General features: G+C 41.5%; 5 protein-coding genes and 1 pseudogene across 7 annotated transcripts; 3 read left to right on the plus strand and 3 right to left on the minus strand.

The window, feature by feature from the left end:
- Window positions 1-3,050: 3,050 nt before the first annotated feature.
- Window positions 3,051-9,770, plus strand: hexb (hexosaminidase B (beta polypeptide)). Of its 2 annotated transcripts, none has more exons than XM_070924115.1 (14): window positions 3,051-3,316; window positions 3,476-3,627; window positions 4,096-4,161; window positions 4,870-4,916; window positions 4,999-5,109; window positions 5,195-5,296; window positions 5,410-5,542; window positions 5,647-5,827; window positions 5,915-6,001; window positions 6,096-6,168; window positions 7,233-7,407; window positions 8,580-8,670; window positions 8,807-8,911; window positions 9,437-9,770. In XM_070924115.1, exons 1-14 carry the CDS (start codon window positions 3,051-3,053, stop codon window positions 9,498-9,500), a joined length of 1,653 nt encoding a protein of 550 aa, XP_070780216.1. In that variant the 3' UTR covers window positions 9,501-9,770. The 2 variants fall into 2 exon arrangements, with proteins under 2 accessions (XP_070780216.1, XP_070780214.1); XM_070924113.1 differs by lacking the exon at window positions 7,233-7,407 and adding an exon at window positions 8,091-8,271.
- Window positions 9,127-15,974, minus strand: gfm2 (GTP dependent ribosome recycling factor mitochondrial 2). The gene is made up of 20 exons (XM_070924112.1): window positions 15,933-15,974; window positions 15,770-15,854; window positions 15,060-15,105; window positions 14,878-14,975; window positions 14,669-14,794; window positions 14,424-14,512; window positions 14,210-14,298; window positions 14,063-14,123; window positions 13,236-13,421; window positions 13,076-13,156; window positions 12,834-12,982; window positions 11,901-12,041; window positions 11,702-11,801; window positions 11,426-11,612; window positions 11,264-11,340; window positions 11,039-11,177; window positions 10,738-10,923; window positions 10,491-10,606; window positions 10,221-10,403; window positions 9,127-10,126 (listed from the first exon to the last, which is right to left on the minus strand). Exons 1-20 carry the CDS (start codon window positions 15,972-15,974, stop codon window positions 9,998-10,000), a joined length of 2,310 nt encoding a protein of 769 aa, XP_070780213.1. The 3' UTR covers window positions 9,127-9,997.
- Window positions 15,975-16,464: 490 nt separating this feature from the next.
- Window positions 16,465-19,372, plus strand: nsa2 (NSA2 ribosome biogenesis homolog (S. cerevisiae)). The gene is made up of 6 exons (XM_070924817.1): window positions 16,465-16,601; window positions 17,532-17,719; window positions 17,834-17,984; window positions 18,158-18,337; window positions 18,517-18,709; window positions 19,069-19,372. Exons 1-6 carry the CDS (start codon window positions 16,599-16,601, stop codon window positions 19,134-19,136), a joined length of 783 nt encoding a protein of 260 aa, XP_070780918.1. The 5' UTR covers window positions 16,465-16,598; the 3' UTR covers window positions 19,137-19,372.
- Window positions 19,373-21,816: 2,444 nt separating this feature from the next.
- tor1 (torsin family 1) lies at window positions 21,817-26,472 on the minus strand. Of its 2 annotated transcripts, none has more exons than XM_070924431.1 (5): window positions 26,274-26,472; window positions 24,572-24,837; window positions 24,308-24,483; window positions 23,485-23,612; window positions 21,817-23,376 (listed from the first exon to the last, which is right to left on the minus strand). In XM_070924431.1, exons 1-5 carry the CDS (start codon window positions 26,470-26,472, stop codon window positions 23,132-23,134), a joined length of 1,014 nt encoding a protein of 337 aa, XP_070780532.1. In that variant the 3' UTR covers window positions 21,817-23,131. The 2 variants fall into 2 exon arrangements, with proteins under 2 accessions (XP_070780532.1, XP_070780533.1); XM_070924432.1 differs by lacking the exon at window positions 26,274-26,472 and adding an exon at window positions 25,655-25,859.
- A 3,974-nt stretch (window positions 26,473-30,446) lies between these two features.
- Window positions 30,447-32,680, minus strand: LOC139301322 (torsin-1A-like; annotated as a pseudogene).
- A 23,158-nt stretch (window positions 32,681-55,838) lies between these two features.
- Window positions 55,839-67,114, plus strand: egfl7 (EGF-like-domain, multiple 7). The gene is made up of 9 exons (XM_070924820.1): window positions 55,839-56,006; window positions 59,621-59,875; window positions 60,524-60,646; window positions 61,621-61,733; window positions 62,408-62,503; window positions 62,602-62,814; window positions 64,706-64,782; window positions 65,070-65,232; window positions 66,611-67,114. The coding sequence occupies exons 2-9, from the start codon at window positions 59,799-59,801 to the stop codon at window positions 66,628-66,630; spliced, it is 882 nt and encodes a 293-aa protein (XP_070780921.1). The 5' UTR covers window positions 55,839-56,006; window positions 59,621-59,798; the 3' UTR covers window positions 66,631-67,114.
- The last annotated feature ends 3,285 nt before the right edge of the window (window positions 67,115-70,399 follow it).

Below are 70,399 nucleotides of genomic sequence, written 5' to 3' on the forward strand. Positions count from 1 at the left end.
TTTCCTAAAAGTTGTGCTAACTTTTAGTCAAATTCCTCTTTTTAAGGCCCTCTGATCCCAGGACACTTTCAGTGCACTGAGGGTGTGAAGACAAAGCTGAAAAATAAGAAAGCAACTAAGAACTGTACATAAGTACAACTCGCACTATTCATTTATTTCCATTTTAAACTACTTTATACTACTACACTACACTTCAGAGGGAAATATGGTATTTTCCACTTCACTATATTAGTTATAACTTAGTTACTTTAAATCAGTCGTGCAAGAAGTACTTGTACTAAGTGATAAGTTTCCTGTTGTTTCTGGTCAAAGGGATTTTAGTTTTACTTTATATTCTTTATAAAGTAGTTTAGTCCAGTGTTTCCCAACCTAGGGGTCAGGCCCCGTCCAAAGGGTCACAAGACCAAATCTGAGGGGTCATAAAATGATTCATTCCTCTAATCTTAGCTTTTGTTGTCAAATATTGGATCATTTAACCGCTTTTGGCATCAAAATGTTATTTAAATGTATCTTGGAAGTTCAGATCTCTTTTGCTTTTGATACAGTTTATAGCCAAAATTTCTGTACTTTTACTTCAAGATATTGAATACAGAACTTTTACTTTTAGTAGCAATACTACAGTGTAGTATTTCTACTTGTGCTTAAGATTTCCTCCAACTGCTGCTCTGGTGGACCCGAATAGCTCTATGATAATTGTATAGATGCCTGTGTCAGCTACTCCTATAATGTTACTGAAATAGCTGTGATCATTTTGATTATCCCCAATACTCTTGTTGTTATTCTTCTATAATGTGAGTGATTTGATTGGAAGGATGAAAACAAGATCCAGCATTGTCATCAGGGCCCAAAAAGATTAAAATGGATCGTTTGTGTTATGCTTTTGTGGAGTCACAACTTAAAAAAAAACAAAAAACAAAATGCTAAAAAACAACAGCACATAGGAAATACCACAATATTTGACCGAGTCACAGCAAACCCACCACTGAATGCCAGAGACGCAATGTACATCCTATAGGATTATAAAGACATTGTGGTTTTTTGGTTTTTGGTAGTTCGGAATGGGAAGTCCACTTTTATCCCCGAACAGCTTGTGTGAGTCACATCTGTGGTCCTTGCTGACGGTACTTTTGGCTGTGACTAAACTCTTCAGTGGACCCTCGAGGCTGTAATGCTATTATTTTGTTTTTATGTGGAGTGCACTTGTGTTGTGGTGATGAGAGCTGTTACGTACTCGCATTCAGTTTCCTTTCCCATCAACTGCTTTTATGAAGACAGAAATTACACTATTACTGCAGCTTCATATGAAGGATAATACAAGTGTGTGTTCTTCAGAGAGGTGTATTTAGTTGGAAAGAAAAACTCATGATGGCAGCAAATGCTTCATATACATGACAAGAGAGACATCTAGTGGACAAAATGTTCCAGGGACTGATAGTGCCGAAGACTGGGAGCTGGAACTGAAGGAGTAATAGACTCACAGACCCCATGCTGTATGTATGTAAAAATAACAATAATATCTGCGAAATAAACTTTAAATATGTTTTTTCTTCTGATCTTATTAAAACCCTCTTTGCCTCAAACTGAGCCTGCACATTTGATGTAGGTGACATATGAGAAATTACTAAAAACCATTGTATTTCACCAAATAAGGAAATATTTAATGTTATATGGGCTGGGCATGAACAAATATATGTTCATTTTGTTTGCCAAAAAGTCATTCAGAGATAAAGAAATGCATGTTATGCTACATACTAACATTTTCAATTTTTGGTGTAAATAAGACCCCAGGTCTGAATCCCTGTTAGACCTCTTATGAACAACCTGACTGATTTCGAGGTTAGTTCATTTATTTAACAGTCAATAAATCAAGATTTATTGGTGTTTTATTTATTAGGTAATTTTCACCAGACAAAAATGGCCACAGAGTTGTTTTGTATTCTCCCTGTTGGAACATTTTTTATGGTGGCTAATGTTAGTTAATGATGCTAACGGCTTCTCTACTTGTGCTACTGTTAACTCATTTGCTTTTTTGACTGTTTTAACATCACAAAAGTAACTGAGTGAAATGAATCTTGGGCCACAGAGGTCACTGTTCAGCAAAAGTTACATAGTCTTGTTTGTTATTTTTGATTTAACAGTTGATTAACCAAGATTATTTAGTGCAAACCTATTTTCCCCAAAGGTTTGTCATTGATTTATTTGTTTGTTTGATGCTCTTGAGATAAATAGCATTGATAAAGCACAGTAAGACAAAATAACTTTGTAACTTGTTAATTGTATTTTTTACTTATTAAATGAGAACTTGATCATTCCTTTACCAAAGCATTTTGATTGATTCAGTTCGGATGCATTTGTCTGCTTTAACAATTTATCATCAGCTCTAACATTTCTTAATTGATGTATTTATTTTTGATGTAACAATTGATAGATCAAATCATATTTGATTTTTTTAACCATTTGTTGACAAAATTAATGTGAAAACAATTGGCAAATGAATTGACAATGAAAATAATTAGTTGATAAATAGTTGCAGCCCTAACGGAAACCCAGTTTTCAAATATTTCTTTAATAACATTGCTTTCAAATGTTTTTATCTACCACATATTTTACCATGAGTTTTCAAATTCAAATTCATCTTATTTATGGTATTTATGTAAGGATTATTTGCTTTTATGTAAAGCCCTTTGTGTGACATTTTATGCAGGAATTATACTGTAGAACATGTATTTATTCATTTGCTTACTTATCCACAAGATAAAAAAGCATTTCTAAATTACAATATGCTCAAATAACTACTCAACATGAATGAAATGATGCATGTTATAAATAATAACATGAAGCTAAGTTTATATGTATTGTTTTCTGTTTTCTTTGCATTTAACTTCGCATGTCTAATAATCAATGAAGAAATGTGGGTCGCAGGTTGTAGTTCCCCTTTAAATCTTTGCACAAACTTTACTTCCGCATGAGAAGCCCCGCCCCGCTCACTCAACATAATAGTGCTGTCTGCTCACCAGGTCTTGTGACTCCATCTACTGTCTTCTGTCAACATGGTCACTACTGTGAAGTTCACACTACTGCTGCTGGCCCTGGCCTCCTGCCACGGGCTGCAGCACAACTACATCGATGAGGTCGAGGAGGAGGAGGCTGAGCGCGTCGTTCAGGCTTCAAAATATGGCTCTCTGTGGCCTCTGCCGCAGAAAGTGCAAATCTCAGAGGTTTCATTCAAGCTAATCAGCTCCAGCTTCAAAATTGTTGACGCCAAAGAGTCGTCAGCTGGCGCGAGCTGCAGCCTCCTGCAGGATGCGTACAGGAGGTAAGAAGATATATTTCATTCAGATAATAAATGTTCAGCCCGGTACGTGCCGTGTTTACTTTCTCTTTATCTGTCGGAGAAAACAAAACAGCCGTGCTGCATTCACGGACCTGTCACCGCGTGACAAACAGGGTTTCCCTTCGCTGTCTCTCTCAACAGGTATTATGAATACATGTTTGGCAGTGCTAAAAAGCAGGGGCTGAACAAAAGCAGGCGAACGGGCCCCTCTGAGCTGACAGAGCTGCAGGTGTGGATCACATCACCCGACTCTGAATGTGACGGTTTCCCCAGTGTGACTTCTGACGAGTCATGTGAGCCTCTTCTCTTCCTCATATCATCATGTGTATATATATATATGACATTCATTCTGGTGCTTTCAAAAAAACAATTTACTCAAGTAAACGCTTGATAGGTTCCAGTTTATGCTACTTTACACTTCAGAGGGAAATGTTGTACTTTTAAACTCACTCTATTTATTTAACTTTTGGACAGACAAAAACACACGGTGAGCTTATAAAATATGATGCACTGCTAAAGATTAAACTGCCCAACTTGGTTAACGCTCAACTAAACTACCAAACTGTAAACTGTACTCTGTTTGTAACAGAGTATTTTCATATTCTTTTATTGGTACTTTTACTTAAGAAAAGGATTTTGAGATTACCTGGACAGTAGATACCAGGATTACCCCCCCCCCCCCAGAGTGCTTAAGACCCTGACTTTAGTACCATGATAACCACCTGTAACAACACTGACAATGCAACTATTTGTGTCCACAGATGAACTGTCAGTGGATCAGCCATATGCTGTCCTGAAAGCACCGAAGGTCTGGGGAGCCCTGCATGGTAGGATTTGTTATTGTTTTTTTGCCCGTTATTGCACTATTTCAAAGCAAACTCTGCATTACTAACAATTATTTCCCTTCTCAAGTAATCAGTAGATTATAATTTCAAATATCACAATTCTGCAGAGCCCAAGATGATGCCTTTTTCAAAAGCTTGTTTTTTTGGAACAGTGGTCCAGGACCGAAAGATATTCAATTTACAATGATTGGAAAACAGAGAAACAGCAGAAAGTCCTCCAGATCTAAGGAGCTGGAATAATATTTCTCTCTTGCTAAAAGTTCAATTAGAAGATCATAAAAACATAAGTGTAAGAACATCTCGTTGTGGTTTTAATGCCTGGCAACCTCATGGCGACAACAAGACTAGGCTGTTTTTCACCTGTGTCTACTTTTTAAGCTAAGCTAATGTCTCCTGTCTGTAGCTTCATATTTAGCATACAGACATGAGAGTGGTATATGAGTATTTCCCAAAATGTCAAACGATTCTTTTAAATGATAAATGAATTATCAAAGCTGTTGTTGATCACATAATTATAATCACTTGTCGTCACTCCCTGCCACATGAAATTACAGTGTGTGTTTATTACTGGGGAACTTTGCTCACATATCTAGGGTGTGCTCAAGTTCAAGTGACACTAACCAAATTTCATAGTGCCATAAAAAAGAGTGTTTATTTTGCATTGCAACCTTTGTTTCCACTGTTCTTCAGGTCTGGAAACTTTCAGCCAGTTGATGTATGAAGATGAATATGGAGCTGTAAGTGAAAGACAATATGATTGTTTCAAATGAGGACATTTTTGTTGAATGGTTCAGGCTGATTTTAACTTTGTCTTTTCAGAAAAGCATCAATTCATCAACAATCAGTGACTTCCCCAGATTTGCACATAGAGGCATCTTACTGGACAGCTCTCGGCATTTCCTGCCCATTAAAGTCATCTTGGCTAATCTGGTACGCCTGTAAGATCATCTTATTTTGTTTTCTCATTTTTAATTTACTGTTTAAATAAACTTTTCCCTTTTGTTCATCCATACAGGAAACAATGGCGATGAACAAATTTAATGTTTTCCACTGGCACATCGTGGATGATCCTTCCTTCCCCTACCTGAGCCGAACGTTCCCACAGCTGAGCCAGCAGGTCAGTAAGTCTGGTTGTTGGTGTTAAATCTCAGCAAAGACGAGTTTTTTCATATTAGGACGTCGTGTTTGTCACAATCCACCAGACGAGCTTGTTCATTAAACTGTTCACAGGGAGCTTACCACCCGTACACACATGTGTATACACCCGCTGACGTGAAGATGGTGATTGAGTTTGCCCGTCTGAGAGGCATTCGCGTTATCCCGGAGTTTGACACTCCTGGACACACACAGTCTTGGGGCAAAGGTGAGTTTTTCTTTCAAGAACTACACGAAAGCACTCGGCAAGGAAGTATCTGAAAACCGTAACGCATGACTAAAACAATTCCACTCCACGTCTTTCCCTCTCAGGCCAGAAAGATCTGCTCACAACCTGTTACTCCGGCTCCAAACCCTCCGGCACCTTCGGACCAGTGAACCCCATCCTCAACACCACGTATGACTTCATGAACCAGTTCTTCAAGGAGGTCAGCACTGTGTTCCCTGATGCCTACGTTCACCTGGGAGGTGATGAGGTGGACTTCAGCTGCTGGTGAGACTGTGTACACGATGTACACTTCTCCTCAGCATCAAAGACTAGACGGCAGTTAATATTGGCTGCTATTTTTTTGCCCTGCAGGAAGTCCAACCCAGACATCCAGAAGTTCATGGACCAGCAAGGCTTCGGACAAGACTACAGCAAACTGGAATCATTCTATATCCAAAAGTGTGTTGCTCATTTTATACTAAAGTAGGTTGTTCTCTCTGTCCTACAAAAGGGAAAGAATTTGAATTTCTTTTTTCCTTTTTTGATCCAATAGACTCTTGGATATCGTCACCACCACCAAGAAAGGCTACATGATCTGGCAGGAGGTCTTTGACAACGGTGTTAAGGTAACTAAAGAGAAATAGTGTGTAATGCCATACAAATAAAGTTATTTCCATGTTAGCGTTAAGAATGTAGGACTTGTATATGCTAACTAGACCAAGATTTTGGGCAAAATTTTAAGCCATTTGTGTTTTTGTTTTTGTTTCTGTTATTAAAGGAATAGTTTGACATTTTGGGAAATAAGCTATATTAGCTTTCTTGTCGGAGGTTGGATGAAAACATCGATACACTCTCATGTCTGAATGCTAAATATGAAGCTACTGTCAGCAGCCGGTTAGCTTGGCGCAAAGACAAGAGATGGGGAAACAGCTAGCCTCTGTCCAAAGGTAAAAAAAATCTGCCTACCAGCACCTCTGAAGGAAATTAACTTCTTTAGTTTTATCTAAACATGTTGTGATTTTAAGGGGGAAAGTTACTGCGGCCGGCTAGCTAAGCTAGTCTTGTCATCGTGAAGTTGCCGGGCAACAAGCGGAGACACTGGAAGTCACTGCTCCCTGCCAAGAAATTGTTCAGCACATGAACCCCCATAAAACCACAACTTGTCATGGTTACACTTCATGTTTTCATTATTATTATTATTATTATTATTATTATACAGGAAAGGATTAATATTACAGATGTTAAAATGTGTTGCACTTAAACTTTTACAGCCGGTTCCTGTTCTGCAGCACAAAAAAGACAATCACATTACAATACAAAATAAAAACAGAAACAAGACAACATCAGAATGAGACTTACGTGGGTTAAGGAAGATCTGTGCGTTTTGATACACAAACAAGATATTATAATGTTAATCGGTGACCTTTAGAGGTGCTGGTAGGCAGATTTTGTTTTCTTTGGACAGAGCCAAACTAGCTGTTTATCCCCCTTTAAAGTGTGTGTGCTTAAGGCTGCTTATGTTAGCTTAATATTTAGCGATCAGTCATGAGTGGTATCAATTCTTATGTAACTCGCAGCTAGAATGCAAATAAACGTCTTCCCCAAAACGTCAAACTATTCCTTTAACCAAAACCAACAACTCGTGTGGTATTTAACCTAAGCACAGTAGCTTGGTCTGTAACTATTCCAGCTAAAGGCAGACACAGTAGTGCATGTGTGGATCGGCGGCGAGTCTAATGAGGAGATGGGCAAAGTGACAGCAGCAGGGTACACCACCATCCTCTCCGCCCCATGGTACCTAGATTACATTAGCTACGCACAGGACTGGCAGAAGTACTACAAGGTTGAGCCGCTCAACTTCAACGGTCAGTTTTCATAAAAATGACGTCTTATGTGGAATAAATTTATTTGGTGGAAGAAAGCTCTGATTTGGGCCTGGTTTTAATGAGGCAAAAAAGAAATCTGGATTTTGTTCAACAGGCTTACGCTTGAAAACTGCACAGTTGTGACAAGGAGAGAGAGAGAGAGTCAGAGACAGACCTGAAGTGAAGATGAGGCAGTGCGGTTGGTGGATTCAGAAGTTGTTTCTTTAGTGGATTGATGTAGTTCACCGCTGTGGAGGACCAATCCTGGTGTATTTGAAATGATAAACTAAATACTCTAATGAAATGAGAAGTAAATAATGCCTAAACAATGTGGCATAGCAAGAAGGTACACACCTTGTCTTCGGTGTCCTGGGTTCAAATCCCCCAGCCAGGGGAAAATAAGTCAGGTTTGCTCCTCCATAAACCTGGACCAAGACGAAAGTTGGACTGAACCTTTTTCTGATTTCCAGACACTTCCTTAAAACGTTACCATGCAGATTATGTGACCTCGCAGATAGTTCAAAATGAATATAAGCCGAAGTAAAAACACAAGACGCATCAATGTCTTAAATGGACTTGAAATAATAGAAGGCTCGGACATTTTCGTCTTCGCCCCCCCCTCCCCATTATTTCTTTTTCTTATCTTGCTGATACTGATATTTGTGTGTATGTGTGCTGTGTAGCTGAAACCAGACACACTTATCCACGTTTGGAAAGGAAACCAGCAGCAATACCAGAATGAGATGGAAAAAGTTACATCATCAGGGTACCAGACCCTGCTGTCCACTCCCTGGTACCTGAACCGTATCTCCTACGGCCAGGACTGGCAGGGCCATTACAAGGCCGACCCGCAGGATTTCAAGGGTTTGTTGGGACTTTGCCTCGCTCTTATGATTCTGTTTTATTGTTCTGTTGTTGGTCTGACTGACTGAGATTTTATTAGCAGTATTGTTGACTCTTGACACAGTGTCATGTCAGGAAGTTGTTTGTCACTCCTGTGCAAATATGTGTAAGCCTGTCGAATGAACAGAGGGGAAAATATCTTAATATTTCACTGTCAGAGGGGAGAAAATTACTATATAATTGTAATACAGTTAAATGAAAAGTGTTCTTTCATTTATCGCTCGAGTCCAGTGGAGCCTGATCTCATCAAATATTACATTTTAAAACAGGAACTGAAGAACAAAAGAAGCTTGTGATTGGTGGAGAAGCCTGTTTGTGGGGAGAGTATGTGGACGCCACCAACCTGACGCCCAGACTCTGGTATGGCTCATGTGATTCCTCAAACTCAAACTCATTAGAAAATAAATGTGTTGTGAACCTTGACACATCACATGACTGTAGACAGATTTTTTATTTTTATTTTTATTATTCTTTTCTTCTCTTCGGCCTCTCGCAGGCCTCGTGCCAGTGCTGTGGCAGAGCGGCTGTGGAGCGCCAAGGATGTGACGGACATCAACGATGCCTTCAACAGACTGTCTGTGCACCGCTGTCGTATGGTGGAGTAAGTATCTGAAGTCTGTTTAAACTTTTTACTTGCATCTACCTCAGTAACCGTGTCCAAATGCTATTTTATCTATACCAGAGGTTTCCAACTAGAATCCCCATCAGGGGTCGCTAAAGCTCCACGAGCCCTCGTGATTTTAAGGGTGTAAGAATTTTTATATATAAAGTATAATATACATGCACTTTAATTAATTTCTTTGAAGAAGACAACTGAATTTAAGTTTTTTTTTTTTAGTTTTGGTTTTTTTTTAAATAAGCGTTTTAAAGTTTATTTATTTATGATAAAGCCAGGCTACTTGGACTAATAAAAACGTATGTATGATAGTGAAATTCAGAAAATCATAATACGGACAAACAACTTTTGGGGGGGTTCATCAGTGTATGTACAATGATGAAATAGGTTGGGAACCACTGATAATATAATATACTATAATTAACACACTCTTGTTAGAAAGGCTCCTAATTTAATGTAAAACACACTGTATGAAACATTCATCTTCTCAACCATCTTTTCCGATCTAAGGCGCGGGATCCCAGCTGAGCCGTTGTTTTCCAGCTACTGTCCCCGTGAATACAGAGGTATCTGAAAGGTTGGCCATGGGAACAGAAAAGGGAAAAGGAAGCCAATCCATAAACTATCAGCTCAATGCTTGTATTTTAAACTGAGAAATCAAATGCTAAGATGTCTTTGTAGAGATGTCGCTGTACTGCTCTTGAGACACATCATCCTTTTTAAATCTGCTCCACCACAGAACTGTCAATCACATCTAATGTCATAAACATCTTGAATTTATGAATGCACTCTGTTTTTTATGAATGTTTGTATAATTGATTGTGAATAAAATGTTGACATTTTAGATGCTAGTCGGGTGTTTCATATATAAAAAAGGGTATGACTTATTGAGTTATTTGTATGGTCCTTCGGTTAATATTTACACTATAAATAGCATTTTACTCAGGCTACTGTCAGTAGTCAAGTCTGACGTTGAAGTCCTGGAAAAGTCAGTTTGGGTATTAGCTGTTCCTCTGTCTCAGAAGGCCAGTGGTCCCATTGCTGAACAGTTTCAGTGTTGAGAACAACAGATCACAGCAGACCAGCCATTCTTTTAAGGAGGGTGTTCTGGTCCTGGGGGTTCATGGCGTCGTAGGTGTCCAGTTCCAGGGAGAAGGTGGCGTTGCCGGATGTCAGTGTTCGCAGGATGGTGGAATAGCCCTTTAGAAGGAAAACCAGTATGAATAGTAAATAATTGTCAGGGTGACCCATAAACCAAAAACTGCAGACCAAATGGTTTTGGACGTGATCTCACCATCATCTCAGCCAGGGGCACAGTTGCTAGCAGCACCTTGTTGTCGTGACGACTCTGGATATCTCGGACGGTCCCTCGTCTTTGGGCCAAGTCCCCCAGCACAGTGCTAAGGTGTTCCTCCCCGACAGTCACCTCCAGTGACATCACTGGCTCCAGGACCTGACCTCCTGCAAGATTCAGGGCCTGCGTCCAAGGAAACACAACTGTGGCTCATCTTTTTAAATGATCCTGTGGTTTACAGTTAGGACATAGGAAGCCACAGTGGTTTACCTTATGCATGCAGCGGGACACACAGGCGGATACCATGGCAGGAGACGTTCCTGGTTCCATGTTGACACCTTGGATCAGTGTAGATACACCCAGCAAAGGATAACCTAGCAATGGACCTACAGGTGGAAGCAGGCATTGAAAACTAATTACACTGCAGAGGGCCCAGTTAACTTCTTCAATAACACAATCTGGCAATAAAGACAGGACATGTTTGCAAGAGAAGAAATAAGTTTTGTTTCAACGAAACCTTGAAGATATGAGCTGTGTACTCCGTTCTCCACTGCCTCTTTCATTTCTTGTGATAACTGCCCCCCCAATTCTTCTGTGAAAGCTAATTCGCATGAACCACCCGCAGAGAAGATGTCCACAGGTCTGACGGCCAGCTCCACTGTCGCAACATGCCGTCTCTCCCCAACAGTACGGTCCAGCAGGTCTACATCATAAGATAAGCAGGAAAATTCACACAGGAACAAAAATTGGGACAAGTACAAGAATTATTTCTTTCCCAGCCATCACCTAATGCACAGATTAAGAAATGTGTGTTGTACCTGTAGTAGAGACGTCATGGAGAATAGTCTCCCTGTAAGCCACCTGTAGTGGTCCAAGGTGAGTCTCGATGCCATACTCTCTTCTGATTCGATCATGGATGATGTCGATGTGCAGCTCTCCCATCCCACACAAAATGGTCTGAGGATGGAGAGCGACAGACGTGTTTGACTCATTGTGGCAGATGCTCTGACTAAAAGTCCTGGCTAATCAAATTATGGTATTACCTGGCCAGAGTCAGAGTCAACCCTGACCTTAAGACTGGGGTCTTCTCTCTGGAGACAGTTGAGTGCATTCTCAAGATCTTTCAGGTGAAAAAAAATACAATGTGTGAGTGACAATAAGTTAACTTGAGCATGTGTAGCAAAGCTAGAATTACTGTCACTGACCAGCCTGTTTGGCCATGGTGGGCGGTTCTATGGTGCAGAAGAAGACGGGGTCAGGGACCTCCACCCCTGAAAGGACCACGTTGGCATGTTCCCCATGCTTCTTTCCCGCCCCACCATCATTTTGGGCTCTGCGGGCTGCAGCTGCTGCTGAAGCCTTAGATGAAACGATGGTGTCCCCTGTGACTGTCTTCAGTGAAAGTGAAAAACATAAATATCCCTTTTTGAGGGGAACATCTTTAAAATAGTAAATATGGAATATGATGTATGATGCTCTACCTGCTTCAGTCCTACAGTCAGAGCGATGTTTCCCGCCGTCATCGAGGGGATTTCTACATGCTGATCAGCAAACGGCACCAGCAGCCGGCTCATCCTCTCACTACACACAACATGATACAAAAAAGGTTTTGGCATATCATGATAATGGTTTGGGTCAAAATTGATTGGTAAGTCAGAGGTCAGAGATCAGGGCACGTACATGCTGTTCCTGTTGATGTTGTGGACAGCAGTCTGTGCTTTCAGAGTACCAGAGTAAATCCTAAGAAAGACCAGAGGACCTCGCTGCTTGTCGTGGAGAACCTTGAAGGCCAGAGCACATAAGTCGTCCTTGTACCACCTCCTGCAGGATGATGAAGGATGAACAGAGCTTATGGTCTGACAACAATGAACAACTGTACATAGAAACATATTTTCACAATAGCATGGAATATTCATTGAAGGACATGATTTGAATTTTTGCTCATTAATTGTGACAATCTACTTGTGCATAGCAATAGAATATATTTGCAAATCGGTTTTGCACAACTTCTAAGCTTCATTCAGACCAATTCATCTCCATGTGACATGGAAAACTACTCCACAGACCTCAAATTGATTCAGTATATGAGAGGCAGGTAATCACATTTAACAAAGTTGTATTAAAGATCACAAACTTCAGCCTATAAACTTTACTTACAGTCATCATTTAAATATTCAAAAACACAATAGTGGAAATGAGACAGACGTGTGTCTTAATCTCTACTCACTTCTTCTTTGTGCATTTTCCTCTCCAAAATAAACCTTCTTAACAATGGCTGACATTCTCTGTGGCTAAATTCAATCCCAACCCAGTGAATAGACAAAGAAAGATTATTTTCTTTTTAACAGTCCATAAAATTAAATTGAAGCAGAAAATAAAGCCTGACTTTACCAAATTGCAGCTTAGGATAATCACCCTCTTCCCAACTAGGAGTGCCTCAAAGCTGTGGTTGTTTCAATACTTATTTTGTCAAACAAAACACAAAGAACAAAAAGGCAACGTATAATATGATAAAAGCTATGACAAAAGCTCCAATCATGCTGGAGTCATCCTTTAAATCAGCGTCATAACAGTTCTGGCCTGAGTCGGTTATAGGTTAAAGAATTCACTCACACCAGGTCATGGTGCCGTTCATTGGGGGCAGGCAGGTAGGCAGTGATGGCGTCTAAAAGAGGCTGAACACCTTTGTTCCTCAAAGAGCTCCCACAGAGTACTGGGACGCCTTTACGGGCCAGAGTCACCCGCCGCACAGCCTCCTGTAGCTGGGGACATAGAAACACTGTTTACTCTGTATTCACACGGAACTGTTCTACTTCATAGGCGAATATTGTGGTACAATGCAATACAACACTTACTTTGATGGAGGGAACGGCATCAAAATTGTCAATAAAATCAGTCAGCAGCAGTTCAGCAAACTGATCATCCAGATCAGCAACCTGTGATTGAGAACAGAAATATAAACTGGAGAAGAAATCTGGAATCTGTCAACATTGCTGTAAATGTTATGACATGTACCTGCTCAATTAAAGCTGTTCTGGCCTCATTGACCTCCTGCAGGAGTTCTGGCTCATCAGACTCGTCAAGAGGTTTGCTTTCAAACATCCGTCCGTCATCTCCCATAGATCGCAGCTTCCATATCAGCTTCTGATTGGTTAACAAGTCAACCACTCCTGAGAAGTTTTTTCCACTGCCGACAGGAACCTGTGAAACAGGATGGCTCTCCATGAGACAACTAAATGACACGGTGACAAACAGTACTCCCGTCAGGATTTAGGTATTCTTTCTTTGTATAGTTAGTTTTACGAGTGAGTCATTACAAATTATACAGTAATAAAAATGTTTTGACTCATTTGACTTATTATTAATTATAATGCTTTTTGCAACTTGTGCTGTAAACCACTTATCAGCTTTATGCACCTGTGTTTTTATCAGTACAAGTTCAAGTTGTTTTATGCGCAAGAATTACAGTGAGGCAGTCATAAGCAATAAAATGCTTAATTAATTCTCAGGCTTGCTCCAATGCTCAAACAATATGTATAAAAAGAAAATCATGCAAGGAAAAAAGAATATCTAAGACATAAAATAGTGCAGAAGTTAAAATATAGGAAAAGAAAACATATAAAATAAATATAATACAATCAAATAAAATATAATACTGTGGTAGGCAGGTGTGCGGTACTGATAAAATGAATAAACTATAATATAGACAGGTCATGGACAGTAATGGCTACTTAAATGCAACTTCAGTACTTATTTCAGTCATTACAAAGTGTTGTAAGGTTTATAGTTTCATCAAGAGAGTCACATTTTCTCTCATTCTTGCTGTTTTTCTAAAGGCCTACCTGCAGGAGGACTGGGTTGGCTTTCAACTTCTGTCTTATGCTCTCAATGGAGAAACTTAGGCTGAGAGAAAGAAGTTAATTTCCAGTTAATTTTAGAAAAAATACGAAAAATAAACTCATATATGGCCGGACTGTTTGGTCACTCACTTTGCTGCAGGCTTATCCATCTTATTCAGGAAACAAACACAGGGAACATGGTGCTTCTCTGCTTGTCTCCACACGGTCAGAGTCTGAGCCTGTCGGTGTTTTCAAGGCAACAGATGTGACAGATGTGTGTACACTGTGTTCAGAGTGTAACCTGTTATGTAACACAACAAATGTTTAAATTAAGAAAGAAGCAGACAGAAAGCAGTGGGCTAACCTCAACACCGGCAGAAGCATCAAAGACTGCAACAGCCCCATCAAGAACACGAAGTGCCCGCTCTACCTCAAGAGTGAAGTCAACATGTCCTGTAATCACACACACGCACACACACACACACACACACACACACACACACACACACACACACACACACACACACACACATAGACAGACAGACGTGAGTGGCTGCTCCTTCTCATTTCCATTGGAATGTTTTATTCTCACAGGGATGCTATTTCTACCTGGGGTGTCTATAAGATTTATTCTATGACTTCTCCAATCAAACGTGACCGCCGCCGATTGTATGGTGATGCCACGCTCCCTCTCTTGAGCCATAAAATCTGTGACTGTATCCCCGTCGTCCACATCTGAAAGCAACGGAGTAACAGGAATAAATGAAGGAGACAGAAACAAACAGGTAATACAGAATTACATCTTGGTTTTTACACACCTCCTAGTGCTCTCGTATAGCCAGAGTAATAAAGCATCCTTTCCGTGGTTGTTGTCTTTCCTGCGTCAATGTGGGCCATGATGCCGATGTTTCGGATCCTGCAGATAGTTAACACGGAGCCTAGAGCACAGCTGGATCCAGAGAACATTTCAAAGCACTGACTGCAGCATGCAATTACTTACTTGGATATATCAGGGTTGACCACAGCCCGCAAGGATTTGACATCATCTATGACAGAGAACATGAGGTACAATAATGATGGTCTGACTGAATCAGTGGTGCTGTATGTAAGTTTCTATGACTGACTTGTTCAGAAAAGCCCAAAGTGAATTTTCAAAACTGCCTGTGTAGTTCAAACATCCCCAAAAAGCATATGTTGAGTTTCGAACTTCATTCCCATTTCCAAAAGAAATTCCATTTGGTAGCTGTTCTGGAGCTTTCAACCATATCACATGATCTTCATTAGCGGATGCTCTTCTGATGACTGACATGTTCTTCTTCAGATTGAACTTCTCATAAGTGCTCAGCAGAAAAGGGGGAAATTTGAAACTCTACATTTCCATGACAACGGGTCAACCTCCATCTGCTGATGAAGATCATGTGATATGATCAGAAGCTCAGCTAATAAATGGACCCTGCGGTGGTGAGTGTTTTGTTTGTTTTGTCAACAACATATATGATTTATAATGAAGAAGTGAGGAAAATCCATAAAACTGTAAAACTCTTTTTTTTTTACTTGATAAATGACTAACCCCAGTAATTTTGAAATAGTATGAAATACATAAATAAATAAGTAGTTTTCTGTTGCTTGACCAATCAATTAGTCAACGAATTAAGGCATGTTAGTCAGCATTGGTTAATCATAACGGATCTAGTTCTGAAAACAACGTACCTGGAAGAAAGCTGTAATGTCTTTTTACATGACGGCTCACTCTACATCTGCAGCACTGGAGCCCAGCAGTTAATAAATACCTTCCCTGTGAATGACAACGACTCTGTTTTACAGTTAACATGATATCAACATAAGGTGTCACTGCCTGCAAATTATATCTTACCCAAATCATCGTGCTAAATGTCGGAAAGGCTCTAACCCGCATCTTTAATATCTGTTTATCTTCCAAGCTTTTTCCTCAGAATCATTCTGAGATTTTGTCAATGTCAGCCAACTTGTTACGGCTACACCATAACAATATAAAGGAGACGTGTAGCTATAACCAGCAGATAAACGCTAAATTCATCCCAGACTAAAGCATTACAATGTCCTACAAAACAACATAATCTAGCTATACAGCTGGCAAATGTCACGCTTTCATAAGGCACAGCTCCAAAATACATCCCTAGAAACAAGCGTGTGTGGTTTATATTTCCGGGCACGAAAACAAAATTGGTCCCGTCAATATCAACGATTATAAAAGTGTTTGATAAACGTACATAAAGTTTTTCATCACTTCTTTACACAATATCTATTTAAAAAACATCGTATTTTGTCTTTAATACGGTTCAGTGTCACAGTAAACTTTTGCTAAGCCGAAGCCGTTCATATTAAACCAACGGACAAACCGTCACGTCAGGATGACGTACTTCCTCTAAATATCGGCTACGGGGAAAACAACATCGAAACGACCCCAGCCTCAAGCAAAAAACTCCAAATATTCTGCGTTTTTACCAACTGATACCACCTGCGACGTATTCACTGTAACACTTAAGTCCTTGCACACAAAATGGTAAGAAGGCAGCCGTTTTTAATTGTATTATTTTACTTTTATCAGGCGGTTTAACAGGTTAGCATATTGTGCTAGCATTAGCTTTAGTTCACATGTGGCGGGGTGACGTGCTGCTCTGGTCTGGTGTTGTGTACAGTGTTAATATTGAAATCAGTTGACCTCCACTTACTAAGATGCAGTTGAAATAATAGGTGTATGAGCATGAAATATATTTGAGAAACTTTACTTTACTTTTTAGTTTACTTGTTTGCCACCCATATGGTGTGCTCCTCAGTCCTATACGTCTGAACGGTGTAGATGTCATTGGTGTGCCCAGTCAGTTAGTTATGGATTGATATGTCGCTAGGTTTTCCCTTTAATTATGAGATTTAAATTTACTTGCTCGACCAGTGATGATCTAGCTCAGTTGTTTTGTACGAGCTACTGGCATCCGTGTTCCACACGAATAAACGAGGAATGGATAGATTTAGGGCTGCAATTAGTTTCATTCTTAAGTAATCCTCCATTGCATGGTTTCTTAGAGTCGAAATTGCTTGCTATTAATTAACTATACGTTGTAGATAAGTTGTCAAATTCATAACTTATCCACTTATCTAGCTCTATTTTTAGTTAGTGGGAATATGCCAGTTTAAATCATGAAAACTTCTAAAAATCAATGCAACATATAAGGGCCACTGTAGGAGTCCTGTTTGTTACATAATCTATCCAGAGGTTGAATGTAAAATTTGCAAATACAGAGCAACTCGTTGGACGTCCACCATTAAGCAGGCTGTTAGGACGTATTGGAGTGTCTACACTGTATGCAGCATCCTGTGGGGTAATTGGAAAATTGGAAACTGTAGATTTCTGCACCAAATCAAACCTGTGCATTTATCAGACTTCATAATGAAGTTGAATTGAATCTATTATTATTTGCCTTTTCCCTTATAGCCCCAGAACGAGCACATTGAGTTACACCGGAAGCGGCATGGCTACCGTCTGGACCACCATGAAAAGAAAAGGAAGAAGGAGAGCCGTGAGGCCCATGAGAGGTCCCACAAAGCAAGGAAGCTGATTGGTTTGAAGGCCAAACTGTACCACAAACAGAGACATGCAGAGAAGATCCAGATGAAGAAGACGTGAGTATAGACAGAGAAAACCTGGGGTTGTTTTTATAAATGCTGGCTGTTTTAGCAAACCATGAAAACTAGGCTCAATTAACAGCCAAACAATTCTGATTTGTATCTTTGCAGCATCAAAATGCATGAACAGAGGAAGACCAAGCAGAAGAACGACGATAAGACCCCAGAGGGAGCAGTGCCAGCCTACCTGTTGGACAGAGAGGGACAGTCCCGTGCTAAGGTCCTCTCCAACATGATCAAACAGAAGAGGAAAGAGAAGGCTGTAAGTACCAGCTGAAATCTGCTTGTCTGTGGTTGTCTAGTAACATGCCACAGTAAAGATTTCCTGCTTTTATGCAAAACATATCTTTCACTCGTTCATTTTATGGTAGTGATATAAATGTGTGGAAATAATGTCATTGGTTTCTAAACACAAATGTGTAATGTTTTCTGCAGGGCAAATGGGAGGTTCCCTTGCCAAAGGTGCGTGCCCAAGGAGAGACCGAAGTGCTTAAAGTCATCAAAACTGGAAAGAGACAAAAGAAAGCCTGGAAGAGAATGGTCACCAAAGTTTGCTTTGTCGGCGACGGCTTCACCCGCAAACCTCCAAAATATGAGCGTTTCATCAGACCCATGGTAAGATCGCAGTATAGTTTCAGTTGAAATGTTTTATATGTCGTGTTACATTCTACACTGATCTGTAACGCTGTTTCTTCTCGTGCAGTCAGGATTCATATTGAAGTTGAATTGTGCATTTCTGTTTTAAATGAAGTGCCTGACTCCTAAATGACCTCCCTCTCTTTACTCTACTTCAGGGTTTGCGTTTTAAGAAGGCTCATGTCACACATCCAGAGCTGAAGGCTACATTCTGCCTTCCCATCCTCGGAGTGAAGAAGAACCCCTCCTCACCCCTTTACACTTCTCTGGGAGTCATCACAAAGGGAACAGTCGTAGAGGTCAATGTCAGCGAGCTGGGCTTGGTCACACAAGGAGGAAAGGTTATCTGGGGTGAGTGCTCAATTTTGTGTGAATCCATAAATCCATTGCTCATTGTATTAACATGCTCGGCAGTAATGTGTCTATTAACTTCTTTTAGAAACAATTCAGAAACATCTGTAAACAATAAATCCAGCTTCCATTTTAAAGGGTTAATTCGGCAAGATATTGCCGTAGAAACCTAGTAAATGTTATCTGTAACTGGGTAAAATGTGCACATACATGTGCACGACCCCCAGATGTTGGAAATAACATCAAAATAAAGGTGTTGAAGGAATAGAATCATGTTGTGATCAATTCTAAGGTCTGCAAAACATTTTTAATGTGGTATGTGATCATGTTGTAACTAAAATATTTCTTTTACTTGCCAGGTAAATATGCCCAGGTGACGAATAACCCAGAGAACGATGGCTGCATTAATGCAGTCCTGCTGGTATAAGACTCTTGACCTTTTCTACAGACTCTGCCTGGTAACTCTGAATTTACATGAGGAGTGTTGATGACAACAAAGAACACAACAAGCAATGGGCTTCAAATGACGGGACCGCTGAGAAGATCGCTGATGCTGCACTTGGCAACACAGTTTTTCTAACAGAATGACCCTCAAAGGAAAATAAAATGGGGTGATTACTGTGTAAAATGTGATATAAATAAACGTAATATGACACCAGATTATTTTTGGACTTTTGTCCTTTGCTTACTTGTAAAATACACCATATAACTAAGCTAGCTATTTCCCCCTGAAACCAGCAACACAGACCCCTGCTGATATCCTGATGGTTCAGAGATGTGTTAAAGAAAGGGCACTAAGAAAAACTGGGCTTATTGTGAAGAGCTTGGGTTGAGTGATCCTAACAGTGAACCATGAAGTCAACTCATTGTTAATGTAATCAGACTAATTTATGGCTGGTTGAATTAAGTCTATTCATAAGTGTTCATGAACACGGACCTGGAAGACATTAAGCATGTATCTAACAGGGAAGCTGCTTTGTTCACGGCAACGGAGCGGCACATAGTAAACATGACATGAAAAGTGAAATGACAAAAAAAGGCCAAAACCACCGTAAACAAAAGGATTCTGTCTATGTTCTAGACAAACATACAATAAATGTGACCATACATTTTGTAGTTTTTGTTACCAGCACCTCAGGTAGTAGATACAAACATGGCCAAACAAGTATCATATTAAGTTAAATACAAATGTATGCCTTTTAATAGAGATCTAAAAATGGTATAAATTAAGAGAGTTTTTAAAACATCATGCAGAGGTACAAAGAGGCCAGAGAGCCTCCACCTGAACTGTCAGGTCACTTAGTAAAGACTGAACATATTCCACTTTAGGCAGCAGTCTGGCAATAATCGGAAGTAGTCTGAACAGCTTGTTTAGATGTTCGAGTAGAGGGTGCTCTTAGGGTGGACGCAGTACATCAGCATTTACCCGGATTACTGTAATGATCTTCTAAAATGTTTACTGTAATCTATTATTTTCATAGAAAACCACAGCTCACAACAGGAGTCTTAACGGCACTTGTCTTTCCCAACAAGCTTCTTCCTCTTCCTTCCCGTGTCATTGTGTGCACTGCGCTGTGTTGTTTGAGGGAGAAAATGGCGGGAAGCAGTTTACAATAAATGTTGTAGCTTCTAAAAACACAGGACATCTGGAGCAGCAGATTAAATGTTGGTGGGCTGCAGATTTCCTCAGGTCATTGATGGATCAAAAGCAAACCGACTACCGATTTGTGAAACAGGCCGCAGACCTGGGGCCAGGCTGAGCACACAGCTGTGGATTCTGGACTAAAAATACGTACGGTATTGGAAGCATGCCATAAAATGTAATGATAAACCAATTTCTGTGTGGAAAGTCTGGCACTGTTTGTCTAACCTTAGCTATAAATTACTAAAATATATCCAACAACATGGGGATCGAAATGCAAAAACACTTGTGACTGTCTGTTAGTCTAAACTATGCAATTGTATGAACTAGAATGAATGCATTACAACATGAGAGCTTCATAGTTAAGGTAAATACGCAAAAGCTCCATCCTTATGCATGCTGTATTATAGTAGAGGTACAGCTCGTATGAAAATAACTCCAATTCCTTTGACATACAAAGATGCACAGTGCATATTTGGGTGCTTCAAAGAGAGACCTACTTTTATCAGAATCAGAAACTGTTTATTGCCAAGTAACATACATTACAATTATACTTTTACTTTTATAGTTTTACTACGAACATGTGCTCCTTTACTCAGTAACGTCATCTCAGCTTCATGCTTTTACTGCAACCCTACCCTCCATGGCAGAAGGACGAGGCCCGGCCTGCAACTTCTACCAGCCTCCACCACGTGATGTCACAAGGGTTTCTTTCTTTATTTTAGCCTAGAGTTGCACTTTGCGCACTAGTGTTGTGCAAGCTATTTGATCATTACATAACTCCTAGCTGCCACTTCAGGCTTATGTTCATCCATAGAGAGCCAAATCTGAATGATTGGAGTTCAAAATGTTTGTGGAATTAATAAAGTTTGGTTCTTTGCATGAGACACAAACAGAAGCACATGAACATCGTTATTCTCAGACTGACTCTTCCTTCCTTTAGAATCCCAGTATACACTCATTGCTGGTGCCGCTCTTAAAACAAGCTGAATCTGTATCAATACAGCCTATATTCAGAGCCTATAGACTTTTATATTTGTTCTCCTATCAGTGTAGCCTACATGGATTTGACAAATACAGCATACGTCTCACAATTGGCACTTCAGGTTGTATGCTCCATAGCTAATATATATATATATATTTCATACTAGGTTCTGTAAACTTATTCCAAAACCCATGAGCAATTTGGATTTCTGTACCAGGTCAAACATTTGCTGTGAGCAGCTGCCTTGTTAATGCAGAGGTTTTTATATACATTTCTATAACTTCAAATGTTGTTCATATCTATAAAAAGAGAAAAACATTAGGCGAGCGTATAGCAGCAAAGGTAACCTTGTGTTTTCCAAGGAGCAGTCATACCTACCTGCTCTGAAACCAGCTCATTAAGACACAGTATGGCCGCTTCTTCACATTGTCATGCTCTGCAGCCTGATGTGTAGCATGAATTAGAAACAATGACACCAAGAAAAGTTCAGATTTTATTTGCGATTTGTTTGGTGTGTTTTCAGCAGAGAAGCTCGCGACCGTTTACTTTCCATCCACACCAACAAAGTTCTTTCACAGTCCACTAAAAGCTCTGTCACCTGCAGGTAACTGGGAGCAATTGTACAGAAAAAGTTTCATAACATATTTTTTTTTGTTGTGGTTTCAAAACCTGACAGCAAACTGTCAGATCTTGAGAAACCAACAGAACATTTCCTTCACAACAAAGGTCTACACATGGTGACAAAAACTAGTATTGTGTTTTGAAAGAAACCTTTCAGCTGAATTTTAAATCAAACTAATTGGACAATAACCCACTGTTATATACACTATCATTAGAATTTTGTATTCTGAACTGTCGGCATTTTTAACAATTTAAAAGAATCAAGTTTTGGTAAAATGAACAGGTTTTTTTATGTTGTCAGAATACCATCCTGAGTTCATACACAGTGTCCAAGTGTAGCTACAAAGTCCAGTCATGGTGTTCAAAAAGTCAATTCTAAAAAGGCAAAATTACATCTGGAAATAGTTCACTATGGACACATCCATATTAATTACAGTGTATATTACTCATATTAGGTATCAATCTATTTGTAATGTATCATATTAACCACATTCAATATTAAAAGTGTGTGTTTGCACTGTATAAAAAACCTATCTTGCTAATGTTGATTTTAATATGATAGATACAAACAGAACAGTGAGACTTTGCTATAAGCTGTGCTGACTAGCCCGCCGCAACCACCAAGGCCAACTTTGAGTGTTAATGAACTCATTTGTGAAGTGGACATATGTGTAAAAAAAAAAAAACTCCGTAGATAAAAACAAAATTTTAAAGGCAAGTGTTTCCAGTAATCCATATATATGGAGTACACATTAAAAAAAAGAAATGCACAACAGTGACATGCCATAGTTTCACTGACAGAAGGACAACCTGTCATTAAGAAGCTCTGGGGGAAACAAAACCGTCTTTGAGTCTCATTGTGGTGTGACATAAAAACGGAGATCAAGCCCCTCAATCAGTTACAAAGGATAACATTTCCATCTTATTATCTTTTCATTCAACTGGCGCTGTGCTCTTTCATCAGCCTCTTCATTCAGTATAAGCGAGATGCAACACTGGAGAAGGCCTGCTGAAATCCTGCAGGCCACAATGTCAGAGAGAGAAACCTCCGCTGACACCTCTTCAGAGTTTAGTCAGCTTGACTTCCTCTCTTCAGGCATTTGGCTGAGAGCATTTTCCTTTTAAAAAAAAAGTGCACATAGTGATCGAACGTAGCGTCCATCAGATCCTGACATTACATGTAGTAGTCCAACTTGCTCTCTATCGTCTTGCAGCCTTTGACAGAGAACACTCTCTCAGATTTGGGGAAATACACTAAATCTCTGGCCACCTGGTCTGCCACATTCTTGTCTGGCTCAAGTCCTCTGGCTTTCATCTCAGCCATGACGCACTGGACGACGTGCTGGTACTCCAGAGGCAGAAACGGGACAAAGAAGTCCACCAGGTTCTTGTCAATCAAACTTGAATGACGCAAGCCACCTACAGGAGGAGATTGAGAGATACTTTCAGTTGTAAATCCACGTTTTTCATCAAATGTAGTTACAGAATGATAATGACTCCAAAAGTATTCATTTAATTTACACTCACTGTTCTTGTTGTTGAACACTGACACAGAGAGCAACGTTTCCAGGTCTTTTAGCTTGATTTCTTCTCGATTTCGTCCTTCTTTCCAGAAATCTAAAGCGGTCTGTATGATGCTCTCCCCTCCAGCATTGCTAGGAGGAAGATGTGAAACAGGCATATTAGAACATATTAGAATATTCCTCTGATTATCTGTTATTACCAATGCTTACATTTATCAAAATCCAAAATAATACATACAAACATACATTCTATTCGAACATGTTATTTTTGGACAAACCAGTGGGGGGAGCAGAATAAGTTGCTGGCATAAGGTGTTAGTATTAGTTGCTATTACAGTAACAAATGATTGTAGGTCTTCATCAAGTGAATCTTTGAAACATTTAAGCATTGAAAGTTCAAATATATTTAATAGTGCAAATGAACTCACTGCTTTGATGAGTTTTCATCAGCGAGCTTTTAGCCCCAACACACCAAACTGTATCCAAATATGTCTCAAATGATGCAAACTGATGCAAAACGTTTTCTTTTTTTTCCTTCTTGTCAAACAGAAACTTGTAGAAAACATCCACAACACGTCTCCTCAACCTGAGATTCTGCTAGAATTACGTTAAATATCACTGAATTTAGGATTATGTTTTTGCACATACATTTTGCTGTTTAAGTGAAAGAAATTGCAGAAAACTGTCAGTTTAAGGCCTCCCGTTTCAAACCTACAATTCTCCTTTCTTACTGCATTATTTCCATACAACCGTTCTGAATTGTTTTCACTACTTGTTATTAATGTGACCCAATAAACTTGACTTGGGAAATACTTTCAGCTTTTTACCTGAGAAAGATGAAGATTGATTTCCGATAACAAACTCCATCCAGCTTTTCGTAGTACTCCAGGTACGGTTTTATGCTGTCAATCAAGCCAGGATGCATCTTGTCCATCTCGTCAAAGATGAACATGGAGCGTGCACAGTTGGTGACGTTGCCTTTGATCCACTGCTGTAACTGAGACTGAGGAGAAACAGTAGCATATTTAATTCATACCAGAGGCCAAACAGAACATTGAAACTAATTGGATTCTACTCATTTGTCATCATACCTTGTACGTCTCCAATTGACTCGAATGTGGGAAGTGAAGTTCAGATGTGAAAACATGAACAAAGCTGCTGTCCATTCCCTCCTTATAAATGCTTTCAGCAATCAGCTGACTAACAAAGTTCTTCCCCGTGCCGGTCCATCCGTGCAGAGAGAGCACCAGGGGCTTCTTCGGGTTGTCGTTGCTCATGAATCCATTCACAGAGTTCAGGATGATGCGTGACGCAATGTGCTGTCCGAACAGTTTGCTTTCCAGGTCCGCCTTGAGACCTGGAGAGTGCACAGCAGAGAGTCGGCAGGATTAGTGGTTGTAAACACCGGACCGAAACACCTCCATTTAGTTGTTAGGTGACAGCTTAAACAATGGCCATATTCATTAAATATATCAAATCAAACTTAATCTGTATAGGGAAAATGTGTCAAAGTGCTTTACAGGTGACTGATAATATCTGATAATAAGACATTACAAATATGGACAGTACAACTATTGGAGACTAATGCACTGAAAAATAGAAATAATAAATATAATAAATGACATTTACATGAGATGAATCTGCAACTGCCAATCAATAACTAATTCCAGATTCTCTATTTTGAGGATTTGCTGCTTTTCTTTGTTTTATGTGATAGTAAACTAAGTATCTTACTGATTGGTCTGCTGGTCAAACAAAACAAGCAATTAAAGACGTTTTTCTGACATGATGAATCAATTAATCGAAAATATAAACAGCGGGTTCATCTACAGTGAAAAAAATCATTAGTTGCAGCCCTAAATATTTTCTAAAGATGTTAACGCAAGAAAACACTGGAGGATAACCCTGTTTCTGACTGAAAGCCTGGCCTGAAACGCAGTGATGGGTGCCTGAAGGTGCCAAACGTTGTTTATTGTTGAAAGGAGATTTCAGAATGTATTCCTCTCCTCCTTTCCTCAGCTAGGTTTCGGTTTTGACGGTCAAAAAAATTGTCGTCGAGGCCGTACTTCATTGTAATTGATTACGCTCACAGACGTTTCTCCCTTCTTCCCTCCCTTTTACTCGCGTTAAACACCGCGCAACTCTCTACACATGTCCATGCTACGCGTGCTCACCTGTTGAATTGAAGGCTATCCATTTCGGATCGCAACTTTCATGAAAATAATTCCAGATTGTCCGCCCGAGAGTCGCGCCGACACCTACAACCACTGTTGTTGTGATCGGATCAAACGCGTTTACCAGCACACAAGCTGTCAAAAAACTATGTAACAACAAATATAAATGTGCCACTTTCATCGTCGAAAACACTTAATGACATTAGTCGTTTGTATGTGGTAAAAAGATCATAATACCACGGTAATAAAACCGCGCTAAACCAGCTGGCTAACTAGCTTCTTTTCCACCGTTACAACAGAGAAGTTCCTCATACGTCATAAAAACGCGACAAAAGACAGAGGGCTCCGTTCAACAAAACATCAGAAATGTTTGACAAATTTGAAAAGGATGCAAAATAGATCAATTAAGAGTATTCCCTTTAGCCAAATACACAACAAATACAATCTGGGTACTTGCATAGCTAACTGACGATGTAACAGATATTACAACCGCTCGGCTAACGTTAAACCAGTCGCTGATATTAGCAAGCAAACAGCTAGCTAACAATATAAAGTGTTAAGAGATGACGAAAGAATCCAATGTAGTGGCTAATGCGTTAGCTGGATTGCCCGGTATTACCCGTCCTGTTGAAAGAAATCCACTCGGGTCGACAGCACTCGTGGAAATAGTAGAGGATATTCTGGTAGCTAGCTAAAAACCCAGTCAGAGCCGCAGCCATGCCGACCGCTATGCTGGTGCTGATGGGTTCGATCGCCTCCGTCATGCCGGAGCAGGCGAGCATCCACAGCAGCAGGACGTGTCGCTTCCTGGGCTTCATTTCGCACAAATGTCACCGCTTCATCAAACTTAGCTACAGCCTCAGGTTGTTTGCCAAAGCGGACTGAGTCAACAAAGTGGAGACTGCTGGCACTGGGGGGCGCTGTGGTTGTCATGGACATACAGAGCTGACATGACGTCAGAGTCCGTAGGTGACGTTCACCTGAAGTTAAATCCCACCACGGTACCCAGGTCCTCAGCTCACATGGAGATTCCAGCTTCTCCGAGCGGACCGCGACGCGCACCTCTCCGGCAAAACAAGGTGGAGGTATTTGTTTCTACATCAACAGCAGCTGGTGTAACGACGTGACAGTGATCCGACGGCATTGCTCTCCTTCCCTGGAAACCTTTTTCATAAACTGTAAACCTTACTACTCCCCCCGTGAGTTCGCTTCATTCATTCTGGTCGGTGTTTACATTCCACCGGAGGCCAACGTGCAGGACGCACAGCGCGCACTCGCCGAGCAGATACTGGAAACGGAGCGGACCAACCCGGACTCCTTAGTTATTGTCCTCGGTGACTTTAACAAAGGTAGCCTCAGACATGAACTCCCCAAATACAAACAGTTTATTAAATGCCCCACCAGGGAGGGGAACACTCTGGATCACTGTCACACCACAGTCAGTAACGCTTTTCACGCCGTCACCCGCGCTGCACTGGGACACTCTGACCACGACATGGTCCACCTGATTCCCACATACAGGCAGAAATTAAAACTTTCTAAGCCTGTTCGAAGAAGTGGACCAGTGAATCTGCAGAGGACCTGAAGGCGTGTTTGGACTGTACTGACTGGGATGTTTTCAGGACTGCTACCAACAGTCTGGATGAGTACACAGAGGCTGTGACTTCATATATCAGCTTCTGTGAGGACTGCTGCGTACCAACTCAGACCAGGGTGAGTTACAACAACGACAAACCCTGGTTCACAGCAAGACTGCGACAGCTGAGGTTGGAAAAGGAAGAGGCGTTTAAGAGTGGCAACAGAGCAGAGTTTAAGGAAGCCAAGTACAAGTTTAGCAAGGCGGTGAGGGAAGCTAAACGACTGTACTCAGAGAGACTACAAGACCAGTTCTCCTCCAACGACTCTGCTTCTGTGTGGAGGGGGCTCAGGCAGATCACCAACTACAAGCCAAGAGCCCCCAACTCTGCTAACGACCGACGCCTCGCCAACAGCCTCAACGACTTCTACTGTCGCTTTGAAAGACAACGGGACAGTCCTGACACCATCCCCCCCACCATCACCCACCCACCTGCATGTCACGCCGTCAACCTGGCTCTACACTTCATCCTCCAGCACCTGGACTCCGCGGGATCCTACGCCAGGATCCTGTTTGTGGACTTCAGCTCTGCCTTCAACACCATCGTCCCGGCTCTTCTTCAGGACAAGCTCTCCCAGCTCAACGTGCCTGACCCCACCTGCAGGTGGATCACAGATTTCCTGTCTGACAGGAAGCAGCACGTGAAGCTGGGGAAACACGTCTCAGACTCGCGGACGATCAGCACCAGCTCCCCTCAAGGCTGTGTTCTTTTTCCTCTACTCTTCTCCCTGTACACCAACAGCTGCACCTCCAGTCACCAGTCCGTCAAGCTCCCGAAGTTCGCGGACGACACCACCCTCATCGGACTCATCTCTGGAGAGGATGAGTCTGCCTACAGGTGGGAGATTGACCATCTGGTGACCTGGTGCAACAGCAACAACCTGGAGCTTAACGCTTCAAAGACAGTGGAGATGGTTGTAGACTTCAGGAAGAGCGCAGCCCCACCCGCCCCCATCACCCTGTGTGACTCTCCAGTGGACACTGTGGAGTCCTTCCGTTTCCTGGGCTCCATCATCAGCCAGGACCTCCGGTGGGAGCTGAACATCAGCTCCCTCATCAAGAAAGCCCAACAGAGGATGTACTTCCTGAGGCAGCTGAGGAAGTTTAACCTGCCACAAATAATGCTGGTTCACTTCTACACTGCCATCATAGAGTCCATCCTCACCTCCTCCATCACCGTCTGGTACGCTGCTGCCTCCACCAAGGACAGACGCAGACTGCAGCGTATCATCCGCTCTGCAGAGAGGGTGATCGGCTGCAACCTCCCATCTCTTCAGGACCTGTACTCCTCCAGGACCCTGAGGAGAGCAGGGAATATCGCTGCTGACCCCTCCCACCCCGGACACCATCTGTTCGACCCCCTCCCCTCTGGCAGGAGGCTGCGGTCCATCAGGACCAAAACCTCCCGCCACAAAAACAGTTTCTTCCCCTCTGCAGTCAACCTGACGAACTTACATTGACCCCCCCCAACACAAACACTAGTTATACGTTACATTAACACACCCACCCCCTACTGGACACTTTACCTGGACACTTTACTTTATTCTGGTCACTGCACTGTTGTTATTTATCTTATTTTTATTCTTATTCTTATTTTAGCTTTTATATTCTACTTATTTGTTATCAAAACAATAGCACCTTCAGACCACAGCAAATTCCTTGTAATGTATGTTACTTGGCAATAAACAGTTTCTGATTCTGATATTGACCTTTTTTCATAAGCATATGCGATGTTGCTGGTCTAAAAACATACATTTTTACTACCTAATAGTAATAATATTGAACAAAAGTGACATACGATTCAAGAACAAGATATTTTCTTAAATAAGAATTGGTTTGATAATTTAATAATTCTGCAGGTCACCTAATTTCATACAAGCATACAAAGAAAGCAAACTTCTTCTTCCTCTTCTTCTTACATACTTCTCATTTCTAACTCCATGCTACTTGTCTATTCTTGAATGGGTGCGCCTGAAACTTGCCTAATTTCCCCCCAGGGATCAATGAAGTATTTCTGATTGTGAAATACCATCTTGGATCCCAGGAACATATGAAGATTTTCCATTTGTAAATTACACAGTAACGAACAAATGTATTATTATAGCCAACAGAATTATTTATTGCTTATTCCAGATTACCACCTGTGAGGATTTGCTGCTTTCCTCTGTTTTATGCGATAATAAACTAAATATCTTTGGGGACTGGCTTGCTGGCCAAACAGAACAAGCAATTATAGACGTCGCCTCATTTCATACCAAACCATAAATCAATTAACTGAAAACAAACAGTGAAAATGGTCATTAGTTGCAGCTATAATTTTGTTGTTAGGATGTTAGCGGAGGATAGGTGGCCGTTATAAGAACAAAACACCGTGTATCTGACTGAAATCCCGGCCTGAAAAAGGGCGACTGGAGCCTGAAGGAGCTAAACGTTGTTCCTTTTTGAAGAGAATTCAGATTGTCTTCAGTTAGGTTTCGGTTACGGTGAAAAAAAGAAAGAAAACAAAACCACAACATTCAAATCATGGCACTTTCTTTGCGACTAGACTGCACGTTACTGTAAACAACCCCTGTGACAGATGTCTGTCCCTTTGGTCGCGTCACAACAAATCTCTATTTACACCGCGCATTTACCGCTTCATGCTGCACGCGCTCACCTGTGGCGTTGCAGGTTATCCATTTCCGGTTGCATCTTTCATATCCCGATAACCTGGAGATCAAGATCGCCATCCCTACAGTACCTGCGGCCACTGCTGCGCTTATGAGCGGCTCAAACACGTTTGCCGGCACACTGGCTGTCAGACAGAAGTACAAGAACAAACAGAAGTTTCCCGCTTTCATCGTCGAAGCCAGATGGAGATGAGCGGATGGAGCCCCGAGGCCGGTTTCACCTCTGTGTGATGGGATGTCACGTGACAATTCTGAGACTCAGGTACTACGTCTCCTTTTTTACGCACAGTCCCTGAACCAATCACTGCCCTGGACCTACGTGGACACACCCATCTCATTAGCATACAAGCGTTCGGAAAATAAGAAACGCGACGAAGAAGAAAATGGAAATACATATATTTATAAACAATAATACAAAAAAAAGATGAATACAACATTTTAATTATTCGACCAACAGTATCATTTATTGATTAGTTATATCTTTGATTTGTCTGATAACCTTTAACTACATGTTGTCGGTTGCAGGGCCCCACAATGACCTCGGTTACAGACGGGTTAAGGTCTGTTAAGGTAAAGGTCAAAACAGGGTCGGTAACACTGGAGAGCTGCAGAGACCAACTAGCACACCTGCATTCATCTTCAGAGTTCAACTTTTTTCTTTGTTAAAAAAGTGCACGTAATAATCTTACACGTCCATCAGATGCTGACATTATATGTAGAAGTCCAACTTGCTTTGCATCAGCTTGCAGCCTCTGGTACAGAACACTCTCTCAGATTTGGGGAAATATTGGAAATCTCTGGCCACCTGGTCTGCCACATTCTTGTCTGGCTCAAGTCCTCTGGCTTTCATCTCAGCCATGACGCACTGGACGACGTGCTGGTACTCCAGAGGCAGAAACGGGACGAAGAAGTTCACCAGGTTCTTGGAAATCAAACGGGAATGCCACAAGCCACCTACAGGAGGAGATTGAGAGATACTGCCAGTAGTAAAAAACAAAATAAGAAATCAAGGTTTTTCATAGAATCTATATTTGTGTGACGACCAAGACTAAAAGAAGTAGGTCCACTCACTATTGTCGTTAAACGCTGATACAGAGAGTGACGTTTCCAGGTCTTTTAGCTCCATCTCTTCTCGATGTCGTCCTTCTTTCCAGAAATCTAAAGCCGTCTGTGTGATGCTCTTCCCTCCAGCATTGCTAGGATGAAGATCAGAAGGTCAAGGTTCATTTATTAATCAGTCTACAACACAGCAAACATATTAGAAGCCTTTGACTGTTACCACATTCACATATATCAAATATAAAACAATACACGATCGTACAAATCCTTCAACATTTTGTTACTGGTATTTTATGCATAACCAGGGTTGTGTTGATGATAAATGGTGATTTAATGGCATGTTGATAATAATAATAATGATAAGAAGAAGAAGAAGAAGAAACTTTATCTATAAAGAACCTTTCAAAACAATGTTACAGTGCTCCTCCCTGTGTACATGAAGGTTTGAATGAATTAATAAACATTTTAATTCCTCCGAAACTGTTGTGTTTTTCATTTTTCTGTCTCCAGATTGGCCCCCCCCTCTGTGTTTCAGATGAAATATTCTGATTGGTCAGACTTCAACGAATGCTTTTCACCTGAGGAAGATGAAGATGGCTTTCCGATAAGAAACTCCATCCAATTTATTGTAGTATTCCAGGTACGGCTTAATGGTGTCAATCAAACCCGGGTGCATCTCGTCCATCTCATCAAAGATGAACATGGAGCGTTCTGAGACTGAGACTGAGGAGAAACAGTAGCATATTTAATTCATACCAGAGGCCAAACAGAACAATGTCACTGTGTTTGAATTATGTCTACTTTTTATCATACCTTGTAGGTCTCAATTTTACTTGTATGTGGGAAGTGAAGGTCAGATGTGAAAACATGAACAAATCTGCTGTCCATTCCCTCCTTATAAATGTTTTCAGCAATCAGCCGACTAACAAAGTTCTTCCCCGTGCCGGTCGGTCCGTGCAGAGAGAGCACCAGGGGCTTCTGCGGTTTGTGGTTGTTCATGAATCCAATCACAGACTTCAGAATGATGCGTGACGCAATGTGCTGTCCGAACAGTTTGCTTTCCAGGTCCGCCTTGAGACCTGGAGAGTGAGAACAGTTAAAAATATAAAATATATCGAATAGCCTACACAAATTTAGTGTTTTCTTGATTTGACACATAAAGGGTGTGAAGGTTGCCGGATCAAAGGTTTATTGTTCAACCTGTCCTAACCTCCTCAGATTTCTGTTTTGAAGGTAAATAACCACTTATGCCATGACACTTTCATTGTTCTCTAGACCAGCAGTACTCAAATACAAGTTGTCACAGGTCCAGTGCAGGTTTTCACCGTCAACCTCTCTTTTCTTTGTATTATGAACATGCCATTTCACTCTTTCAACCTGAGATTCCTCCCTCTGACGGTAAAGCTTGCTTAATGTGGCTGCTGGTGTCTGAAAGATGACAGGTAGCGACGTGCCACTCAGAAGCACCAAGCTCTCACATTCAACCTCACCTTTTGCGTTGAAGGAAATCCATTTCGAATCACAACTTTCACCTGGATTGTAGATTTTCTTCCACAGATTCTCGACACCGTCAAACATTTTCACGAACGGATTAAACGTGTTTACCATGACACTGGTTGTCAAAATAATGTGTAACCACAAATAAATGTTTCCTGCTTTCATCGTCGAATCCACTTAATTCCCAAAGTCAGACGTTTTTATGTGGTAAAATAATGTTAACACGCACGACCTCAATGACTCAGCTGACTCATAGCTAACTAACAAATAGGCGAACTGGCCAAGCAGCTTTTTGTTAGCTTTTGTCTACGTGTCGCTATGATTGCAAAGGCTACCAAACAAGCTGAATTAATTTGATGTCAAACCAGGTGCCTACAAGCTCTGAATGCAAGGCTGGATTATCAACCTGATGTTGAGGCCCTGTCTTGAAGAGAGTCCATGTGTCAAAATCTAGCTTGAAGAAAGTAATCCTTAGAGCATATTCCTAAATTAATCTGTGTTTGATCAAATGGCTGCACAGCAAACACAGGGCCATGTAATATTCCTGCATGGGAATAATGAGAGGCGGAGGAATGGGGGGTTGATAGGGGCCCACCAGCTCATTTTTGCCCCAGGGCCTTCTCGGAGGTCAATCCGGCCATGTCTGTAACTTCAACACTCACAGGCTTGCAGCTGGCTTGAGTAACCATGTCTACTCAGTGCCCACATGCCAGCATACATTAAACTGTAGTGCAGAACTCATATGTGGGGAGAGGTCACATAGGGAAGACAAAGGCAAAATGACTTAACAGTTTGATTAATTTTTCCCTTCTGTCTGAAACAAGTTAAAAAAAAAAGTCACACCTGCCAGTAGGGGGCAGCTGCACACTGCACATGGGGGGTTCTGTCTATGAGAGCCAAAAAAATGAATTTGGACTTAAACAAAAGGACAAAGGGTAGTCTCATTCATTCATCAGTCTTGATCCTCATTCTTAGTTATAGTAAATACAATTTACTGTAATCCTGCACTAAAATGCAGTCAGTTTGATTTAAAAATGGCTTGTTGGTTGAATCAAGCTATATGGCGCCGTTTGGCTGGTCATGTGATCATACTTCCATACAAGATGCAGACCTCATTGATTCAGCTGACTAATAGCTTCTTTATGGCGGTAATTTCCACCAAGGCAGATCGGTCAAGCAGCTTTTTGTGAGCTACCAAACAAGCTGAATTCATTTGATGTCAAACCAGGTGCCTACAAGCTCTGAATGCAAGGCTGGATTATCAACCTGATGTTGAGGCCCTGTCTTGAAGAGAGTCCATGTGTCAAAATCTAGCTTGAAGAAAGTAATCCTTAGAGCATATTCCTAAATTAATCTGTGTTTGATCAAATGGCTGCACAGCAAACACAGGGCCATGTAATATTCCAGCATGGGAATAATGAGAGGCGGAGGAATGGGGGGTTGATAGGGGCCCACCAGCTCATTTTTGCCCCAGGGCCTTCTCGGAGGTCAATCCGGCCATGTCTGTAACTTCAACACTCACAGGCTTGCAGCCGGCTTGAGTAACCATGTCTACTCAGTGCCCACATGCCAGCATACATTAAACTGTAGTGCACAACTCATATGTGGGGAGAGGTCACATAGGGAAGACAAAGGCAAAATGACTTAACAGTTTGATTAATTTTTCCCTTCTGTCTAAAACAAGTTAAAAAAAAAAGTCACACCTGCCAGTAGGGGGCAGCTGCACACTGCACATGGGGGGTTCTGTCTATGAGAGCCAAATAAATGAATTTGGACTTAAACAAAAGGACAAAGGGTAGTCTCATTCATTCATCAGTCTTGATCCTCATTCTTAGTTATAGTAAATACAATTTACTGTAATCCTGCACTAAAATGCAGTCAGTTTGATTTAAAAATGGCTTGTTGGTTGAATCAAGCTATATGGCGCTGTTTGGCTGGTCATGTGATCATACTTCCATACAAGATGCAGACCTCATTGATTCAGCTGACTAATAGCTTCTTTATAGCGGTAATTTCCACCAAGGCAGATCGGTCAAGCAGCTTTTTGTGAGCGACCAAACAAGCTGAATTCATTTGATGTCAAACCAGGTGCCTGCAAGCTCTGAATGCAAGGCTGGATTACCTGCCCCAGACCCCCAGGGGCCCACAAGCCCCAGTTAACTTTATGGCTTTTGGTCATATGGTTAATTGTAACTTTGTTTAGGTATATGGGAATAAGCATTACTGAAGCGTAACATAAACTGATGCAGTAAGGCTCTTAAGATGAGTGCTGGTCAGGTAGGCTTATCAACCTGATGTTGAGGTCCTGTCTTGAAGAGAGTCCAAGTGTCAAAATCTAGCTTGAAGAAAGTAATTATTTTCTCAAATGGAGCATATTCCTAAATGAATCTGTGCATAGCAAACATGGGGGGTCATGTAATATTCCAGCATGGGAATAATAATCATTTAAAATTTTCCTGACTGAAATAAACTAAAGTAATAATGAGATATGTAAAATAAAAACAACAGTCACTTGTACTTAAAGATTTGTTGTGTGAAGGTAGTTTGGTGGCTTGAATAATGCAGGAAGCTGTTACCAAAAGAAAAGCATCTTCCCTCTCTAAACACCATACATCTTTGTCCATTTGATTTATCAGGACTGTACCACCCACCCTTTTATTGTTCTCCTCCTCAAACCATAAATTAAACATCTTCTGGGTCAGTTTTGGAGGAGGAATGCAAGGAGGAAGAGCCCAAGTTGAATTCTAAGTCCACCAAATACGAAGCCACTTGGGCTGGGTTGAGCGAGGTTGAGTTTGTGACTTTATTGATGATGAATGCCCTCTTTATCCCAATTTTCATTACAGCATTAGAGTATTGGGCACGTAGATCAAAGATTTCTAGAGAAAGTACACATATGCATAAAGTGCATACTTCACAAAGGTACGACCCACTGAACCAGATGTTTTAAATCCACAAGGCACAAAGGGGAACGTTGTATTGACATCTTTAATTCAGTACTGTCCAAGTCTTACTCTTAACCCATTTTATTTAGGGAGTTTGTCTTCTTGGAGAGCTTGTACCGGGTCAGCAACTGCTGCTGCTGTGGCCTTCAAAGCCCATTGAGACAATGTATGCGATATTGGGTTATGAATACCGTAATCTTGACATGACTTGATATATTTGAAAAGGCAGTCTCAAAAGTTTCCGTAGTTATTTTGACAATATGAGGTAATGTCCTCTTTTTGCTTCGTGTCATAAGGTCATCCTCTCTTCGAACCCTTTTACTTCATGTTTATGTTTTTACTCTCTGGATCAGGCTTTTCTATTATAAGAGAGCGTAGTTTATAGATACCAAATGTTTCCTCCAGTACTTCACCCTCTTTACAACCTCTGTAGCCCCTGGCTCTGCTAGGTTTTGGCACACTTTCCACACTGAGGACAGGATGTGGATGGGGACACAGTGTAACCAAGAACAGGTTTGAAGCTGATCTTGCAGCTGGACATGTAGTAAATACATAGATAAAATAAAACGTGTCTAAGCAGATAAAGTGGTAAATTACGGCAGCCTTGTTGTGGGAAACATTTTAACATTGGACAGAAAATACTATAAAATGACAAATTTTGGGCTGAGAAGAGTATTTTAAAAAGGTGTCACCCATGTTTTAAACACACTCAGTGAGTGAAGTAAAGAGCAGTGATCAATTCAAATCAGGCTTTAGATACTTTACTTTAGATCTTCCTCCGTAGCAGTCGGACTCCCAGCCCCCGTGGCACTAACTCCTGATCAGGATGTTGGTCATAAATCTGCCAACACAGACTGTCTCCTGAGGTACAAGGCAAACAAAAGGACCTTCGTTTTCTGCTGCTGCTGGTGTTTTTCCTTCCTCTCCTCCAGTCTGTCATTGTGGCAGTGTGTCCTTCCTGGTGTGGACAGGGGTCAGATGGTGTTCCTTATGTTCCAGGATCAGTGCTCTTCCTAGAGTTCCTCAGGGTGGTTCTTCAGGGAGGGGAAAAGGTACAGCGAGGGGACTTGTGATGAAGCCCAGACCCCCTGGTGGACCGAGATAACTCGCATGGATTTGAGCTTCCTTTGATAATCCTGTGAACGCTGTGAAAAGAAAGTGCAAAAAAAGCTTGAACGCAGCAGCTCTGTTGTCCAGATTTTATGCACTATTCCTTTCATGACTTTACTGTAGGTATAGCATAACTGTACAGTATTAAACATGTTCATTTATTAAACATTAACATTAAGTGAGTGCAGAGGTTCATTCGTGACTATATTTGTGAGGTTCAAGGTTCACTTATTTGGCTCTTCTCAGAGCTTTCAGTCATAACCCACAGCTGCTCGCTGCAGCAGGCCTTGAACCTTAAATTCACATTTTTTTTAAATCACAAATTCACAGTATTTTAACTTTATTTGTAAATAATACAGATTACTAAAGCTGATGTGAGACTATAAGAGGACCACAATGAAAGTAAGATACCCTTTAACTTTATTGTGTTATGTGTTATCGACATTTTCAATTAATATGTATTTGTCACAGTGTACCTGTTAAATATATATATATATATATATATATATATATATATATATATATATATATATATATATATATATATTTTTTTTTTTTTTTATATATGTCAAATAAATCAGATAAAAACAATTATTATTGTAAGTGTGTTTGTAGGGATGAGGTCCCTCTCATGTACGTGTGCACATAGGAGTTTGGGGCATGGTTAATTTATGTAATATTATATTAGAAAGATGTTTAGTCTGACACTTAGTATCAAATTATTTTACAATACTTGCTTTGAAAGTTGCTTTGGAAACAATGTGAACCTGCTGCTCAATTAAAATAGTACCCCAGCCATTTAGTATAATGTTTGCATAACGTTCGGGGATTTGTAAGAGTGTATAGCCATGTTAGCAGCTCTGTGAGGCTGTATGTAAGAACAGTAGTGCTTTGAGCTAAATGCTCAGTCAGTATGCCAACATGCTCCCAATGACAATGCTAACATGCTGAAATTTTGCAGGTATAATGTATACCATGGTCATCATCTTGAGTTAGCGTGTTGGCATGCTAACATTTGCTAATTAATACTAAAAAGAAAGTACAGTATTTGGCCATAAGCCAAAGTACTGGAGAAATTAAAAAAAAATGCCAAACAAATTAAAATTCAACCTGATAGCTCTAGATGAGAAGTTAAGGGACCACCCAAATTATTAAAATGAATCCCGAGGGAGTGGAGTGCCCCTTTAGGGAGCCATGTGAATTTAAACAGTTGAGAGTTTATTGTGAAAATGAATTGCAGCTTTTCACGGACAGACAGGGTGTCCTTAGCTGTGAGTGGAGTCTATTAGGTTTGTTGCTTCTAAAATATGAGTGTAGTGTTATGCAACAGGCCTGAGAAGTCTGGGCATCTTCTCAATGGTCATTAAGTGGGAAAGAATAAGTTTGCCTGCAGTGTAAAAATGTCTACTCACTGTGGATGTTGGATAATGATTTGATGACTCTGACACAGCAAAATATTTTGCTTGTCTTAAGATGTTTCACTCCGCTGTTACCAGGTGGGAAACTTGTATGTTATTGGAAGTCTTTTCACCAGTGCTGGTTCATTCAGTGGTTAAAGAATTGGAGAGGGTACTTGTGGAGCTTTGAGTGGGAAACAGAGGGGACAGGTCAACCTCTAATCTCACTCTAAACAGAGGGCACTGCCACCACAGACTGACCCCCACTCCCCCTCTGTTCACCTCATCCAACCCTTGCCTCAACCCCCCACCCTGTGGTAGCTCGAGCTGCATAGCCACTTTAAAGAATCAAACCAGGGCCAAAGCACATTCCTGTGAGGTCAACGATGAGAGGATCTGTGGGAGATTAGGAGAAGACCAGAAAAGTGATTTGGAGGTAAAAGTTAGACATATAGAAAGATAAATCCTGTGGTGATAAATATAAGACAGGGGTTTGTAGTTGAATTGTAATACCCCTTAACACCACCGGGAGGGGCTCACTACTTCTGTCTGCCAACTGGTTTCCCCTTTACAGTGTGGCATTGATGTCTTTAGGGAAGTGCAGAACACACAAATAACTGAATTACAGTAACTACAAGAACTTTCACCACTGTGGTATTGGAAAATAAAAACAGAAAAAAAAAATTACAACATTTAGGCAACCAAGGATACTGAATCATGTGTAGTGGTCACTTAGATCAGCATTTATTACTTCATTTTCTAATAAAATGAGGCTGTGGTCTAAAGATATGTTGCTCTGTCAGCACCCCTCCCCTCTGTTTTCCCTCCAAAATTCATGCAATTAAGTTGCATTTACAGTGTTATGCGATGCTCTTAAGTGCAACAGTTTAATGACAAAGAGTTCAGTACTGCCCAGAAAATCTTCCTGTGGCTCTTGTTGTCATGCAAGAGGAGTATAAGAAGTAAGACCTGGGGGGCTTTTCCTTTAGATTCTCATGGGCAGCAATATGGATAGGGAATGTAAGACAAGACCTAAATGTTTAAAATGTCAGGCATCTTTCTTTCACTTTGAAGCTGCTCTAAACAATATTTTTATTGCAGCATTCTAAATTGACCCCAAAAGCTAATTGGTTTCATGAATCTATATGAATATATACATCTATAAATATGTAATAAGTGATAAATCAATCAATATATTTTTATTTAATTTAAATTTCTGCTGATCTCTCTGTAAGAGCTGCAAATATTTAACTCAGTTTTTTTTTTATGTGACCACCACTTGCATCAGCCTTATAGACATAACCCAAAATAGTTAGTAGCTACATTAGGCTCCAATATTATGGCTTTATTGTTAGGAAGTCACTCTAACAATAAAATTTAAGCAAAAATGTTTTTACAAGTTCAACTTTGAGAGTTTCAACATATAAAAATCTACATTCACAGATTTCTCAGTGTCAGAGTGCATCATACCACTAAGTCTCCTGTTCACTCTGCACATTTTACAATAACAGCAAACACGCACACAGAATTAAAGCTCATATAGCATTTTACAATAAACACAAATGTCTCAATAGAACAAACTCATATAATAAAGAATCTATTGTAGAAAGGATGCATTGTAGAACCCTCCCCCCCCCCCCCCCCCCCCCCCCCCCAGTTAAACCTTCAAATAAAGAAACCTTGAAAGGGCCACACAAGAGGAGGTCCTGTTCCTGGACTGATAGGTGCCAAGTGGGAAGCACGACAAAATGCAGGTCAGGGCCTGCATTAATCAAACATCTCAGGATTATTCTAAAGGAATTCATAGAACTAGTTCTAGAGGGGCAAATATGAATAAGGTCATATGCCCATAGCTGAATTTCTTACTATGGGATCACTAGGGCGGCTGCTCTTTGCCACCTGTTGATTCTGGGACTCCAAATTAGGTTGCAAGGTCGTGTTACACAACCTAGCAGTGAGGTTGAAGTTCACCTGAATCGAATGATGTGGACAGAAGGTACTAAATGAGTGCAAGTGTGTGTAGAGGACTCAAGAGACACTTGGGACAGACCTGTCCTGTTTGTGCCCTCTGACACAGCATCTTGTCTACTGTAGGCGGTTCCCTGTCTATCATAAAGCAAGGTGCTCTCTGCACCAGTGTCTCTGTTTGTCACAGGCCCTGCCCTGGTTCTCTTTGGCACTAGTTCTGGATCTACAATAATTCTCTTCGCTTCCTGTCCAGCACAGAGCCGGTAAAACATAGTGCAGCATTTTGCAGCTGAAGAACCATATATTTCCCTCAGGAGTTGGTGGAGAGTAAAACAGACCTAAAGGGAAAGTAAATATTAGACTTAATATTCATCAGGTGGACGCAAACAGTAAATAAAATGCTAATGTTGCTCCGTATTTGTACATGTTGTTCTTACAGCATGCTGCGCTACCTCCAAGTGGGCAAAAAAAAAAAAATCTTATGTGAAGTATAGTCAATTTTATTTATATATCCCAATATCACAAATTGGCCTCAAGGGGCAAAGTCCGGATGACTGGACATATTAGAGTGGAAGTTATATTACCTGTTGTCCTAAAAGTGTTTTAACACTCGTCTGTCATCTGAAATGGATGGTGGTCACCGAGGGGCTTGTTTTGCTTACCAATGGGTAGACCAATCTAAAATATGGCCCAAATCACCCAAAACACCGGAGAAAATCCTTCTTCACCCAGAAAATTCAAACCTACTGTGTGTGTGTTTGTGTTCTGTCCTCAGTTTTGTTATATCACACATAGACAGAGTGGATAGCGGTGAAACCGTTTTGGACTGTGACCCAGGACAGCAAATGAGTCTATCAAACAGGCCAAGACACGGGTCAGAGAGGAAGGAAGAATCCATTTCACACAGATAACCTGAAACACCTGGTCTCAGGTCTGTATTACTGTCACAGCCTGGAAAGAAATTCAAAAGCAGTGTGTTCAAAAGGGCCCACAGATTATTGACGGCTCCCTGCAGGACTGAGTTGTGTTTTCTGCTGGCTGCCAAATAAATGTCATGGCAATGTTTGTCCTCCAAGTGGTTTCCTGCAGCACCCTGCAGAAAGCTGAATGATCCCCAGCAAAATAGGAACATAGATATCCCAGCATGCAACAAGACAATACAGAGCAACAAAGGGCAAACTGGAGCTCTACTTGAAGACAGAAAGAGAGAGATAGAGTACACTTCTACAGCACAATACTTGCCGTCATCCAACAAACATGCTCTGAGCTGTCCCTATTGTGTCAGGAGCGCCTTGTAGTCCACTATGTAAACATCCCCTCTGTACCCCATCATGACTATATTCAGACCCTGAGCAGGAAGTGATTTCATATCCAACATCCGCCTCAGTCTTCCTCTCTCAGGTGGCGGCCGTTCCCGGCAGCCGACCTCCCAGACCAAGGGAGGGGGTGATGGAGAGCGGGCCCAGTGCAATGAGAGGTTGGACTTTGTACTTGAATGGTATGGCCAACAGATCTACTTTCCGCTGCCCCCAATTGGCAAAATTTATTCTACTTTTATCTTCATTTAGCGTAGTGTAGGTTTAGAAGTTAAACAGGAAGGCACAATCAGTAAGTTTTTGACCATATAGATTATAGGTACTGTATATTTGCATAACTGAGTAGTTTAACTTGCAGATGTAAAATAAACATTTTTGTGTCTCTCAGCTGATCATAATAAATATGAGCCTATACTCCCTTGTTTAAAAACATTAATGGTGTAAAAAAAAAAAAAAAAAACCTTTTACAGTAACACAAATCATTAATAAAGTGTTGTAATGTCTGGGTATTACCAGACATATTAATCAATCAAACAATAGCAGATTCCAGACAATTGTTTAGCATTTTGGTAGTGGGGTTTTAGATTGTGCCATCATTTGGATCAAAGTGGTTGTACATTTATATTAATTGAAGTATGAATATACAAAAGTAAACAAAAGCTTGAAGCTGCAAGAAGTAAATATTACCGGATGTCCTGGTTTTCACTTGGTGTTAAATGAAAATATCCAAGAACATTTCATCCAAAATGCATCAATTCTTTTTAGCAGGTTCGCCATAAAAAGAAAAAAGAAAATCAGGTGCTTTTGTTTTATTTGAAAAATATTTGGTAAATTTTAGAATTATTTTGCGTTTTACTTTTTATAAACAAAGTCTCTTGGCTTTACAGTCAATTTACAGTATTTCCCTTAGTGTGAGAACCAACCAACATAATATCCACAGTGGTTTACTGATTACAAGAGAACAAGTATGAAGTTGAGCCAAGGAACCTGCAGGGAGCTAAGAAGCTGGACTCTGGAGCTGTAAGGTTCAAGCTGGGCCAAAGCCAAAAAACTGTTATTGTATTGCATTAAAGCATACTCACTCACACAGGCAACTATGTAACACTCAACTGCATGGTAATCAGGAATGATAAAATCAATGAGAGGTAGAAGTGGGAATGAAAGAAACAAATAACTTGAAGGAAACAAAAGGGTTTGACAGATTCAAGGGACATTAGAGCCGAGCACCCACTTTTGGGACATAATGTGGAAGAAAACAAATCACTCTTCCATTTCCAGGTTGAGAGGCCAAGCTCCAAAACGAGCCTTAAATTGGTGTGAGCTAATCAATCCAGTACGTTTGCAAATGCGCTGAAGCTGGACAGAGGTGTTATTTATTATTTTTAAAATGCATGAAAACATGACAAATTTGACTTAAAATCCATGGGCTCTAAGCTCAATGAAAAAAGATATGAAAGGCATTACAATCACATAAAACACGATTAGTAGCTAGTTTTACGGCTAAATAGCAAGGGAATGTAATAGAGATTATAAATGTTGATGTGATTTCTTTGAATTTCTCCAGTCTGTGAGGGGTCATAAGGTCACATGACCAAAACCAAACAAAGTTGATTGTTTCAAGGTGACAGCTGAGACAAAAAGGCTGTTTTTCAGGAGTAGAAACAGTGAAAGGACATTAACAGCCAAACACACCTGTGGCAACCTTCAAGGTAACTGGCCCTTTCTGTCTTGTTTGCTCGGGTGTGTGTATGTGAGTGAGTGTCCTTCTGGTCTAAAAGCTAAATAAACACACACTGAATTGGGGTCGCAGATTCTTCTAACAGGTGTCTTGAGGGCAACTTGAGTAGAGAGCTGGCTCTGCTGTTAGGAAGCAGCCACAAAAAGGAACAGAAATAACTGACAATCAAACCAGGTGATCAGAATGTGTGATTATATTGTCACGAGTAGCTGCTTTGAACGCGACCACAGTACTACTGAACTGAAAAGCTGAACTACAACTGGATCAGAAGCAGGAGGGAACTATCTGTCTACCATCTGTGAATCCCTGCTGGGAGAGGGGGCTTGGGAACAACCTGCCACCGACAGAGAAGTGAAGGATGACATGAGGAAACCCAAAATAAATGAAAGGAGGAAGCAACAGCAGGTGGGGCTGAGAAACAAACACAGGGCTTGTTTTACACCCACCTGCTGCACCGGCTGTCTTTATCAGCTACTGGCAGAACGGACCAGAGTTTGACAACTGACAAGTGGACGAAATAACTGTTCATTTATCTTTCATAGAGGAGACATTTCTCTTTGTTTGAGTATACCAGTTGTGGAAGACGTACTCCGGTCCTTCACTTGGAGCTTGAAAATTAAGATGAAATTAAAATAAATAAATAAATAAAATGAAATATTACATCAAGTACCTAAAACCAGAGAGGATTTTCACGCTGTCAGCTCAGGTGGAGGAACAGATAAGTACTCCCAGCACACACGGTGCATCACTCTCCCACTAAAAGCCGTGAAGTGACACTGAGGGATTCGGTGGATGGTACCAAAGGCTCAGCTGTGAGATAAGAGTAATTGCTTTAAGTTTCCTGACAAAGATGGAGAACAAGAGGTCGCTAAAGCCATCTGCAACCTTTATACCTCGCAACTCTGGGAATCCTTTTCATTTACTCTCCCTCCTTTGCACTTTGACCCCCCTCTTCACACACACACACACACACACAAACAGATAATAAATGCTGTTACAGAGAGACGGAGTCACAATCACAGAGTGCTGTTTGAACTGTGAAAGTGACTCAGTGCAGACAGCCGATGGACCGAGACGCTGATAAGAGCTGCTAGTGAGGCTGGTGATCAATGGTCAAACACCATCTGTACATGTGTGTGTCTGGATGTTTGTGCTCCTGTTTAAGCTCACACCCCCCCCCCCCCCCCCCCCACCCCCCAAAGGTCCTAGTTTAATCACAGTTGCTAAACTGCGAGTTAAGTTGCTTGTTGTTCAGAGTGAAGCTCAATAGATTTTTCATTTCTTAACTTACTTTGTGTTTCAGTACATCACCATATCTCTACGTTTCTGTTGTCACGTAATTTCTACAAGTTATATTATATTATAACTATAACTATATAATTATATTATGTTGAACAGATCAGTAAAATGTTCACTGATGAAGGGCAGTATTTCATTTGTTTTCCTCATAAGGTCGATGAAAGATCGCGGTCTTTAATAATGAAAAAGTCAACAGTGACTCGAAGACATGTTAACTGTATCAACATTTAATGTGAAAATAATGTTACAACATGAAAGTGGTACCTCGTAGCGATAGATCTGCAGAGAATCATCACCCCTCAACTTTATAGTGAATTTCACTCATTGTTTAGCTGTCCAGCAACTTCACTGTTTTGGTTTAATCTGTCATGACGTTGTTTTCGGCTACATCAGGCAGCTGTTCTCTAAAAGCCCACAGTACACTTCCCGCTCAGCACCGAGGGCAGGCAAACACAGTTAGCGACTAGCTGGTGAACATAGTGGAGCATTTAGCAGCTAAAGAGCCAGATATTTCCCTCAGGAGTTGGTAGAGACCAAAAACACAGCTGAAAGAGAATGAATAATGGACTTGAAACAATATTCACAGGTGGCCAGAAAACTCCAAAAGAGTTTGCTCCGTATCTGATGGGTGTGTAAATAAGCAACTGTATGCTAATAGGTTAGCCATATCAACTTAGAAGGTGATGAAATGTCAACATTGTGTTCTCAACTTATTTCCCGCTGCCCCCAAAGTGGTCAAAAAAATACATTATTGCCGGTTTAACCAAAGTCTTTCTGTTGTCTCAGGACTCGGGATGCGAATAAGATTATGTGTGAACAAGGTTATGGTTTAGTTCAATGGACACAGAGTTATCCGAGTGCTAAGCAGCAGCTCTGTGATGGTGACATCCAAAATCATGTTAGGCCCCTTTGTGCCCGGTAGCCTCTGATGGCGCCGGTTCATTTTTCAACCTGATAAATCCCTGAGCACAGACTGACAGGCTCTCTGGGAAGACGGATGGGCCTGCAGAGACTTGTTAAAAGGGGGAACCTCACCGCGCTCCTTTGGCCAGGAGCAGGAGGCGGGGGGGTCACTCTGGAGGTCATCGCCCCACACATTAGCGGCCTTTAAATCTTACCACCAGTCACAGAGCGCAACATGAATTCATATAGTTTCTGAGAGGGAAACCTGAACTCATATTAGTGTCTGTGCATGTGTGCATACATGATTCAACTGGGGGGGGGTTCCCCTGTACGGGATGTCAGCACTTCATTACGTTTTTTTATTGAAGATTTTGCTGCTTGGGAAATGTGTTTTTCCGTGTATACATTACATGCTGGGAAATGGTGCAGATGGTGCCAATGACAGAGACCCAAGAGGATGATTAAGGGGTGGAGAGACAGAAACAAGAATATCTGCATCCGTGGAGCAGGAAACCCAGTCATTGGACCTGTTGTGTGTCCTTGAATGCAACCTAATCCAGAACCAGTGTGGTGAGGGAAGAATTGAATTTATTTTTGTTTGAGTTATTTTCAAAAATAAACTTTTGGCAGGGTCGACCAGCATGTCCATGTACCTCCTGCGGTGAAATACAAACTGACTGTCGTGCATATCTTCTCTCTTTCGCTCTCTATGAGGCCTTTGCGCCACATGTCAAAATCCTATGTGCAAAAGTTTCCCCCTGCGGAAATCACAACAGAAGGTATCTATTTTACACCTTGTCACTGTTAGTAGAACAGCTAGAGATCACCAGGCAATGTTACTGCCCAAACAGACCACCCTATCTGCTTTTCTACAAAATACATTTCTAATTCCACGGCTGCTGCTGCTGGTTTTGCACGGCTTTTATCCCCGTCTCAGTCCACCCTTCCCTCCTGTTCATCTACTCATCTATCAGCCCGGCTGTGACTCATATATTATTGTAGCGTTAACGCAGGGAAGCACCCGTCAACCGGAAGATCTGCTTCTGGAGATTGAGCCAGTAACTAAATAACGCTTCCTGTCTCCCACCCCTTCTAATGTTGCCTACAGAACAATTACATCAACATTAAACGCCTCATGCTACAACCTTAGCTAAACAATCTCTGTCAATTTAAACTGTAGATTAGAGCCGTATGCTAATACAACCAACGCTGCAGCCATCATGACATTCCTGCTGTAGCAAATCTATTATACAGTCAACCAACTGTACAGTGGCTGGGACGGAGGAAATACTGATATTTTCCGTTCTAGGAACAGCCAAGGTTTGCATGTTTTACTAAAAGAAGTCGTTTGCATGATGAACATTTGTCACATTCAAACGAATCGTGACAAAGTAAACAGTCGAGGGGAAAGTGCAGACTTTGAGAACAGCAAACCCCCTTCAGTTCTGCCAAAGACATTTTGCTTACTGCCATTGCCCACCACTGTCCCTGCTGCAGAATGCCATATAAATCAAAGGTCATGGGTCACAGCAGGTTTGCATTGAATCAAGCGCAAAATACACCCTGACACATGTTACAGATGTATCCTCCACTTCTCACCGCCAATGCATCTACATTTACGTCAAGGGATCGAGGAGAAATTCAAGTTTGGGCCGAACGGGGCGGATAATCACAACCAGGCTGGTTTTGTCTGAAAGTATGAGTGAAGGCTCAGAGTATGAGGATCACAGAAGGGGAACAATTGGAAGATGTTGCTCGCTTGATGTTAAATGACGGGGTTAACTGAACTGATGTGCGTGGATAAAAGGTTGGAGCAGCAAATCTGCCGGCTTTTCTTAGCGTTTGTGTGGGTGGGGCCGAGCCGGGGGGGGGGGGGGGGCGCGGGTGAGCAAGTCTGCAGGATTGAGATAAATTCAGAGGGGAGTAGATAGGAAGTGCTCTCACATCACTTCCTCTCTTTGTTTTAGCCGCTATTTTCAAGGCTTGGAATGTAGTTCCTGTCAAGAGGTGAAGGAATTCAAAACAAGTTCATTAACCTCTGCGTAGGGGAGCATCGAGGTGGGAAAAGACTGTGGGTGTGTGTGTGTTGTCGTGTTTGTGAATGAATACGTTTGTGGAGAGGGCATCGACGAGAGTGCATGTTTTCACTGTCTCTGTGGCACATTTTTCTGTATCAGACTGATTCAAGTGGTTCCTTCACAACTGTGTGTTGTATGTCCTGTATGTGTCCCAGGGTCTGTGGGAGAATGAGAAAACTCGAGCACCACACCCTCCTCACATCCTGTGGCAGGCCTGTCCTTGTGTGTCTCAGGCCGGGGTCCAGAGACATACCAAAGCCCTGCAGTCCCAGCACACTGACATAAACACTGACCCCTTAAAAGGAAGTCTGTGTGTATGTGCATTTGAGTGTGTACTTGCAGAGTCGCATGTCCGTGCAGTGCAATACACTATTATCATCTCCATATGTAACATGTGCAAGTCAACTTTGTTCCCATTAAACTAAACCTCATTTGACTCTACAAGTATGTTTCCTCAGCACCAAACACCTGGCACTGCCATTGTGTTGCATCGGTAAAGACAGGATGTCTGTCATGCTGTGCTCACCAACAGCATGTCTACAGGCTTTTATTAGTAAGCGGGTAAATCTCTCCGGGGACATCTCAACGATGCCCAGTTCTCTGCACACAGACATCCGGAAATCCACCACTTTTCTCCAGAAAAGACCTCAGTCCCACTAATGACTCTCTAGGAAACTACAGTCAGCAGCAGAGGGATTTGAAGGGGAACACAGCAAACTTTTTCCAAATCCAGTCTGACGACCTCTCAGAATGTACGCATGAATCCCCAACCTTTTGTGCTCGCTACCCCGATAATACAAAGCAATGTGAACTTGCAACACCTCATCACAGGTTGTATAAGTCTGTGAGTTTCGTTCAGTTTAGCTTTCAAAGTTCTGAATGGGCAAATTTGTTAACTTTGGACAGAACCAGGCTAGCTGTTCTCTCCTGCTTTCATTCTTTATGCTAAGCTAAGCTAATTGGCTGCTGGCTAAAGCTTCATATGTAGCCTACAGACATGACAGTGGCATCAATCCTTTCATTTAACTCTCAGCAAGTAAGCGAGTAAGGGTCAGACTATTCCTTTACAGGACAAAACACTAAAGAATAAACACAGGTAGGTTGTGAGTCGCTACATGTGGCGGCTTTTAGTCTGGCAGCGTTAGATGCATCAGGAGTTTGTACTAAAGTCCTTTTATGACAGAGGAACCCACTTGGAAAAAAACAAAACACATTCAACCTAACAATTGTTCTGCTGATGGCTTGTTTATCTTGCATGCGAGCTAAGACCGCCCTCCCTTGTTTTATCACCCTCCCTTGCCTCCATTTATTTCTTCATGCTGTGCCGTTCTTACTTTTCCTCCCTGCTCGTCTCCTCAGTGCCATCCATACCATTGAACTGGAGACAGTTTGTTGATGGGGCAATGCCACTCGCACTTTGTGGGCACATTAGGGCCCCACTGCTAATGTCTTTGACATAGTTATGAGAGTGCCTTGCCTCATAAAGCCTGTGTGCAGCAGCGTGCAGTAGCAGTAGACCCCAACAGAGAGAGAGGCCCATTTGTCAGGCGTGTTTATTGAAGCATTTTGCTGCTGTGCATGCTGGGATCATCGAAGGTCCAGAGGTCATGCTTTCTATTTTCATGCTCTCTCATTAGAATGATTGACACCGTTAGGGGAGAAGCAAAAGCCATGGGTACATTTTTTTGAGTGTTTCCAGTCTGTGGAGATACAGGATCTGATGCCCCTTGTGTTACCCCTCAATTCAACAGGCACATTTATAGAAATGCTGAACAAACTGTCAGTTTTGATTTGTCTTGATTTGCTCTCCATAGCTACAGTGAATAATCACATTTAGACGAAATGGATGTCAAGGACGGTGAAGCTTTGGATCTCATGTAAAGCCGGAGACAGACAGGAGATCAAATAGCTGTAATGTTGAGACTGTTGCACAAGGTTCCCGGGGTTCAGCTGTGACATAAATTTCCTCCAGAGTCTCTGTCTGATATACCATAACTGCGTCTTGGCCATCTGTGCTTAGTTAGTGAGCTAGATACCTTTTTAATGAACCCATCATTAAGACTTTAGGAGAAAGTAACGGCATTGGGCTGGTATTCCCTCTGTGGTCTGCTGATGGCTCCCCTAAATACAACAATTCAAACAGTACTGTACTTCATTATAGAGCTGCACTGCACAGACTGCGCTCTCCACACAAGCTGCACTAGTCCACGCTAAGGAAAAAAAAATCAATTCACCACATCAATGAGAATCAAGTTATAACCTGACAGAAAGAGCAGGGTGGGGTCCCATACATACAGAGACCTGGATTCTCATAAACTTCTCATCAGCACCAGGAGTCATGCTGATCCTCTGACAGCAGTTCACTCTTAACTTACACTCCTGTATGTTCCATTAAGTGTTCTCCCTTTTCTCTGGAAGGAAGCTGAAAAAAGATCTGCTGCCTGCTGAAGGGAAAGTGTTAAAGCTGAGTAACGGAAAATGCCCTCTTTTCAGTATTCTACTCTAAAATACATGAATGCATGAATTTTAATAATGTGGTTATAAAAGTTGCAGATGAAGCAATGTGTAATACCATAAGTCACCGCAATGAAATAACTCCTATAGCCACCTTTGACATTTCTATTCTACAATTATAAAAATAATTTTATATCTGTGTATATTTGGCCATGATGTATATTAGATTTGAGATGTGCAAAAAAGTCATGCAATTTACTGGTGCAACAATGAACCAATTAGTCAATCAACAGAAAGTTAATAGCCAGTAATTGTGATAACTGATTATTTGTTTAAGTCATTTATAGAGTCTGCAGCCACAGTGGTTCCGTGAGGCTGTGCTAAATGCTAAAGTCAGCATGCTAACATGCTGATGTTAAGCAGGTATAATGTTTACCATCTTCAGCATCTTTGTTTAGCATGTTAGCATGCTAAAATTAGCTAGTTAGCAGGAAACACAAAGAACAGCTGAGGCTGATGAGAATGTTACTTTTGCAGGTATTTGGTCATAAATCAAAATTAACTCAACAAAAATTTACCTGATGATGGCGCTAGAGAGAAAATAAGGGGATCACCAAAGTCAGAAGCACACGTCCGGCATCATAAATGTCTGTACCACATTTAATGGCAAACGATGTTGAGATATTTCAGTCTGGCCCAAAGACAATGCCATCCCCAGAGCCACTAATGTGGCTAAAAATCCAGTTTTGCAAACATGAAGATTTGCTGTTTTTCTCCGTTATATTTTGGTTGGACAAAACAAGCTATTTGAAGACGTCACCTTGGGCTACGGGAAATTTTTTATGGCCGTTTTTCACTATTTGGTGGTCTTGGTCTTACTGTAATGGGCCGGTATACTCTCTCTCTCCCAGAGGACAGCTCTGGAACAGATGGCTGAACAGAAACCTTCCTGCTCTCTGCTCCACCCTGATGTCACTCAGTCCCTTTTGATGTACCAGCCCTCTATTCAGCAGTGTGGACAACATACTTCTGGCTGTCATCAGAGCTGCTCCAGACTGGGATGCATCGACAATCTATAAAATTGACGGCTTGGGCTTCTTCAGTTGCTGCAGACAGAGAAGCACTTATGTTGAGCCTTTAAGTTAAAGCAGATTTTCAATAACAAAGACCTTGCAGGACAGACGTCAGAGTTTATGTGGGGACCTGTGAGCAGTGAGGAGCTTGGTTAAGAGCTGAGAGGCGCCATCTCGCTGATGGGGAATCATTTGGTGTTATCCTTTCCCACTGTGGTTCATGCACTGAGCGATAAGAGCAGAAGAAAACAGGACTGGAAGTAGCTGAGAGAACTAGTACAGTCAGAATGGTGTAATATGCCCAAAATAAGTTAATTTCTTTTCCAATTTCAAGAAATGACCAGTTGAAAAATGAATGATTCTTAAGCAAGCATATCTTTAGAAGTCAAACCTCATTTCAACAACTGCTTTGTAGATGTAGGATACTGACAGAAATGTTCTTAATAACTCAAATGGAGCTTTCACGGCCTTTTTAATTTACTATGTATTTCTTGGCATTTATGCCTTACTACATTGTAAATTCTGGAGAGTTACAGGGACATTAACATGACATGCAGCACTTTTCTAACCTTCAACACCAAGAAGCTACTACATTCTAGCTCTGGGGATGGCAACGTCGAATTCTCAAATATTTAATTCCTTTATTCCTTTATTCTTATCCAGTGAAATGTCTCCACATCTACGACATAAATCGGGACAAAATGGGTGTCCTCAACACATGGTGATGTATCCTAATGACTTTTCCCTTGACGTGACCAGCACATTTATATCAAACATATTTGATTAGATGTTAACAGAGTAATCATTTATGAAACACACATTTGTTTCATGTCTTTTTAAACCATTCTTGACATTAATAATGTTCTCATGCCAGCATCACTTCTCTGTTTAGTCTATTTCGGCAAAAATTGGATAATAATCCACAGAGGAGGTCTAAGGACACCCCTCATGGAAACAACACACAAAACAGTAGAAAGCCAAATACTGCTGCTGACAAGCCATCATAAAAGCTGGCCACACTATGACGAATTTCATAGCCAAGAAATGTTATATTTAAGATATATTACTGAGCATGCAACAGCTGCAGCAAATATTTCAGGATTAGTGTGGCAGCGCGGTGAGTGTCCACATTTAACACTCTTGCAGTCTCAAAGAAACAAATCTTGGGAGACGGAGGACCGCAGTCGACACGGCCACTGTTCCAAACATTAGCCTCAGAGCAGGAGAATTTGATTACTATGGTAAATAAGACAATCAGACTCACATGTGTTTCTGAGACGCAGAGTTTGGTGGAATGGGTATAAACTCCCTAATCTCTCCACACTGTTGATGACAGACTGACAAGGAGAGCTGGCAGCAGGAGGACGGAAATACTGTCGGAGAGGAGAGGCCATGAAAAGTGACATTACAACATGTTCTCGCATACCAAATATGCACATAGGACAAAATTAGTCCAGGATATTTTTTGGTTTGTTTGTGTCTCTAAGAATTCTAAAGCATCAGCTTTGAATTATGTATTTTGAAACTACCTCTGGCTGTTGAAGTGGAGCACAGGAAGTGCCAGGACCACCAGCACAAAGTCTTTTCAATCACAGGGGGGGGGGGCTTTAGATGAGTGCATGCCTGCATGCTTGCTTTGTCTAATGCTGAGGGTGACAGGGGAGTGATGGTATTGGTGGCAGGCCTTGGACATCAGGATGTCCTGTTTGGCTGCTCAGCATGGAAATCCTACAGAGCAGAGACACATGCTACACCTCTAGTCTCGTTGCCGGGTCACGTGTGAATCAGCAGAGTTGATCAAATCTGACACAATGGTAGTTTGGCATTTCAGCATTTATTGAGACAACTAAATATGAATTCCAAAAATGAAGGAAATGTGGGGGAAATGTAGGAATATTGCAGCACAACTACATATCGTCACACCCATCTCTGCCTATATTACCGTAAACCACAAACACAATCACACAACATTACGTCTGGCTTCACTTCTCTAGAAAGCAATGCATGTTATAACCATATTAAAGTATCAAATCTCTAAAAGCTGCAGTTATGTAAAACACTGTTCATTCTGCTGACTTACGATCCTCCATTAGTGGTGCTGACTAAATCATACTACTAATATAATAATAAAACACCAGCATACAACACTGATTCAAAACTTAAAGAGGGAGATGAAAGTGAAAGAAAATATAAACTGTAATGATTCGACAGCTGGGTTAATCTTTTTTCCAAAAGATGATAAAACCGCCACAAGTCAAAACAAACAGCTAGGATACACAGCAGACACAGTACATAATGATTTCTTAGCAAAAGTGAATTTTCACTTTTCACAATTTTTTCTATCATATGCCACATATTACTTGTTGCTTTGTGAGGTTATATATTATAATGTTGTTATATACAGAATTTTTACTATTTTATGTATGACGCTAATTGCACGTCTGTCCGTCCTGACAGAGGGATCCCTCCTCTGTCGCTCTGTAAGGTTATTTTGAGGGAGCTTTCCATTATCTGAAGCGATGGTCAAAGAACTGAGGGCATCATGTGTTGTACAGATTGTGAAGCCCTTTGAGGCAAATTTGTGATTTTGCGCTATATAAATAACATTTACATGACATATAAATAATAAAAGTAGAATAAAACATGCAAAACAAAATGCAGACGCTTCTTCACACACACACACTCACACGTGCTAGCACAAATTCACACAAAAACATATGAACAGGCTGAAGCAAGCAACAAAAGCACTCCTTCATGTCCACAGACTAATGAACATGGAGACATTTAACATGTATTATGTCCTCTACCTTTCCCGCTCTCATTTATTGTATTTATTTGGACGTTACTCGTCTCCTGTGCATTCTACAGTATTGTGCTTGAAATCTATGTATTAAAATATATTCTATGTACTCCAAATTTTTACTTTTTAGAGCTGTTGTTGGGCACAGCTGCCCTCTTGTTCATGCCCTATCCAGGGTCACTGCTACTGCCCTTTAGCAAAATCTGTCAGGCCCTCTTTGACGCATATCCGTTTCCTGTCAAAGTGAGATTTTTATTGTTCCAAGGGAGCAGGCTCCAGAATCTTTCTCCCCCAGCCTTTTCCTGTTTCCTCTCAAAGAGGAAGTGCTGCTTTGCTTCAGTTTTTTTCCCCCCTCCCTCCCTGCATCTTCTCTGGGACAAATCTGGAACACCGACTGCAAAACTTTGCTTGTGTCGGCCAAGTCTTGATTTCAAAGAATGAAAAGAGTTCCTTAAAAAGAGATACCCTCCCACTTCAGTCTCTCTTACACAAGCTTACACACACACACACACAATAGCGCATTCACAAACAAGGCAACACTGATTTTGCATCCTATATTCTAATGTGCCCCCTCTGAGCGATCAGCCTTGATGGTGTGTGTTGGTGTGTGGTCACCTGCGACCCCGAAGTGAAGCGTTCCCATGGTGCCTCAGCACGTAGCCCCTTTTGTTATCGCAGAGAAAATAGTTCTTTGTATGCAGGGAGGGTCAGATCATACATTTTAGTCAGTGTAGGCCCTTAAATGAAGCCTGACAGAACACACCTAACACTAAATGCTCTTCAGCAGTATTTGCAGAACAAAGACAAACTAATTTTAAAAATGTGATTATATATCAAGTAATTTCTCATCATACATTTGAGTGAAGTTCACACACACACACAGAAAACTTGTTTTACCTGTTTGAGTATGTGGTCCGGTCCACATACTTAAAATGATAAATGAGTCCCGGTTGTCACACTGATCTCAGTCAAGCTCAGCTTGAAGGCAGAAGAGGAGCAGCCTCTGCCTTTAGTACATGATGTCAGCTACCGCTACCGAAAGCTTTTTTAGGGCCACATTAGATACCCCATCTGAACCCAGGCACGACCCCAATCCGAACAAACTCCAGAACTCTTACAGCACTGGGAAACATGGAAGAAAAAAAGGGCTCATAAGAGGTCATTCAACAATTCAAATGAATTAGTACCAGTGATTTACTACCAAGTTCTTGCCCTCCAGAGAGTGTTGACTATGAAAGAACCAAAAACATCCTGCACACTGTGATGGTCTGAGGACCAAAACGTGAAGAGAGTACAAATGATCGACAGTGCACAGGGTTTTGCGAAGTCTTCATAGGGCCGAGGTATTTCAGTGAGGAAAATGCATTTAAAATTTGAGGTTTAAAGTTAGTTTGTGAATTTGGAAACCTGCAGTTGAGAGCAGCTGTTCTCTTCTGTTTGAAAAGCTCCAGAACAAAACTGAATGAACCTCGTTGTAAGATTGTTTTCTGAATTCAAAAATTGGATCATCATGTTTATAACATTGCGAGAAAATCTGTCACATGCTAATATCGGGATCGACATAAGCATCTTTTAAAGCTCGAACACGAACTGTCGCATGGTGAGGATGAGAGTGACAAAACTCTCTAATGTTAGATTAGAAGTCTTTATTTAAATAACTGCTGTGTCGTTCCTCCCACTGAGCTGCACTGAGCTATAGTAGACGGACACAAGCAGAAGGAGGAAAAAGAAACTTCTTTCTTATCGTGCAACAGTTTGGCTTTAACAAGCTGCAATTTGGCAGATTTGATCTCACAGTGACCTTGCTGTAAACATGAGCTCCCATCAGCTAAAACACTTGAAATACCAGTTAAGTGGTGTTATATTAAGCAGGGTGCAAGGTTCAAATACACGATAAATACAAATAAACCTTCCAGCACTGATGATTCCCGTGTTTTCCACTGGACTGCAAAGGCAGCAGAAGGCCATGAGGTGAGACGGCTGGACGCACTTGCCCCCCTCTCAAGATGTCTGCGCCACAATGGGGGACAGAAATGTGCTTCAAAATCAGATTCGCGAAGCGGTTTGAGCAGGATGGAGAGTGTTTGTGCAGGAGAGGGGTTTTATCAGCGGCAAACACTCACAGGAATTCCGGTTTGGGATTGTCCATCCAATTCCTGCGTTCCACAGGAAGCCATGCATAAAAAGCAACTGAAAAACGCCCGAAGACATTTCATTTGGAGGCAGTCGACTCACAGGGAGCACCTCGAATTAACCGCGAGGGTGTTTTATTTGAAACCAGCAGCCCGAGCTTTAAAAGACGCGGGCACCATGGAAGAGTCCTGTCCTCCGCTGCCCCGGCGGCTCGTGCCCATGGCCGCCGCTCAGCCTGCGCGCGCACACACGCACCTGATGACCCCATCCTGCGCGGGTAAGATCTTTATACGCAGTTATTCAAAGGTGTTCGCGTTCAGGCAAGTAGGCCCTGTACGGCTGTGTCTCCGTGTTGGTCTTTAACTGATTTATTGAAACAAAAGGTCAGAATCAACCTTATTGGCCAATGATGACACATGTAAGGCGTTGACTCGGGTTCTCATCAGCTCTCAGTAGGCTGCTTATACAAATGCAGACAAACAAAGCTAACATGCTAAACAAATATAAGCATGTAACTATTATATTCAGGCAACAAACTATTCCTATTGCTACAGCTAGAATGCTGGTTTTATATGCATGTGTTGAGAGTACAGTGCAGTCAGACTTAAGGTAATGAAAGGATCATTATGTGAACAGTGTGTTTTACACTATTAACATATACAGCAGAATAGTAAAATGTACTATTTTCACTTAGGAATCGTGCCCATTGGTGATTTGAATTGGTAAATTGACAATAAAATATAATGTCCATGGCCCGCAATCATTTCTTAATGGAAGTAATGGCCATGTAGTATACACTGTCTGCATAAGTAACGTAGAGCATGACATAAACGCAGTAACAATTCTTTCTTTCTTTTGTTTTTTAGATATATTCATCATGTTAGGCTCGTCAAATATTGAACTAGCTTGCCCAGGACGTAGCTTCAGAGGAAAGGGATCGGCACACTAGTGTTGACTGAATATATTAAAAGAAAAAAACACAAATAAAGCTTTTAATTACTATGATTAAAATTTGACAGACCTTTTGTTTGTTGTCTGTTTTAAAACATCCGTCAGGTACACATTATGTGAAAACTGGGAGCGGAGTTGCTTGCTGTAATCATTCCTCATACTGGCCATTATGAGATCTGTTCGTAATGCGACAAAATCCACAGTCCTTGTTCCGAGCAAAAACCAAAGCATTATAAAGATAATGTGAAGCTTCAGCAATCTGAAATCAAGAGGATATCTTCCAAAGCTGTCGTCTTTTTAGTACAAAATTTCTGCTTTGTGTTACAATCTTTTCCACAGAGACTTGTTAAGTAAATTTCATACATTTCTAAATTTTATGTAAAGACAGTAACTTTGGAAGATATGCACGAAGCCTCAGATTTTGTCCCCCATCACTTACATTGGAAGCATGTTAGGAAGGGATCTATTAATGGCCAGTAAGGACAGGAAGGCTGATTACAGCACCCCAAAATATGTCCATATGTTCATACAGACACCTGAATGTTGTTTTAAGACAGACTTGAAAAATTGTGAACCTGTCCTTTAATTACACCAGCTGCCGCCATTAGACACCTCTGCTGGGTCTCTGCTCCCACCACTCAGCCTGTAAGCGCAGCTCTGGGAAGCGTATCAGTGGGTTATGAATGAAAAAACAAACAAGCAAACAAACAAACAAACTGAAGTCTGTGTAGTTAAAATAGCCTGAACAGTGACGTCACACACGGTAACCCAGTGCAGGCAGTCTGAGCTTCGGGACACCCAGCTGGAGGAGTGGGAGGAGGTCCTACCATCACCCCCCATGCTCTCTGACAGTCTCGAGCTCCAGGAGAAACCTGACTAGTAGCGGAGTTTTATCACTGGACTTTGAACTCACCAGCGGATTATAACGGGACCAACTTTTGTTCAAACCGCGGGCGTTTGTCTACTTCCTGCTGTGTGGGACTGTGTTTTTTTTTTTTTTTTTGGTTGGGGATTAATTTTTTAGGAAAGCTGATTGCACGGTTTGTGATTATTTCTTGTATCCATGCATGCGCCCTTGATTATTATTGGCTTGTAATGGCGTGTGCGTGCGTGTCCAGCATGTTGTTCAGTGCAGGGATTTGTTTTGCGTTTATTTCTTCATATGCGGAGTCATCCGTTTAATGTGTGACCGTGCGGCTCTGCGTGTGTGTTGTGTGAGAGAGTATTGCAGAGATGGTGCTCTTAAAAACGGTGATCTCCAGATCTGTACAGTGCTGTGAAACAGCGCCCTCTCACGGCGAGCGTTAGCAGTGTGTCTGCTCAAGTTTCTCCTAATGTGTCAGTGGGCCAGAACTTCTAACACTATGAAAATGACACACAATAGATGCAGATGCAGATATAAACACGTGCTCTGAGACTTGTTGATGTCCTACTCTCTTAAGCTATCTACTGCTTAGTAGAAATGTTACTACTGTACTTTATGCATCCCAAAGGAAGAGTTTTTAATATTTTGATAGACTTCCATGACATCATGATATAAGATATCATCCAGTCATTTTTGTAGGGACGCTGCTACACCACACCCAGCGGCACCCTGCAACACCTTTCTTATTGCCAATGTAATGATGCTTTATTGTCACACATGCACGCGCGCACACACACACACACACACACACACGTTGCCTTCAAAGTGGCCCCCTACTGCGCTGAGAGTCACACTCACTGCTGTGATTTGTGAATGAACACAGGCGTTAGATGTGCGTGTTCTGTCTCTGGGCGTCAAGCCAGGGGGGGATCAGAGAGACATGCAAGCTGTCAACCGAGGCTTAGCGTCACCTCCAGGATAAGTGAAGAGTCTCCTGCAGACTACAGTCCTGTAACCTGCGATCACACCCCGGCTGGCTTTAACGCCCCCTTAGAGATTTCCCGAGGGTTTAGTATCTGCTCTGTAGGACAGCGTTGCAGCAGCAGGTCCAAGACTGACTGTCATGCACTCTGGAACTACTTCACCATTCTTCCTCGCAAACGGATGGCCTTTCTTTTAATCCTGTACAGTATGTAATAATCCAAAATAGTGTGAACGGATAAGTGGACATTTCTGTGAAGGGAGAGTTCTTTGTCCTTTTGCCCTGTCCTTTGTGTAGTCTCAGAGTCCATGCAGCTGCAGGTCAGAGACAGTTCAAGCTGCATTGTGCAACTCAGGACTGTATATACAGAACATAAGTGCATGTAATGCATAGATGCTTGTGTGCTTGTGCGGACTCTACGTGGCTCAATGAGGTCGGTAAGAAAGTTCAGCCTGACAACCACTAAAACCGGTGCAGTTCCACAGTCCGGCTTCACTTTTCATGCCAGTTGCCAGGTCCAAGGACACATCCAGACATCCGCCTAGCAACAAGTTATCTGTCGTTGGAGTCCAACATCTCTCAAAAAGGCTTTCTGTGTTGTAGGAAACATTAACTTCTCATGTGTAGTCAAGCGTCTACACTTGAGATTAGCACGCAAATCCAAATCTGCAGCAAGAGCGAACGAACCCTTCACTGTACAGCACGAACAATACGTAGGTCGTGTCTTTACTGCTGCTCATAAAAAACAATTTAGGACTTGAGGACGAAGTGTACCGAAAAAATACTACATCTACACCCCCCACTGCACTCCACTCCACTGTTTTCTGACCTTTGAAATCACTCACCAGGGAAACGCACTCAATCTGCGAGAGGAATAATAGTCAGGAATGTTAAAAAAAGCATTTGATCATGTCAAATTTTTGAAAATGACAATGCAACAATAACAATGAAAGTCTCCCAGAATTAACATATAATTCATTTGCTGGCTGACATTTTAATTAAGGGAACTGTAGTGTAGCGACCCATACTGCTCGGCTCAAAAACAGCACTGAATCTCTCACATCATTATCTCAAATTTCCTCTCTGCACACAGGTAGCTGGAGTCATCCTGCTGGAGGAAAACGTACACGTTCAGCGTGAGGAGGACTTTGGCTACGATCCACCACAACCCCCACCCCCCCTCCCCTTCATCCTCCTCTCCTCTTCCCTCCGACTGGCACAGAGAAGAGTGTGAGAGACCGAGCGAGGGGAACGTGGGAAAGTGGAAGACAATGTACCAAGCGCTGCTCCTCTACTCCTCCCTCTTCATCCTTCATGTGATGGGCACTCCGCAGTTCTCTCACCACGGGTAACAACTCACTTAATACTCTTCCTGTGTTTATTATGGCCTGTGTCATTTGGTCAGCGTGGTCCTTCAGCTACAGATCTCCACTTCAGCTGTCATTCAGAGCCGTTTGTTTTAGCGACTTTCCTCGCTCGACTTGACATTCTCACCCACCACCAATGTATACAAACTGGTTAAATGACATGTATACATGTAAGAGTGCACTCTCTCAGGACCAAAGCTCTACCCTTATGTCCTAGACTATTAGACGCACGCCATTACGGGGGAGTCTGCAGGCTTGTCTTGTCATTTTCAGTTGATTTGCACAAAGACTAAAATAAACTGAAAGCCAAACGAAAGGTCAAGTGGAGCCAAAGAGGTCAGAGATCAACTCTTAACTCTGACACATTCAGGAGTGATTACACGGGTCGGTCAGGAACAATTAGGCTGCACGCCAAACCTTTGGTTAAAAACAGAAACCTAGAGGCTCTAATCTGGAGTTTTTCAAGCTTTCTGAACCAGATGAGGGCCTAAATATCGCTCTTAAATTACTTACTAGCATTAAAACGAATCTAAAACCAACTCAGTTCCCAGTGTAGATGCTCTTTGAAGCCGCACATCTTTATTTCAAGACAGTTTTAATGTTCGATCTCATGTCTCCCTTTTTTGCAGGAGGAGGGTGTGTGGCCGAGACCTCCGTCACAGCGTTGTCATGGCAACAGAGTCGTACGTCCAGCCGGTGCACAAGCCCTACATCACCCTGTGTCAGGGGCATCGCCTCTGCAGCACATACAAGTGAGTCTACAGGCACACAACAACAACAACAACAACAACAACAACAACACACTCCTCAACCAATAACAACAATATTAGACATCGTCAGCAGCTGAACCACGAAGTCCGGAGTTTAACACAAGGACCCGGGTCATAGCAGTGTCAAAACAGCTTTCTAATTAAGCCATCACAAGATGTTTATTTCATGAAGAAGTAAACAATGACATGTTTAGGAAGGGTTAGACGTGCAGTCATGAATAGATCTAGACTTCCTCCCACACACACACACACACTCAAATCCACGTTTTACTCCAAACTGGGTCATGGTGGCACATATTTGGGTAGAATCTAAATATCGAGTACTTTGTGTAACTACGGGAAATGAACTGCCTGCCCGCAGAGACCGCGGCCATGTTTATTTTGGACTGCGTCTCCCTCCATACTAACGCACTCTCAATCTCTCTCCAGCTCTGATGCTTTCGAGTCCCCCTAATTCCCTCCATTTTAATCTTTTTTTTAACTCTTCCTTCACCACCAAGACTTTCACTTTTGTGTGGGGGGGGTTTCATTCTTCAGCTCATTATGTGGGCAGGCCTCTATTCCCACGGTGATTCTCCTTACTGATTAAACTGATTTGATCCTTTTGTTTTCAAAAAACACACCTCTCTCACTTTCACTCAGTTTATCACCTTGTATCTCTCCTTGCAAACCCAACATACCTGAGTCTCAGCCTGCTGAAATCTCAGAACTTAGATCTTAGACGTTGCATCTCTTGCTCCCTCCCTCTATCCCTATCTCATCTCTGACACACTCTTGGCAGTCAGTGGTCCGTGGTTTCAATATTCCACCAAATTCCCATTCCCTCATGTGCGTTCTTTGGGTCTGACAGAACATAGAACAGACTGGACCGCCTCAACCACACACATGAGGGCGATGACAGCATTATGAATAACCAGGAATCTCTAACTGTGAGTGTCTGTGTTTTGTCTCCACAGGACTGTGTACTCAGTGGCGTACCGGCAGGTGAGCAGAGCAGCGCCTCCTTCGCATTTATACGCAGAGTGCTGCCCGGGCTGGCGGAGATTGCATTCTCACAACTGCAACCAAGGTAACCTGGAGGGACACGTGACGGGCTTATGTGTTGATTTGTACCTGTATTACCCGCATCTGTTAAGTGGAAAAGTTTTTTTCAAATGTTAAAGGAATAGTTGATTTTGGGAAACATGCATCCTCACTTTCTTGCCGAGAGCTAGATGAGAAGATCGACACCGCTCTCAAGCCTGTAGGGAGGGTATCTGCTGAACTATTTCAGCATAACCAAGCTCGCTGTCTCCCCCTGCTTCCAGTATTAATGCTAGGCTAAGCTAACCGTCTACTGCCTGTAGCTTCAATGGTAGCGCTCAGATATGAGAGTCGCATCGATGCCCTCATCTCTCAGCAAGAAAACCAAAAAGCACGTTTTCCAAAATGTGCATCCGGCCAAGAAATAATCCGGCACATAACTCCCCATTAAACCACAACCACATTGTGTTTTCTTCATATTAAACAAACTAGATTTAATGTGTTAATTAGAGAGCTTAGGCAGATTTCATACAGCCAGGCCTGCTGTTTCCCCCTGCCTCCAGTTTCGATGCTAAGCTAAGCTAACTGTCTCCTGGCTATAGCTTCATATTTAGCATACAGACATGAGAGTGGTATCAATTTTCTCATCCAACTCTTTACTAGAAGGTAAATAAGTGTATTTCCCCTAATGCTGAATTATTCCTTTAAATGTCTCTACAGCTGTGTGCGGACAACCCTGCGTGAATGGAGGCACCTGCTTAAGACCCAACCAGTGTGCTTGTCTGTTAGGCTGGACGGGGCACCACTGCCAAACAGGTGAACACATATACACACACACACACATTTACCTGCACAAGTCTCTGCATATATTCACACACATATAAACACATTTCTTTGTCTTTCTTGTCTGCCAGATGTGGATGAGTGTAGCGAGCAGCAGCCATGCGCCCAGGAGTGCGTGAACACAGCTGGCAGCTATCGATGTGCGTGCGGAGACGGCTTCAGGCTTGCCGGAGATGGTCGTTCCTGTCAGAGCCTTCCTCCTCCTCCTCCTCTTCCTCCTCCCGCCACTCCCCCCTCTCCCACCCAGACCAGCCAGACAGCAGTGGGTGGTCACGCTGATGCGGGTAAATGAGCAGCACAGGAGCGTGTGTGCGTGCTTTCACACAGTATAATTTTGTGTTTTGCAGCAGCAAAGTGTCTGGAGCACAGAAGAAGAAAAGATCATAGCCAGCTTCGCGGTCCATTATTACTTTTGGTACGCGCTATGCCACTCTCAACTCGTACCGTGAGTAATAATGCACTGCGACTGGTGCCGACTCCAGACAGATGTCTTGTGGTCTGGCCCCGTGCGGTGAGACTGGGACCAGTCTTTGATAATGACTCAGTTGACTCCTTTGAGTCCTGTGAGTATAGCAAACATCTGACTCTAATAGAGCTCCCATGCTAATACAGACATATTTTTATCCCGCACACTCCATTAGTTCCCTTAAAAATGTTGCAATGTTGTGTCTTACCATGAAATAGTCGATTTTCGTTTGTGTGTGCTTCCTGTGTCTTAGCAACAAAATAATACAACTCCCCCTCCATGTCAACAAATACGGTCATTGACCCCAGGACCCTATTCTGTGTCAGCGTTATTGCTTTTCTGGGAATTAACGCAACATGAAACCTTAAAGGAGACTTTTCCTTTTCCTGATTTCTCCCAAATCTTTCCATTTTTGTGAGTCACCAAACTGTAAGTCTAAAGGGGATACTGTGTCATGTGCTGTCAGGACATGAGATATCTCCATGTAAATGGGAGATTGCCAGATTTTCTCGGGCTCTGCTCCAAACTCCCTCCCATTTATCAGTGTTTCTGTAGAGACAAGGAGACAAAAATCACACCAAATGGAACTCCTCAGCTAAAACGAGACTGTTCCACTCCACATGAGTGTCCTGCAAGTATTGCCGAGTCAGCAAAAAGACAGAAAAGAAAAAACACATGAAGAAAGGGGGAATAAAAAAGCCAAAATATGATAGATCTTCTGCTTGGTGAAAGCGACGGAGGGTTATTTGTGGGAGCGTGGCTCAGTTTCACCGCTCATGCAAAAATGCAAGGCCAGCAGAGATGTTTTGCTTGAGACTGCATTCCATTATCTGTTCATATGCACATGTCAGAGGGATGTTGATGTGGATCACAGATATAAACACAGATTTAAATGCTCAAAACGTAGACAACTGTCTCTGCCAAGCTGCTGTGGAGGAGTGTTGGACTACATTTGTGTATCTCCATCTTCCTCTTTTTTTTCCCTCCCCACCGTCTCCCTTTTCCGCTGCGCTCTTGGCCAACACTGGTGTTCTCATTCCGGCTCCATCAACCCTGTCTGCTGGGGGTCATCGCCAGGCCCCCCCCTCCTTTTCCTCCCCCTCCTCCTCCTCCTCCTCACCCTGTTTCTGAACTCATTCTTGTCTCAGTAATGGACCACATCTGGGAGAGATTGAGCTGTTCTAGGTCTGTCTGCCAAAGCATAGCCAGAAAGCAGAGGGACCCTAATTTTGCATCCCGATCTGGGTCCCGCCTGCTCCAGGGACATTCCCCTCGGGTGGAGCCAGGCAGACACTTCCCCCGCAACTGATGCATGTTCGGAGGAGGGATGAATGAGTGCTCATCTATTTTTGGTGACCTCTCTTTCAGCTTGTGTATCGGCTTTTTCGGCCGTTCCCATATCCATGATTCCCCCCCTGTGCTTTGAATTCCCCCGGCCTCCTCTGCAGCCTTCTTCCTGGTTTGTAGTTTAGAGACGTTGCTGTGGCCATGAATCACTCGAGGAGAGGGATTGATGGGGGCAGGATGCTCGAAGGAATCTTCTCAGATATAAACTTTAGGTCTGAGAAAGAGGATTAAACACTCATCAGTCTCGCCTTTTGATCTATGCCCTAACCCGAACTCTCTCCACACGTCCTAACTTGGTTCACACAAATTCAAGTTGCCCTCTTCTGATGTATATTTGTGTATTTGTATTACTTGTTCTACAGGTGGAAGGTTCAGCCTGGTGGAGAATGTGACGGAGGAGGTACAGAGCTTGAGGAACAGAGTAGAGCTCCTGGAAAAGGTACTTGGGAAAAAAAACACATGTTAGCCACCTACCCTGATACCTCCCAGCCTTGCTCACCAGGGACACCTCTGGGCCTTGTATGATGGTGTGATATAAAATCCGAGAAACCAAAGATTCTTTGAAATGCCAGACCTACACGGGCTTTTTCATTTTTTTATGGGTTTCATTAGAATCCTGCCTGTGTTTAGTGAAAGTATAATTATACTGTAGCTCACATTGATTTTTTTGTTTACGAGGTGAGTAATAGTCCTTTTCTCTTCTTCCTCATTTCCTCTCCTGTGCAGAAGTTGCAGTTGGTGTTGGCCCCCTTCAGCAGCTTCTTCCCCCTGTCGCTGGACGAGGGCTTGTCGGAGAAAACCACCTTACTGTCCCACTCCTTCCAGCAACTAGACCGCATCGACTCCCTCAGCGAGCAGATTGGCTTTCTGGAGGAGCGCCTCGGCACATGTGAGTGACCCCAGGCCGACCTTTTTGATTGTTCAGGAAAAAAAACATCAAGCAAAAACATAGCGCTTAGAGGAGGGAAAATCCAATATTTAGTTGAACATCATGGGAACATTGGTGTCCCAGGAAAGCAGGAACAGTCTTCAAACTTATTCAAAAAGATCAGAGACTGTGTAAAAGCCCAAATGCAACAATTGTCCATAATGTAATCAAATAAAATGTATTACAGCTCATATTTATAAAAATCCAATAACTTAATAAAATCTTGTGCTTGTAACGTAATAATCTAAGACATAAAAAGTTAAGTGATACGATCAAAGAAGATCAAACTGTAAGTGAAATGATACATTTGCTCTTAAATTTTAACCTAATTAAGATATTAAAGATCAGATAGCAAGAGTCTGCATCCACGTTAGCAGCTCTGTGAGGCTGCACTAAACCACAGCAGTGCCGCTAACGTCAGCATGCTAACATGCCCACAGTGATACTGCCAACATGCTGAACTGTGACTCTTTTATGGCAATCCGTTGCGAAGTCACACCTATGACCCCTTAAACGTATGCACTCTACATTTCAACTGGACATGCACGTGAGACGACACTTCAAATTTTAAGTACAAAGTGTGCAATAAAGATTATTTTACACAAACCTGCAGCCTCTTGCACATGCCCAGTTGTGCTGTGGCCTTTGATTGACACACAGTCCAGTGCTTATCAGTGACTGCTTATTCCAGTGAAAAATACTAATCGTAGCATGTACAGTCTAAAGAACAGTAAAGATATCTGTCAAACCAAGCTTCTTTTTTATCATATTTATTCTTGTCTATAGAAGCAGGTTATATTTTTAATCAATGTAATTATACCTTCATGAACTTTGTTTTTATATTTAAGGGTAAATGTATTCATTCACTGTCATTTACTGTCAACTGTCTGCTGTTTTTTAAAGTTGTGTCAGTTGGAGTATGGCATATGTTTGTACTTTTCAGGAGTATCGAGGCAGCTCCAAATGCATCAGACATATAATTTTAACAGTCTAGAGAATTATAATTTGCATAACAGGTATCCCCACATGGAATCCTGACCTTGAGAAACTCCGCGTTGGATATTTTCATTATGTTATGAGCTTTATCACATTTGGTTTTATTACATTATGGGACTTCAGATCACAAAGCTTCATGTATGAAAATCTTAAACCAACAATCTTTAATTTGTGAATTCCCCTAAATTAGGATTACAGTGGGTACGCAGAAATCAAAGCATGGTCTCTTGGTATATAACTGATTTCATTCAATTTTACAGTCACTACCATAAAATGATGCAATTGATTCAAAAACATGTGGACAATACATTGTAGTGAGTCTTTCCGCTCCTCTCCCCTGTAGGTTCTTGCCAGGAGAATTAGCCGCCACAACATTTCCAGACGTCTCCCATGAAGTTAATAATGACCGCACCAAGATGGCCGATGTTTGTTTGTTTGAGAGGGATGGCAGAAACGGTTCTTGTGACACAATCATCGCACACATCATCTGTGATTTCCATTATTTCCCAACAGCTTCATTTACTTTTCCTGTTGGATTACTGTCAAATTCTTGATTTTGTAACAGTACCTGTGGCAGGGTCAGTGTCAACATGACATCATCCCTGTAACATCTGAATCAAACCCCCCGTGGGGTCAAAGGTCACATTGGCCACTTTGTTTCTGTGTTTGTTTTGCATCAGTGCAGCTGTGTCCTCTGTCAAAGCCCAAACTGTCCTGAGGCCGACGTGGACATGTGTATTTATCTATTTAAATTATGATTACCTTTAGTCATTTCTCAGTGCTCCAATACACTTTCTTTTTTTACCTAGTTTTGTAACATTTTGTAATAAAAAGTCTTAATCAAAAACGCCATGTGTGCTCACTAATATGAAGGGATTACTGAATGTTTGCAAATACATCGTACACTGCTGATAGAAGATAGGACAAACTCTCCGTTAAGTTAACACAACATTGGATGTCTCCTGTTGACCTCTCCTTTATATGTATTGTAATAAGTGGTGGAGGAAGTATTCAGATCCTTTACTCAAGTAAAAGTATACGGTACTGCTTTGTGAAAATACTCCATTACAAGTAAAAGTCCTTCCACCCTGTTTTTCCGCCACTTCTATTAAGAAAATAAGACTTTTAGGACACATATTACTTGGTAAAATAAAGATTTTTGCACTATGCAAAACGTTAATCTACAAATACGCAATCAGATAAACGTAGGAGTAAAAAGCACAATATTTCTGTATGAAATGTGGTCAGAAGTATAAAGTAACAGCAAATGGAAATACACAGGTAAAAGTACTAAAGGTTACTTTCCACCACTGACTGTAATATAAATCACAGAGGACGTCAAAGCAGGCATTTCAGAGCACAACCACTTAAGAAAAAAAGAATGAATTTTTATTTATTCTTTTGCAAGGCATTCACGTTTACCCAGAATAGGTGAAATCAAGAACACTACATCATCAATATTAACCCGATACTATAATGGGCGTCTATACCGTGTGCGTATATTTACACACACACACACACACACACGCACACACACACATACATACAGTAAGGGACCACACACACACACACACACACAAGGCTCTGCAGGATGTCAGCTCTGTTTCTCATATTCATCTAAAGCTACCACCAATTACACTTTAATAGCTTTGGTGAAAATCAGAGAAAACTTGGAAGTCCTTTTTATTTTTCCACCCAAACTCAGCATGAAAAGTGCTTTATTAAGGTTCAGAATACTTTGAAATCTTTTCCAAATATCTTACATATGAGTTCGTAAACAACTGCCACAACAAAAAAAAAAATCAACCAGCAGGAGAGCCTGTTGGCCACCTGTTCAAGCTCATGACAAAGCTTACAACTCACACATTTTGTATTACAAAATAACTGAGAACTAAACAGGAAATAAATGGACAAAATCCAATCCAATAGCAAAATTTATAATGGTATAGTTCATATTTTGGAAGAAATTAATTTGGTAGAGTTCTTTATAACATTCAAACCACTTGCTGCAGAGATAAAATCGGCTCTTACAGAAAAGTCAATAAATATATTCAAACTAAGAAAAAAATAAAACATAATTTGATCAATTAATATTACGTTAGTGGGGGGGCGTATAATTCCATACTGGCCTCGAACATGAATGAAACCTTGACCATCACATGTACTTAAAGCAGAGAGACCAGCAAGGTATCACTAAAAACTACTGCTGCACTCAACTATGAACAGCAGTGTACAGACTTAGTACCAAAGTGATGAACCCATTCATGAGATTATCTCTTCAGAAGGTTTGTGTGCAGTCAGTCATAAATACATTTCCTAGATTTGATGCTAACTGTAAGCAAGACAACATCCCACTTTAATACAATAACTTCAAAAAAAATAAAAATAAAACAAATAGTATTACACAGTTATCCTGAATGCTGAAATACATTCTCAGATGGTGTTTGATGGGCAAAAGCGGAAATAAGATTTTGCAAGCAGTGTAAAGGCAGTGAGCAATGTGAAATGTAAGACCTGGATGTAAACTAAAACAATTCAGTTCTTTCCGTTTTTTTCTTAAATTGATCAAAAGCAAACTAGCCGAACAATTCGATCCAACAACCACCAAACAAACTTAAGGCCAAAATTTCCACAACTTTTAAAATAATCTTATGTTCTCCTATGAGGTTAAGTAATAACTGAAATGGGACATCACAACTAAAACAATGTTATTCACTTTCATATTGATAAAAAAAGGACAACCCTTCTGAGATGTAGACTTGAGTATGCAAGGTGTGTTAGTAATTAGAGACTCTTCAAGTTAATCAGAACAAATAAAAATCAGTAAAAAAAAAGTTTGAGATCTAAATCATCACACATTTTCACTCTTACCTACAGCAAGAACTACCTTACATCATTGGTAAAGGGAAATTATATCATTGGTAAAATGAAATCAGTCAGTGGATGACTAATTAAGCAGGTCATAGTGAGATAACAATGGGCTTTTGTCATGGCACAGCAGGTAGCTTGCACTTTGGAACAGTAATGCTAAAACATTTCAACATTGCACAATATGTAATCACCCTTTTGACACATTTTAAAAATAGGTTCACTTGTGAGTTCTGTTCTGAGGAGCAGAAACGTGCGATCACGTCTAAAAAAAAAAAAAAACCCAAATAATAAAAACAAGATTAACTCATGTAGAAATAAATAGAAAACAAAAAGAAGACACTTGCTGCTCAATGCTGCACTCAGGTCATTTCTAATCTTTTGGAGACAAACTGAAAGAATAAACCAACAATGCACAACATTTAAAAAAGAACTGATCAGTCCACTTAAGTCCATTAAAATCAGTACAGAAGGGTGCTATTGTTTTACACTGTATCTTGTAACCTTGAATTCCTTGCTTTTGAAGTATGTCATGGAGCTATTGGTCATCGAGTTGAAGAGTCAATATGGATATAGGGTTGAATTCATAGCGTCAGGACTAAAGAAGTCCACGGTCGCCCAGTGTCGACCTCTCACCTCCACACACTCCACCGCTCGTGGAGACCCCGCTCCTTTTGTCTTTAGGCAAGAGACTGGAATGCAGAAAGGGGGAGAACACACTAAAAGGAAAGGAAGGAAGGAGATAGCGTACTTTGTGTGTGTGTGTGTGTGTGAATGTCCAAAGATAACTAAAACAAAAGCAGCATGAGAGGAACACATGAATATCCACTGAAATTCATGAAAAAGATAAGAGAAAATGCCAAGGAACAGAAGGCAGAAAAAAAGGGGGGAAAAGGCCAAAAACAAAAAGTACAAAATGGTGATAAAGTAAAACAATAACAAAGCCAGGCTTCCAAAGCCAAAGAACAAAGCAACGATGAAGGTGGACAGAGCCATCCAAAAAGGCATGCATGAAGAACAACACACATCCATACTGTTCGGCTTGTCGTCCGTCACTCCGCTCACGGCGTGCAGAGCAGCGCTGCTGCTGCTGGTGCTGCTGCTGCAGACACAGTGAGGGTCGGGACTGACTGTGCTGTATGGTCAGGCCAGAGGCGGACTGGACCAGGCGTCAACTAGACAAGAAGAGATTTCATGACAAGAGACCTGTGTCATGTTGTTTCCTGGCCAGGTAATGGGACAACCTGGGGAGAGCGGGGAGGGC

The sequence above is a fragment of the Enoplosus armatus genome, chromosome 18, assembly GCF_043641665.1.
Source record: "Enoplosus armatus isolate fEnoArm2 chromosome 18, fEnoArm2.hap1, whole genome shotgun sequence".
Classification (NCBI taxonomy): Eukaryota; Metazoa; Chordata; class Actinopteri; order Centrarchiformes; family Enoplosidae; genus Enoplosus; species Enoplosus armatus.

What these genes read in the sequence shown, in the direction of transcription:
- nsa2 (XM_070924817.1), top strand. An exon ending in AAGATCCAGATGAAGAAGAC is followed by an intron (nt 17,720 to 17,833) that starts GTGAGTATAGAC and finishes GTATCTTTGCAG; the next exon opens with CATCAAAATGCATGAACAGA. An exon ending in AGGAGGAAAGGTTATCTGGG is followed by an intron (nt 18,710 to 19,068) that starts GTGAGTGCTCAA and finishes TTTACTTGCCAG; the next exon opens with GTAAATATGCCCAGGTGACG.
- gfm2 (XM_070924112.1), bottom strand. Translation starts at nt 15,974, where the DNA reads ATGCGGGTTAGAGCCTTTCCGACATTTAGCACGATGATTTGG. An exon ending in GTCAACCCTGATATATCCAA is followed by an intron (nt 14,976 to 15,059) that starts GTAAGTAATTGC and finishes AACTATCTGCAG; the next exon opens with GATCCGAAACATCGGCATCA. An exon ending in AAATCTTATAGACACCCCAG is followed by an intron (nt 14,513 to 14,668) that starts GTAGAAATAGCA and finishes GTGTGATTACAG; the next exon opens with GACATGTTGACTTCACTCTT.
- egfl7 (XM_070924820.1), top strand. Translation starts at nt 59,799, where the DNA reads ATGTACCAAGCGCTGCTCCTCTACTCCTCCCTCTTCATCCTTCATGTG. An exon ending in GGGTGGTCACGCTGATGCGG is followed by an intron (nt 62,815 to 64,705) that starts GTAAATGAGCAG and finishes CTTGTTCTACAG; the next exon opens with GTGGAAGGTTCAGCCTGGTG. An exon ending in GGAGGAGCGCCTCGGCACAT is followed by an intron (nt 65,233 to 66,610) that starts GTGAGTGACCCC and finishes TCTCCCCTGTAG; the next exon opens with GTTCTTGCCAGGAGAATTAG.
- hexb (XM_070924113.1), top strand. Translation starts at nt 3,051, where the DNA reads ATGGTCACTACTGTGAAGTTCACACTACTGCTGCTGGCCCTGGCCTCC. An exon ending in CACACAGTCTTGGGGCAAAG is followed by an intron (nt 5,543 to 5,646) that starts GTGAGTTTTTCT and finishes TTTCCCTCTCAG; the next exon opens with GCCAGAAAGATCTGCTCACA. An exon ending in CACCGCTGTCGTATGGTGGA is followed by an intron (nt 8,912 to 9,436) that starts GTAAGTATCTGA and finishes TTCCGATCTAAG; the next exon opens with GCGCGGGATCCCAGCTGAGC.
- tor1 (XM_070924431.1), bottom strand. Translation starts at nt 26,472, where the DNA reads ATGAAGCCCAGGAAGCGACACGTCCTGCTGCTGTGGATGCTCGCCTGC. An exon ending in GATTTCTTTCAACAGGACGG is followed by an intron (nt 24,838 to 26,273) that starts GTAATACCGGGC and finishes TGCACTCTCCAG; the next exon opens with GTCTCAAGGCGGACCTGGAA. An exon ending in TCAATCTTCATCTTTCTCAG is followed by an intron (nt 23,613 to 24,307) that starts GTAAAAAGCTGA and finishes TCTTCCTCCTAG; the next exon opens with CAATGCTGGAGGGGAGAGCA.